The sequence below is a fragment of the Pleurodeles waltl genome, chromosome 3_2 (genome assembly GCF_031143425.1).
Source record: "Pleurodeles waltl isolate 20211129_DDA chromosome 3_2, aPleWal1.hap1.20221129, whole genome shotgun sequence".
NCBI classification, from domain to species: domain Eukaryota; kingdom Metazoa; phylum Chordata; class Amphibia; order Caudata; family Salamandridae; genus Pleurodeles; species Pleurodeles waltl.
Genome location: NC_090441.1, coordinates 5,848,438 through 5,920,526, shown reverse-complemented (window position 1 = coordinate 5,920,526; position 72,089 = coordinate 5,848,438).

Below are 72,089 nucleotides of genomic sequence, written 5' to 3'. Positions count from 1 at the left end.
ATGGAGCAGGGGCAGTTCAAGGTTGGACAGGGTGACAATGTGGGACAGTGGGATGACATCAGGGGGTATCGTTTGCTGGCGGGGGTCTTGCAATCCTACTCTGTCTTCTTGTGAGATCTCAGGTTCCGCTTGCGGGGTGGTTCTTCTTCTGCAGGAGGTGGGGTTCTGGTGGCCTGTCGTTGTGTGGGGGCCTCCTGTCCACTAGCGCCGGCGGAGGTGGTAGGCTGTTCCTGGTCCAGGCTAGTGACAAGGGCCCTTTGTGGTGCCACATGGTCCCGCAATGTGGTGACTATCTGGGTTAGGGCCACGACGATGGTCCCCATTGCGGAACTAATGTTCCTCAGTTCCTCTCTGAACCCCATGTACTGTTGCTCCTGCATGACCTGGATCTCCTGGAACCTGGCCAGTACCGTAGCCATCGTCTCCTGGGAGTGGTGGTATGCTCCCATGATGGAGGAGAGGGCCTCTTGGAGAGTCGGTTCCCTGGGCCTGTCCCCCCCCCTGTCGCACAGCAGCCCTCCCAGTTCCCCTGTTTCCCTGGGCCTCTGTCCCCTGGACGGTGTGCCCACTACCACTGCCCCCAGGTCCCTGTTGTTGTTGGGGTGGTGGGTCAACCTGGGTGCCCTGTAGTGGTGGACACACCGCTGATTGACGTGTCCTGGGGACAGAGGCATGGGCCCGCTGGGTGGGAGCTGTGCTGGTGTTCCCAGAGGGGGTTAGGTCTGGTGTAGCCTGTGGCTGTCTGTGGGGAACCGACTGTCCTGAGGTCCCCGATGGGCCGGGCTGGTCATCAGGGTCCAGGGAGACAGAGCTGCTGTCATCACTGGGGGCCTCTTCTGGGGGTGGGATGGACATCTCTGGACCCTCCGTGGCGGTGTGGTGGCGTTCGGGTCCTGCAGGGGTATAAGAGTATGGTTATTGCTTCTGTGTGCGGCATTTTGTGTAATGGGTGGGTGGCCATGTCCCCCAGTGCTGGCATTCCCTTGTGGGGGCTTTTGTGACGGTGGCTTGTGGGGTTGATGGGTGTGTGCAGTGGGCATGCTTTGGGGATGGGTGTCAATGCTTTGGGGACGCACGCAGGGCTAGGTTTTGGGGTGGGTGGGATGTGATGGTGAGCCATTTGCAAGGACTTGGTGTGATGGGGGTGGGGGTGAGGGTGGGGGTATGATTTGGCATGCAGGTGGGGTGGGGGGAATGGAGTAGTGAAGATTTGACTTACCAGAGTCCATTCCTCCGCCTACTCCTGCGAGGCCCTCAGGATGCAGGATGTGCAAGACTTTCTCCTCCCATGCTGTGAATTCTGGGGGAGTAGGTGGGGGTCCGCCGCCAGTCTTCTGCACCGCAATGTTGTGCCTTGATACCATGGAACGCACCTTCCCCCGTAGGTCGTTCCACCGCTTCCTGATGTCCTCCCGATTGCGTGGATGCTGTCCCACAGCGTTGACCCTGTCCACTATTCTTTGCCATAGCTCCATCTTCCTGGCAATGGTGGTGTGCTGCACCTGTGCCCCGAAGAGCTGGGGCTCTACACAAACTATTTCCTCCACCATGACCCTGAGTTCTGCGTCAGAGAACCTGGGGTGTCTTTGGGGTGCCATGGGGTGGTGTGGATGAGGTGAGGGGTGGTGTATGTGTTGTAGAGTGTGGTGAGTGTGGTGGTGTATGGTGTTTTGTGCGTGGAAATTGTGTGGGTGATGTTGTGATTTGCCTCTGTGTGATGGTGTACTCTATGCTGTGCTCTCTCTCTCTGTCCTTCACTCGCAATTGTGGTCGTAGGGGTTTGTGGGTGATGTGGGTGTGTGTTTTATATTTAATTGGGTGTGTGGGAGTGGTGTGTGTATGTGTCTCAGGTGTGTGTATTTTGAATTATCCAATGTGGTAGTGTTTTGTAAAGGTGTGTGTATTTTGACCGGGCGGTGTGTACCGCCAATGGAATACCGCGGTTGAAAGACTGCTGCAGGGATTTGTGGGTCGGAATGGTATGGGCGTATTTCTGTTGGCGTGATGGTGGAGGTTTGGTCATCGCCAGTTTCCCGCTGACCTTTGGTGTGGCGGAGTTTTGTGGATGTCGGGTTTTTGGCGGTTTGCCAGTTGCGGGTCAGAATGACCGTGGTGGTTTACCGCGGCCGCGGCGGTGTTATGGTGGCCTTCTGGCCGGTGGTAAGCGACTTTTACCGCTGAGGTCAGAATGACCCCCTATGTCTGGTTTGTTATGGCCAACATAAGTCAATATCATGTACGTTTAGGGAGACAAATTACATAGGTTTCGATGGAGTACGTTGCTTGAGGAATTTTTTTTTAATTGTGAACAATAGATAAAGGTAAAGTTTCAATAGATGGATACTAATATGATGTTAGTATGAATGTAATACGATTTTGAAGCAACAAAAATCAACTTCAGAATGATTCTGAAGTAGATCTGGTGCAAAGCTTATACTATAACAGAAGAAGTATAAAAGTAGTAATAAAAAAAGTAAAACAACAAGTGTTCAGACTAAGTAGTACAAGCTTCAAACTTTGTAAACTTTTAACTGGGGTAGAGTGTGTAAGGTGACACAAAAAGAAGGAACACAAGACTGTAAGCCTTGTAAATAAGCAATACCAACATTAACCATATAAACAATACAATAAACTTACATATCAGTTAGAAGTATAAGGCAATTAAATCACAGTCAAATCTCATACATAAAACATTGATAAAATAACAATAATACACGTGTCATATATAGTAGGCACCAAACATAAAAGATATTGTACGTCAGGACAAAGTAAGAAAAAGAAAATAAAAGAGAAAAATATCAGGATAGAAAAAAAAGAATTAAAGAAGAGGGTCAGAAAGCGAAGAAGAGCGACAGTTTAATCCGGTTAAAAGGAATATTAATATATAAAAAAGAAAGAGGATATCAAAGGAGAACACAATCAGGTCTTCAAGGCCGATCTCGATTTGTCTCTTTGTTGCAAACCCTTCCCAGTCCTATATTTACTACCAGAAGACCATTCACGAGACACAGTTTCCTAACCACCAAGATCTTGCGTTTCTGGGAAGGAGTCACTTCTCGAATCTTCAGTTGTTGCAGAAGTTGTAGATTTATGTTCCATTCCTGAGTCATCTTCTTCTAGACCATTCAGAACGGATTTTTGAGTCATAAGGATCTAAATATTCCTTGGTCTGCCCTTGATACATTACAATCATAGTTGCAATTCACAAAAGACCATGGCCCATATTTATACTTTTTTAGCGCCGCATTTGCATAGTTTTTTGACGCAAAATCGGCGCAAACTTCCAAAATACAATTGTGTTTTGAAAGTTTGTGCTGCTTTTGCGTCAAAAAATGACACAAATGCGGCGCTAAAAAAGTGTAAATATGGGCCCATGTTTGTTGTATCTTCTCTTTAAACTAGGATGTAAAGCCAAGAATTGTTTTCTCTTGAGATTGGTGTGAGCAGAGAAGTCAGCAGTAATGATTATCTGTGCACCATCATAATTGTATGGACCATGGTTCCTTGCATGCCATTATGATTTGACAAGCCTTCTGATGACAAAAGCAGCAAGCCAAAATATGATGAGGTTGAGATGAATGAGCAGTTTTTTGAGCATACACGTTGAAACTTAAGTTGTGGGGAAAAAGTAAGCTTTGTCAGATTGGGAATCAAATTAATGAGAAAGTGCATCATATCATCTTCCTCCAATTGCTCTGGAAGACCAATGATTCCAATATTGTCCCTGCTACTGCAATCTTCCAAATCAATCATTGTTTACTGATTGCATTACATGCCATTACCATTATGAGGTATATCATCAAGTTGAGATTCTCCTCAGAAAGGCAGCCTTCTACTGATTGCATACTTCAATGAAACTGAGCGACATCACTCCTAAGAGATTGTACTTCCTCAGTGCTCGCTGAAACTGCATTGTTAACCAACAATATTGAATTTTTCATAACCAAAAGTTCTTTAAGTATGGTATCCTTAGTTGTTGCAGGAATATCTTGAGAGGTTGCCATATTGGAAAATGGGGCCATATTAGATGGAGTTGCCAACCAGGACCTCACTATATCACAGATGTCTTATATGCTTAAATGTTGACATAAAGATATGATTGATCACAAAGTTGTCTCACGTATACTAGTCCCATGTCAGAATAAGGCCTGTCAGAAAAATGAAGTATATGTAATGTATTAAATAGAACTAACGGAGCAATAAGTGTCTTCACCAACTCAATGAAATGACAGGCAAAATGATTTCCAGATAAACCTCTTTTCCCTTAAATCATTATTCCAGTATTCCACCACATTATGGAAATAAATAATTCTGTTAATCTTTAGTTTCTGTTCAGTTTCAGTTGCAGCATATTAGATAACAGCCAAAGTCATGCATAGACAATAGCTACAAGTTATAGGGACCTATTGAGACAATGAGTATTTTCACCAATATTTTGGGAAAGAGACGCAAGATAATCTTTAGAAAAGCTTTTCTCCCCTTAGAACAGTTATGTAAATTTTAATCTGATAAATGTAAGCAAAAGTCATGTGTGAGAGCAGATTATGTGGGTCACAATTAAGAAGGCTTTTCTGAAAGGTTTACAAAGAAAAAGAAAAAAAGGCCAACTTTATTCCTCATTGAGAGATAGAGAGTTAAAGGGAAAAATTCCCAAAGGGCTCCATAGATGTTGCTTGTTTGTTTGAAGAGTACTGGGAGGCGCCACGGGTTCCAAAAGAGAAACCACACACTCTATTACAACCTGTAATATGGTGTGGCGGTCTCTAGATGGCGAAGGGCTGGTGGTGGTGGAAGTGCCAGGACCCATCCCCTCCCGGACGACCTCCTCAACAAACGAGGTAAGTGGATCATCCGACATGGGAGGGTGTGTGTGCATGTCGTGAATGCAGGGGGAGTGTTTGTGGGTGGGGATGGGGGAGAGCAGCTGAGTGTGCGTTTATGTGGTGCAGGGGATGTGTGTGAATGTACGTATGCACATGGGGGAGTGAATGCGTGCATGAGTGTGGTGTTTGTGTATGTCTGTCAGTGTGAATGGGTGTGTATGTCGCATTTGCATATGTGAGTGGGGATGTGTTTGTTTGTGTGTGGACGTGTGTGAGTGCATGTGTGTAGGTATTTGGACATGTGTGCGAGTATATTCTGGGGTCAGGAATGCTTATTCCTGTTGCCAGGGTGGCAAGACCGGCAGCTTTTTCTGGCAGTGCGATCACCAGACAAATGCTGGCGGAAAAACTCCTAATTGGCAGTATTCACTGCCGGCCCATCGGCGGTGACACCGCCTCAGTGGCCCTGGCAGTATTTGGACCGCCAGGGTCATCATAAGGGCCAATGTGTGCCAAATAAAAATGTAGCTTTCCACATGTGCCTGCAATACTCTGATCTACATTTTTCTCATTAATATGCAACCAGGTGTGGATTTTGGGGCGAATAACGACTCTGGCCTTGTTTCCCTCCGAGGAGCCTCAGAGAGAAGCCACCATTACTCTTGGCAGCAAGCTCCACCCCCTTTTTATGGATCAAATCTATTTATTAGTTTTCAATTTTCAATTTCAAACATCGCATATGCAATACAATACTATATTGCGAGAAGACTAAGTAACATCTTTCATAAAGCGAAACAATAGAAAATAAAATTAATAATTAATGCAACTACGTTTCCCCGCTGCCAGCTAGCCATTCCATGATCATACCCTCCCAGGCTCTCATACCCGGTGGAAATAATAATATAGACATATCTCTTTACAGGTACAGTCCCTTACAATCAGGTCAGGTTCAAAACCCTCAAATAAACTGGGCATGTCAGCTCTGCAAATCTCCTCGGACAGAATACTCAAAAATGGTTGCCAGAGATCCCTAAAGTCCTCAGCTCGCTGCTGAGATGTCAGGCTGAGCTTTTCCATAGCAAGGATAAACCAAAGTCTGTGCAGCCACAAGACTGTTGTCGGATTTTGCTCTGTCCCCCAGTGAGATAACAACAACTGAACTGCTGCGTTCAAGGCTAGAGCCATCTGTCGACCTCTCAATGATCTCAGGGGGAATGTCAGAGAATTGGGAAGGCCCAGCAAAACATATGCAGGAAATCTAGGGATCTGAGTATCAAAGGCCCTGTCCACTGTGTCTAGTATATCCTACCAATACCTATATAATTTGGGACAGTGCCATAATAAATGCACAAGTGTACCTCCGTCCCCACAACCTCTCCAGCAGAGACTAGATTTATCAGGATCCCAGGCGTGAATCCTACTTGGGGTATAGTACCAGGAGGAGGCCACTTTATAGGCTGTCTCAGTACCTGCTGAGTGGTAAGCTGTGTGATGCGCCCTATAGAAGACACTCTCCCACTCGTCTTCCGATAACTCTCTCTCGACTTCCCTCTCCCATCTCAGCTGCCCCTTAGTCTTGGTCGGGCGAACCGCCCCCGTAGAAGGACATAGAGCTCGGAAACCACGCGCTTGTCATCCTTTTTCATTAGAGTCCATTTTTCAAACGGTGTTAATGGCCTATCTATTAATGACCTGTTGGCCGGAAGCAGGGCCCAGTGGCTTATTTGATAGTACATCATCCTGTCAGCTTCGGTTAGGCCGTATAGTTCCCTCATCCGGTCAAAAGGGATGACCCCCTGCTCATCAAATAAAAACCCCACCCTCTTGCAGCCCCCCTCATACCACCGACGCAATGCTTCAGACTGTAAGCCCGGGCCAAAGTCGGGATTCGCGCCCAGAGGGTTCATTGGAGACGGAAATGTCGTCAAGCCCGCCGCGGCGGCCACCCGATCCCACACTCTCATCGAAACCCCCTTGACCGGAGATATATACAATCCCTGTGCTCTGTGACGGCGCCTAAGCCAAGGTTCCTCCCATATATGAGAGCCCGCTACTGCTTGGTCCATAAAACACCAATGCTTCTCGTAGGACGGGCTGCTCCATTCCAAGAGGAAACGCAACTGAGCGGCTTGGAAGTATCGAAGAAGACAGGGGACCGCCAGTCCCCCTTCTCTCTTGGAGCGATACAGGATCTGCTGCGATAACCGCGCTGTCCTCCCTTCCCATATAAATCTTAGCACTGCCGCTTGGAGGGTCGCTATCGTCCGTGGCGGGGGCTCTAATGGGAGCGCCTGAAACAGATACAATATGCGTGGTAGAATGGTCATCTTCACTGCCGCGACCCTACCCAACCAAGACAATTTAAGTTTCCCCCACACCTCTAAGTCTCGGTGGACCTTCTGAGTCAGTTTCGCATAATTCACTGTCACTGTGCGAGCGACTGTGGATCCCAACTCGATCCCCAAATATGGGAGCCCCGTGGAGGACCACGTGAAGCGGAATCGGGCCTTCAGGTCCCGTTCCTGTTCCGCACTAATAAACTTGCTCATAGCCTGCGATTTAAGCATATTCATTCGGAACCCCGAGACCTGCCCAAATTCCTCCAGGACACCCATTAGCGCTGGGAGCGAAGTCGTCGGCTCCGCCAGAGTATGAATGACATCGTCCGCGTAAAGTGATATGAGATGTTCGTCTCCCCCAAACTTCACGCCCCTAATCTGAGGATTATCCCGAAGCCTCTGAGCCATAGGCTCCGTATAGAGCGCAAAAAGAAGGGGTGAAAGCGGACACCCCTGTCTGGTGCCTCTTTGGACTGCAAATGGCAAGGAAAGTGTCCCATTAACCCGTACCGCCGCCCGAGGTGCTTGATAAATGCAGCGAATCCGTGCCATAAAGCCCGGTACCAAACAAAATCGCTCAAGCACCTGGAACAGGTATGGCCAGTGAACCCTGTTGAACGCCTTTTCAGCGTCAATGGAGAGAAAGAGCGCCGCCCTATGAGAGTGTTCGGTTTTATCCAAGAGGTGAAGTAATCGCTTGGTATTATCGCTACACTCCCTATGCAGTATAAATCCCGCCTGGTCAGGATCCACGAGCCCCGGCATATAATAGTTAAGACGATGTGCCAAGATGCCAGTAAATAATTTAGCGTCAATATTCAGAAGGGAGATCGGCCTATACGAGGCACATTCCTCAGGATCTTTCCCCAGCTTCGGGATAACTACGATAGTCGCGTCTAACATACTAGGTGTAAGAGCACCGGTTTGACGAAAGGAGTTAAAGAGTCGCACCAAGACGGGAACAAGTTCCCCACAAAAAGATTTATAAAAAAGGGCCAAGAATCCATCAGGACCAGGTGACTTCCCAGTCTGCAGCCGAGCGATCGCTGAAATAACCTCTTCCGCCCTAGGTAAATCTAGTGCGGTTGCCTCTTTCAAAGACAGGGGAGTGATTGCTATATCCCCTAAGAAGGATTCTGGGGTTAAGGCACCGGGCTCTTCAGCCCTGTATAGATTCCAATAGAATTTTTCGAAAGCCTGCACTATTTGGTCACTCGAGTGTGCTTCTATTCCAGAGGGGGAGCGCACCATTTTTATCATTGATGCTGCTCGCTGCGCTCATAACCTATGTGCCAGCAACTTCCCACACTTATTGCTTCCTACATAGTACTTATGTTTAAGGTGGGCTACAGCGTACTCTGCCCTATCCCAATCCAATCTACTCAGCTGTTTTCGCACCTTCTCAAGCTCTCGCCATATTCTAGGAGCACCCATACATTTATGTGAGCGCTCCAACACCCTTACTCGCTGTTCTAGGTCCCTCCTAAGTCTACTCCTTGCCTTATTATCTCTAGAAGAAAGGGACATCACTTCACCTCTCACCACAGCCTTCAGTGCCTCCCACAGTGTTGCAATGCTTACTATCCCATCGTCTTTAAAACTAAGGTAGTCTGTTATTGCCCTTCGAATCGCCTCTACCGTCTCAGCGTTCTGAAGCATTGAATCCCTAAACCGCCATCCTGATGTACCAACCCTCTCCACGTCCACATGGATCTCGACTGTAATTGGGGCATGATCTGAGAGGGCCCGCGGCTCAATCTCTGCGTCTCTAACCCTAGAGAGAAGCTCCTGTGATGCCAGAAAGAGGTCCAACCTAGCGTATGTTTTGGTTGCTGAAGAGTAAAAGGAGTAGTCCCTCAACGAGGGGTGCACACTTCTCCAGACATCCACTAGACCACACTCGCTGAGCCATTGCCTCCCTGCGTCCGACGGAGACCCCGTCTGCCCGTGTCGCTGACCTGAGTGATCCAGGGCCCCATCCATCACAAGATTAAAATCGCCCCCCAGCAAGACAGCACCGTCAGGGGACTGGAGCAGCGGAGTCAAAGACTGTCTCAGGAAGAGTTCTTGTTGGGAATTAGGTGCATAAAGGGAAGCGATCGTGAAGGAAAAACCTCCCAGTCTAAGTCTCATAACCAAAAGCCTCCCTGGGATCTCATGCAGTTTTGATATCACTTCCCCCTGGAATGAACGTGATAGAAGTATCGCCACCCCTGCATGCTTTGATGGTAACGAGGACCAGAACTGTCTGGGGAACCACTTAGAACGCATACGGTAGGTGTCTTTCAAGACAAGGTGCGTTTCCTGCAAGAGACATACATGACTCTCCGATCTCTCTAGAGCCGACAAGATGGCAAGTCTCTTAGTAGGGTTGTTGAGCCCCCTCACATTTAAACTTAAACATTTAATGATCATAGCCTATACTGAGGAGAGCCAGCAGAGAAGGCCGGGGCACAGCAGAGGGCTACCCCCTACTTTAACATCTACACCACCTAGAGCAATCAGGCCAGAGAGCATTTCCATAAAAAGCCAACATTGCAGGGAAACACAACAACAAACAAATGATAAGCACAACAGGTGCATAGAACACAGAAGTCCTCGATTGTCTACAATCACGAGGTGCGATTTCCACAGAGCAGTATATCTAACCAGATCGAGTGTTCAGGTCCACAGCCCCCGCCGCCCCGACCCCCTTCAACAGTCAATATATTGTTAGCGATGCGGCCAGTAGCAAACCTGGTCGCCCCCGGGGGACCGAACTAGGTCGAAGTTCCGGTGGCCACATTGTTCAAAGCGGCCTCTCTCTCGAACCTCAACTCCGAGGCCGTCGGGCGCTGCAGCTTCCTTTTCTTTTCTTTTCTCCGCCAACGCCGGCAGAGCCGCTCCCCCGCTCGACTCCCAGCCAACGTCCTCCAAACCCAGGACGCGGCCAGCCTCCAAGACGGTTTTCACCTGCCGGACCTGCTCCTCCCAACGGAAAACCAGTTGGAACGGGTGGCCCCAGGAATATGACACATTGTGTGCCCCCAAATGATCCGTGATCGGTCTAAGCTCTCTCCTCCTATGCAGGGTCCGCGCCGACAGATCATGAAATAGCTGGAGTTCATGCCCACGAAAGTGTACACTCTGGAGATTGCGGGCCCGCTGTAGAATCTGTTCTTTAAGGACATAATTATGGAGACAGGCTAAAATGTCAGGGGGGCGATCTCCAGGCCCTCCAGCGCGCCCAACTCGATGTACCCGGTCCAGGGCCACCTCCTGTGTCTCGTCCGCACCAAGCAAGGAGCGAAACAGGTCCACCACGTAGCCCACGATGTCCTCCTTTTCAACCCCGACCGGAGACCCTCTAATGCGAATATTTTGCCGCCGTGAGCGATTTTCCAGGTTTTCAACCACCATCTGGAGGAGGTCCTGCTGCTCTCGGAGACGGACCACCTCCTGTTGTAGGCCCACAACCTCCTCGCCGGGCGGGATCTCATTATCTTCTAGCTGCGAAACACGCTCACCCAAGGAGGAGACCTCACCCCGCAACTCCTTCAGCTCCTGTGAGATGTCCCTGCGCAGCTCTTGGATGTCTCCCCGAAGCGACTCAAACAAGGAGATCAGAAAGCCCTTCGTGACAGGAGAAGACTCAGCTGGATCCGTCTCCCCGCGGCTCTCCGGGGCCCTCGTCTCAGGTGAATCCTCCGCCGCCATGCCAGATGTCGGGCGCGTCCCTGCCAGCATGTCCCTCACCGAGCGCTCGTGCTTCGACTTTGACGCCGCCATGGTACGCCGGTCTGGTCACTCCACGCCAGAGCTCTGCCTCAGGAAATCCAGGGTCTCTGTCCGGGGCTGATCAGTATGGTCCCCCCAGGCCGGGACCGCGCCCAGATCCAACCTCCAGCGGCCTCCTCCGTGACAGTCAACTCTTGGCGCCCGTTCCTCAGAACCGCGGGGCCACGATCATCAAAGACTCAAATAATGGGGTGAGGCCAGACCCCTAGGCCCTTACCTTCTGCTGGGGGCCCGCAGCTCCAACGGCCCACTCCAAGGCCCCAATGTGAGGAGGTCTTGCCTGTCCCCCTCAATCTGCCACACACGAGGGAGCACCTTCTCCCCCAGGCGCCCAGGTCAGCAGGCACCAGGTCCTCACAGGCCGATCCACCTGATATGGGGCCCAGGGTAATCCCCAGGCCCTCCGCTCCACGGCGCTCGGCCCGGAGGAGCCACCGGGTAGAGGCCCAGGCCGCCTCCTGCACCGCTCCGCAGCCCCGCCCCTACTACAGGGCCAAGGCCAGCTCCCCTCGCGGGAGCAGCACACCCCGGTCGCGGCCGCCGCCGAGCGAGGCAAACCCCCGGGGGCACCTCACAGAACGGGGAGCCTCCAGGCTACCCCCCCCCCCCCACGGTCCGCGAAGCACTATGCTGGATCGGGGCGGCGGAGCGCTAGCAGACACGTCTTAGCGCTCCTGAGGCCCCTCCACCCCCTTTTTAATTAAATTTTAAAATGTAATTACAACTCTCATTATTGTCTCCATAGGTTAAAAGACTTACTGGGTTGAAATTAAAATCTCATGTTTGGGAATTGCAGTTTCTTAACTCCTCACTTGTCTCAGAGGTCTACACCTACATGGCCCAAGAGTTGCGGAGATTTAAAATAGTAGATTAAAATTGAAAAAAATTATCCACTCTCCCATAATAATGTTTATTTTTCTCACCTTGCAATGAAAATTAAGGATATTATGACAGGGGAACGGGATTGTGGCTTTGCAAGAAAGAAATAGCTTTTTCCCAGTAATCCGGTATAGAGTGCCAACTAAATATAGATTGCCCAAATCTATAAAGATATTAATGATCAGTCTATGAGGCCAAATATGTTAATGAGTGCATATAGAACAGAAAGTCTGTCAGTGTACTTTGATATTTGTTCTCCATTCGCATAATTACATTGTACAACAAGATATAACTGGAATGAATGAGGAAACAGAGAGAAACAGAGATATGCCATTGTGATGACCAGGCACATCCTAGTCACAATGAATATTGTAGCTCTTCATTCTAACATCCCTGGAGGTCTTCTGTAAATAAATCTCTGTACGTGTTACATAGAAAATTACACAGGCATTGCCCTATTACACTTTGATACTTCATTGTAGTCACTACATAGACAACATTTATTTATTTGGAGAGCAGCAGAAACATTGAATGGCTGTGATTCCAGACAAGCAGAGGTATGTCAATGGCTAGATGTGACAGGCATACTGTACATTGGGAGATCTTCACCCTGAACAATGGATGATTTCTTTCTGCAGCCACCTTACCTACTGAAGGTAGAACATGTCAGTCAGGAAGTGTCCTCAAATAGAAACCACTTTATGTCGAGGAAAAATCTGAAAAAGCTCTAAATGAAGGCCTAGAAAAGGATGTCATCAACAGGAGGATCTAAGAAAGTTGAGCTGGAGAATCCTGAACTAACAAGGAGAAGAACAGATCAACAAGCAGTAAGGAATACCACTGGTAATACAGGAGCTTCCTAAAGGCACCTGGAAACGTTGCAACACATTCTCCTGCAGAGCTGCCTCGTATAGTACAGAATGTGACCAAGAAGACAAAGCACAGCCATTGAGATAAGATAGTTGCCATGTTTCTTTGAGAAGCTATTGTGTCAGACCAGGGTATAGGTTACTAAAATTCAAGAAGCTCAGATGCTTGGAACACAAAAGGAAATGGCTTTCTTGCTACCCAGGTGTAAATGACATTGATTGGCCTGTAAGATTCCCGAGAGCAACTAGCCTTGATGAAAGCCCTGCACACTGTTCACTGCACACTGTGCTCCCATTCGAAAATTTGGTGAGCAGTGAGCACACGTTATGTATTACAGAATAGGTTAATGGACAGATGTTATCCACAGAGATTGATTAGGCTGATAAGCAGAGTGAAAAGACAGGCAAGATGGTAAGCATGTAACAGCCGCACAGCCCCTGGCCAAAACACAACAATGAAGATAGTTTGGTATATATTAAAACACATAGGCCCTCGTTACAACCTCGGCGGTCTTTTCGAAAGACCGCCGAGGCTGCGGGAGCCAGAATACCGCCAGTGCTGGTGGTATTTCTGGCTCCCTATTATGACTTTTCCGCTGGCCCAGCGGACGGTAACAGTGTTAGCATCCGCTGGCTCAGCGTAAAAGTCACATCAACATTGCTGCCGGCTCGTAATAGAGCCAGCGGCAATGCTGATGTGCAGCGGGTGCAGTAGCACCCATTGTGCATTTCACTGCCCGAAATTCAGGCTGTGAAATGCACGATGGGGCTATGCCTGGGCCATGCCATGTGCATGGGCAGTGCAGGGACCCTCCAGGGGCACCCCAAGTCCCCCTTACAACCAGCCTTTCCATGACGGTGTTTACCGCCGTGGCCAGGCTGGCAGTCGGGGACTCATAATACCATGGGCATTTTTTTTGCCTGGCGGTATAGTGGCGGGGCCGGCTGTATGGCCGTGGCTATTGGGCCACAGTCATAATAGCTGGCGGTGTTACCACCAGCTTACCGCCGGCCGCCAGGGTCATAATGAGGCCCATAATAATGACAGTAATCTATTGAAGAAATGTATATTAAAACATTGGTAAGGCCTTAAAGCTTAGTACAACACCAATCCCCAAACCAATGTTTGCACAGAAGAAAGAATTAACTTCAGAAAAAGACATCTATACCTGCAAGCATGATGAAAAGACACCCACACTGCCTTCTCATGGTATTGGACAATTAGAAGTATAGGACATATATATCTTATAACATGGCAGTAGAAACTAAAGCCTCTGGAAATAGAACATTTTTAAACGAACCTAAGTGTCCACACAAAGGTTAAAGAAAAATGAAACCCTATGCTAAAACATTATACCTTTGTGAACCATTCAAAAGCTGAGAATGCGTTGAGTCGTCATTGATGAGGTAATAATGAATCAGAGACGAGGAGATACTATGTCCTTGTTGGTGAAGAACTGTTTCGCTGTATCTCTGTGTTCTGTTTTTGTATGCTGTGTTGTGTTAATATTAGTCCTGGCCCCTTGATATACCTCCGTAAAAAAATGTTTTTCAGAGATTTTCATTTTTGATTTGTGTGTATGTATCATTAGAGAAGCAATTTAGCTTGGGTAGACATTGCTAATCCGGGACGATTTTTTCTGGACAAGATTTTAAAAAATGGCAGATGTGTTGCAGTGATGATGTAATATTTCAGGAACCATGAGACCTATGTACTTCACTTCTGTGTCAAAACATAGGTTTTGAGTCTCAAGTAGTCTTATAGAGACAGCAAATAACTCCTCAGAGCAACCCTTCTGCCTTTTTCCAAAATGGCAGCTCAACAATGATGCGTTTTAGCCATTATATTGATAATTTATCTTAATATTGTTTTTGTGACAGAGTGTTGCTAACTACAAGATCTGAGGACTCCTTCATCAGAGAAAAATTTGTCATATACCAAACTAATCGGAAAGAAAAGTTAACATCAACTGCGGCAGGACAGAATAGAGTTCGAGATGCAGCAGAAATACAGCAAAACGAAGTTCACAAAAGATTGAAACTGATGGGTGAAGAGGATCAAATATTTTATCATTGTAACAACAAGTGCTACAAGCTGTATACAATGGAAAAAAGCCTGGATTTTTTTTTTCAATAAATAGCAGAAACCAGTGAACCACAACAAGAATCTGAGTCTTCTGAGAAAGCGAAGACAACCAAACCCAATGTCCATCCACTTAGAAGATCGATGGCTACCCCTTGTCCACCTCCCACATCTGATCAGAAAGCAGAAGATCTTCAATGTGTTATCTGTGGCTTATCCAGAACAATGGCCAAAGGCATTGGTGAAAGAACAAAATACAGAGTATGTGAGTCTCAAAGGGCAAACATGTTTTTATCTGCAGCTAGTTTCTTCCAAGAAGAAGTTTTCAGCAGAGTAGCTGATCTAAACAGTGAGGTGAATGTATTTGCACTGGATTTGTATGCCCACCCGAACTGCATGCATCCATATATTCGAAAATATGAATGTACAGTGAGCTCCCAGCAGCAACGTAACCTCCAGCCTTCGGTTAAGTTTGTACTCTTTGTAAAAGAAAATGAAGTTTTAAAGCCACTGTTGAGTGCTGGCTACAGGTTCACACTCAATGAGATCATAGAAATGATGGTCAACAATGATGAAAATGTATTGATCCATATTGATGAAATTAAGATTTTTCTAGTGAGAATGTACAATGACAGAAGTTGTTTTTGTCAGTCTAACAAAAAGTATGAGACACTTCTGGTGTTCTTAGCTGTTTTGACTCCTGAAGTTCTTGCTGCCAGAATAAGATCACAGGATGCAATAAAATTAACAGGAACCATTTTTAAGAAACATCCTGAAAGATTTAGATTTTGAACTTAATTATAAATTTTGTGATGCCCCAGACCTCCACAAATCATGGGAATCTACAAGAATACCTGATGTTGCCTTAACATTTTTACAGCATTGTTGAATATCAGCAAAGCAAAACTGTTACAAATTAAAGTTCTTGAGTTTGGAAGAGAAGTCGACAACATTGATGATGGCTTTGAAGATGTAAGCAACGAAGTGGAAGACAATCCCATGAAGTGACAGACTTATGCTCTGCAAATTAACTTTTTCCAAATCATGTTTTATGAATTACATCATGGCAAAAAGGAAACTCCGCTATCCATGATGACTGCCTGCACAGTCTATGACAAGTGCAAAACTAGAGAGCTAATCACTTCAATTAATAGAATTGGTGTATCAACAAGTTATAATGACATAGGGGGTCATTCTGACCCTGGCGGTCTTGGACCGCCAGGGCCACGAATGACGGAAGCACCGCCAACAGGCTGGCGGTGCTTCAATCCCCATTCCGACCGAGGCGGTAAAGCCGCGGTCGGATTGCCGGGGCCGGCGGTCATCCGCCGTTTTTGCCCCGTCTGGGAGAATCCACCAGGGCAGCGCTGCAAGCAGCGCTGCCCTGGAGATTCTGACCCCCGTACCGCCAGCCTGTTTCTGGCGGTTTTCACCGCCAGGAAGGGGCTGGCGGTAACGGTGTCCTGGGGCCCCTGGGGGCCCCTGCACTGCCCATGCCACTGGCATGGGCAGTGCAGGGGCCCCCTTACAGGGCCCCGGCCTGCTTTTCACTGTCTGCATGGCAGACAGTGAAAAGCGCGACGGGTGCAACTGCACCCTTCGCACCGCCGCAACACCGCCGGCTCCATTCGGAGCCGGCTCCTGTGTTGCGGCCTCATTCCCGGTGGGCCGGCGGGCGCTAACTTGGTTAGCGCCCGCCGGCCCAGCGGGAATGTCAGAATGGGGGCCGCGGAATTTTGGCTGCGTGGCGGCCAAATGGCGGTTTCCACCAGAGTTGGAATCACCCCCATATTATGGAGCAGGAACTTGTTAGCAGCTCATGTGAATCTGATAGCACTCAACTTCTAAGTAACTTTACCAGGAAAGGATTTACAATTGTTGCTCTTGATAATGTTGATTTTGAAGACAGATCTTCTTTGTCTGGAACATCCAGCAAACATGATACTGCCATGGTGCTTTTCCAAGACTGTACCAATGATGTAGCTGCTGGAAAACAAGCTGGGACGGCTGTAGGCATAAACAAACTAAGCTGCAAACTTATAACCCAACTGCCATGCCAATGTGTGCAAAATCACTACAAGCCATCAACATGTCCCAGTCTACCAGAAAGTTTCAAAGTGGCTGAGGACATGGATCTGCTTCTACCTGATGCAGCAGTCCGCAAAGCTGACTTAACTTAACTTATCATATCGCTTATTCAGTGTGGACTAAACAATTAAGAAATACCTGTTCCTCCGGGAACTGGAACTCATGCTCTGATCTGCCACAATACCATCCCACTGAAGAAGTTTGGGTTTTTAATGGAAATACCATTTACAGGCACAAACTACCAAACAATATACACAACTCTAAAAAACGTCCAAAATGTGCGTGCTCAGCTTGAAGATCAGCCTATACTGCCAATATTCTGCGATGAAGGTGTTTTCCGTATTCTAGCTGACATTTTTGTGAGCAATCAAGTAGAATGTGATAATCTTTACCAATGATGGGCATTTTCCACATGACAAAGGTTGTGTTGCAGTGTTTAGGAAGTCATCTCAGTGGATATGGCCTAGACTATGCACTTATTGAGGCTGAAATCTTTGGAAGCAAAACTGTCCAGTCAGTAATGAGCAGAACTCATTATGTTAGTTTGTTACAAGGTATGCTCATCATATCTGAGGCTATAGAAACATTGTGTTGGAATGCTTTCTGGAAACATTGTGTTGAATGCTTTCTGGAACAAGAATGACAAATTAGGTTTTGCATATCTTATATCAGAAATTAACAAGGAACAAGTGCACTTAATTCAAAAGACAATGCAAAGCCAGGCAATGTTCATTACATTCTGTTCAAAATGAGAAAACCTGAAAACTAAGGCCCTCATTACAACCCTGGCGGTCAGTGTTAAAGTGGCGGTAATACCGCCATAGGCCAGCGGTAACAAAAACGGAATGATGACCACGGCGGAAACCGGCAACACAGACAGCCACTTTAACACTCCGACCACCATGGCGGTAGCAACAAAAACCGCAGAGCTAACAGCCAACAGCCAGGCGGAAGACAATGTAACGCCCACAGAATTACAACCCACCCATCCGCCAGCTTTTCTGGGGTGGTACCAACACCATCAGAAGCATGGCGGAAACAGTACTTTGAAGGGAAACCACTCACCTATCGACATTGAAGGAAGAACCAGGACGCCATGGAGCCCGAGATGCAGGTCGTCCCCATGCTGATATACCAGGAGCGCCAATGCCGGCGACGACGACCACGGTGAGTACTGCACATAGCACACAGGGGGTAGGGTGAAAGAGAGTGACACACACACGCAACACCCCACCGTCACCCCCAACACCATACACACAAACACATGCAACAACATCACATATACACCCCGTGACCATCTGGAATAACGCAAGGACAAAAGGGATGGAGTCAAATTAGTGTAATATTAGAAATCTGTAGAAATACATACATAAATAAATGAACAGTATGTACAATATATACAATATATACAATATGAGGGACAATGTCCACACAAAAATTGTCTGTGGCCCACTGGGCCATAACACATAGGCCAAGCCCACACTTGACTCCTGCCTCAAAATGGAGAGAACACTGCAGGGGCATCAGGTCGAAAACACACAGGCACCTCAGGGGAACAGGGAAGGGGGGTACCTCAGCCGGAAGATGGTACAATGCCACTGCTCCTGGAGGGGTGCTTGGTCCTGGGGAGTGCAAAGCCACAGTGTATCAAGTGGGTGGGGTGCCCACTGCTTTGGTCCTGGAGAGTGCAAAGCCACAGTCTATCAAGTGGGGGGTTTGCCCACTGCTTGGTTCTGGGGAGTGCAAAGCCACAGTCTCTCAAGTGGGTGGTTTGCCCACTGCTTGGTCCTGGGGAGTGCAAAGCCACAGTCTCTCAAGTGGTTGGCTCCTCCACTGGTTCTGGAGGGGACTTTGTGCCCTGTGTGCTTCATCCTGCCAAGGATATGGGGGAGTGGATGCCTTCTTCCACTGGTTCTGGAGGGGGCTTTGTGCCCAGTGTGCTTCTTCCTGGCAATGAGGGGCTGGGTGGATGCCTTCTTCCACTGGTTCTAGAGGGTGTTTTGTGCCCAGTCATGCAGCACTTGGGGGGTGCCAGTCCCTCACCTGGGTGTCAGAGCCACAAGATTTGCAGTGGCCAGGATGCATGATACTCCATGGAGGCAGGGCTACAGTCCATCTGCCTGCGGCTACGGCTGCACAGTGGTGGTAGTGGCGGTGCTGGTGGGGGTGCTGCCAGTGGTGGGGTGAGGCTCCAGCCCTTCCCCTACAGCCTTGAACGGCTGCCCACTGGGGGTGCTGCTTCTGGCAGTGGTGCCACTTTCAGCGGTGCAGGTGGCTGTGCTTGCGGTGGGGCTAGCGGCGGTGCAGGTAGCGGTGCTTGCGGTGGTGCAGGTGGCGGTGCTGACCGAAGTGCAGGTGCCGGTGCTGCCAGTGGTGGGGGAGGCTCCAGCCCTTCCCCTGCAGCCTCGGACAGCTGCCCACTGGGGCTGGCAGTGCAGGTGGCGGTGCTGGCCGAAGGTGCAGGTGGCGGTGCTGGTGGTTGTGCTGGTAGCCACCAGGTCTTCACCTGCAGACTCGGACTGCAGAAGTGCCTCGGCTGCTGTTCTGTTCCCCTTCCTGCCCTTTGCAGATGGTGGTGTCACCTTGGGTCTGGCAGCTCGAGTCATTGACGTGGCCTTGCTGGGTTGCTGTGGCTCCTTCTCCTTGCTGGATGCTGTCCCCTTCTTCACCTTGCCAGGTGGCGAAATCTTATTGGCCTTGGCAGGGGTTGGTGGCACACTGGCTGGGCTGACGGGTACCCGCTTAGAGCCTCTTACAGCTGCAGAAACCACAGCGGACATGGCCTTGGTGACTGAGGTGCTGGGATGGGTTCTGGCCACCCTGGCCTGAGGTGAAGGATGGCAGCTGGGGGGTAGGAAAGAGGTCAATGTTGGCTAGGAAAAGCTTCTTAGGGACATTGGGGCGGGAAGAGGGTTAAGGTTTGGGAGTGGAGGAAGAGGAACTGGTTGTAGGTGGTGTCAGTCTGCTGTGTTTGGGTGCAGGTGCATGAGCTGGATGCTGTTTTGAGGTGGATAGCTGTTGGGTGGGTGTGTGCTTGCGTTTGTGTACTTTGGGAGGAGGGGTCACAGACACAGTGGGAGAGGACACAGGGGATATGGGCATGGATGTGGGGGTGGTGACTGCTTGTGAGAGGTGTGTAGTGATGGGCGTGCTGGTGATGGAGGTAGTGGATGAGGATGTAGTGCATGCAGGTGTGAGTGGAGACGCTACTGGGAGGGAAGTGGATGACAGAGAGAAAGGGGGACACAGTGGAGGCAGTGGATGTTGGTGTGTCTGCATGGGGATGGTGCTTGTGTGAGTGCCTGTGAGATGAAGTGTGGTACATGTGTTTGCCTGAGCCACTTCTGTGTGTTGATTTGGGTGAATGCTGGTCTGAAGGTGTGCTTGGGATAGGCTGGGGTTGAGGGGATTAAGACTGGGTACACAAAGAGATCAGAGTGCGGAGCTATAGCGGAGGAGCGTCACCACACCTGCAGCAGAGCTACAAAACTTGAAAAATAAAATGATAACAAGCCATATTTACTATTGTTTTATGTTTCTAGAAGGCGGAACTATGGAAGATGACAGGCAGGGAGGAGGAGTGATGGCACTGCTGTCAGTGCGCATCTGGGTTTGGCCGGCCATCACAGGATAGCCAAACCGACATGCACACTGAGCTGTCTCCAACCCTAGCTGTGTTACTGTGTTGGAGACAGCAGGCACAGGCTCCCAGTCTGCCTGGGAGCACAAAATGAGAGTGCTAAAGGTGGTAACGAAGCTCTCATGCTGCCTGAATCATGAGAGCTGTGTTAGGATTGGCTGCAGGGCAGTCTCGGAACCTGTGCCTGCAGTGGAGCCTGACTAGCAGCAATGCCGGGATGCAGCAGGTAGGTTTTTGGGGGGGGGGGGTTGTGTTTTTGTTTTGTGCCCCCGCCAGGAGTGGTGGGGAGGGTAGTGTGGGAGAAGAAATAATGAAATCTAGAAGAAACACTATTACAGAAAACTACTATTTGTAATTGTACTACACAGTACATACGCGTGCGGTGCAGAGTAATTCAAGTACGTAGCGGAAAATGAATTGTCTGATGTGTTTCTAAATTACAAAATTAGAATGTAGACTAACTTATTAACACTTGCTTCAAGCACTAAAACACACAGAGGATTCACTTCATTAGTGTGGTACCACAAGTCGAGTTGTAATTTACTCCCAATTATTCTCCCGTAAATTTCAAGTTTTAATGGAACAAAGACGTTCATTTAAATGTAATATTTCCTACACATCTGCTGAAAACTTTGCAACAATGCCATTATGAGTACATAAAAAACAAATTTACGAATTCAACATAACCGAAGAGTGCTCAGTCTAAATTTTTCTCCTTATGCCATACATTTGATGATCCCCAAAGGTTGTTTTAAATATATATCTATATACCCTGGGCTGATTACCGTGCCTCGGCATACAAATCTTTGCAAAGTCTTCCCTGACAGTCACCTGTATAACAGTGAGAAGCTCCTTTACAACTAAAAGATGCTGCTTTGCAGTGTTGGCATGCCATTCAAATCATAGGGTTAGCTAAATTGGCATTTTAGGGCAGAATTCCCTGCTGTAAAATCCGTGCCCTTCCCTCTTCCTGATTTCATTATTTTAACTGTTTTTTTAATACTCAGGCAATCTTGTATCATGAATTTCCTGAGAGGTGCTGTGCATGGTTTTATATTGTAGTTCATCAGCACGGCTCTAGACTACGCCTGTGAAGGAATTGCACCCCAAGTGCATATCTACCCTAGTAAGGGACACTACTGACCCGTAAGCACACGCTAAAGACAAGAGACACTGGTGGTTTGTGGCAACTAACTGTATTTCACGAGCACTGGTACTGTTCCTGCACCCTTACTGATGGCGCTAATTACGGTCCCTCCATGTGTAAATTCACAATGTCATTCATCAAAGTGTGTTATCAATGTAGGGTGCACGTGGTTGTGGACGACAAGGGCTGGATACCCCCTCTCTGAAATGTGTAGTCCCAGGATGTGGGATGCCGTTGAGAAGAGCTGTTGGCCTTGCTAGCTTGCAGTTCCCCCTTCTCTCCCTGCAGCTCACAAATGTTGCCCCTTTCCCTTGCCTCCTCCATGGGAAGGCCAATATAACTTATTGTCGTGAATACCTAAGTTGGAACGGCAAAAGCAACAATGGAGCAGTAAAGAAGTCTTTGTGTTTGGTTTCATTGGGCTGCGCAAAGTCCAACAGGTCACCTTCCCACTGCCACCTTTCTGAGAGGAATAGAGAAGTCTAAAGATAGGTTTTCACACACCTGGCCATTGAGATGCACCCTGTGCATAACTTTTGTCCAATTCAGTTAGAAGAAGATGAAGCGTAGGTCCCTGTTGGCTGAAAGTCATCTGGAGTAACTCTACAACCAGAAGACGGTATTTTGAGATGCATTCCAATTAATATGAGACACTAAGAGGCGCTGCTAATACAATGGAATGCTCAACTATAACAACCCCTGTAAATAAAATGGTTCCTTCAGTCAGCTTGCGAATAAACCTTTGATTGCAATCAAACTCTGAGCAAACACACGGCAGAAGGGTTACCGCATTGATGCCTTCCTCGAGAGCAAGCAATAGGCTTTAGAATGGTTGAAAAGCCTACTGTTGCTGTGTGTGAAGAGAAGAAGACAGACTGAGTAGATTGCTGAGAACCAACCCAAGCTCTTGTCCAGACTGCAGAGGCTCTGTTGCTGTGTGCTCGTCATGCTGATTAGTTTACACCGTGAGTAAGGAGCTCATGTTGAGACTACCCCAACCAAGGCGAATCTGTAGGGTCATTCAGGTTACCCTCTACCCTCTCTACTTGACACCTGGAAAAAAAGTTACCCATGTGCTCAGGCCTAGACTTCTGAGCCTCAGGGCTGAGCTGTTTTTATTACAAGTTGTCCAAGGCTCACTTCCACCCCAGAGCTGTCACACTGACAACCAAAGCTCTTGCCATCTCATAAAGGGCCCATGATTTCTCAAACAAAGCCACAATGAGACAACTCCTCAAATGTTTATACCCCAGATGCTGAACCCAACCCAGAGCCAGCCATTATTTAAGAAAACTACAATCCAGAGTTAAATCTCATAGGAACTGTTATGGGGTGGAATCCAGTTGCTCAGTTACGTCAGTTTGCTCAGGATCACGAATGACTCCACCATGGTTTTCTGGGGCCATCCCTAAGGATCAGGAATTTTCACAGCCACCTGCAACTTAATGAGATCCTACTGTCTCCAGTTGCATCAGCCTGTTGTGTGCCAAGGACTGTGAGCACACAACACTCACCAACACTACCACTCCTTGTGAAATTAGCCTCACCATAGTGCATAAGTGCAAGAAGGCGGTCCAAATAGATTTTTTTGCTTTTGGATCATCCGGTTTTCAATGTTTTACTGTGAGGGAGCCTCATAATTTAGGACTCATCCACAGTAAACTCATGGTAAAATGGGCTGTGCGCCTGTGTGAGGGCTGTGCAGGTAAGACTGCTGTTGTGTGCAGCCCAAGAACTGCACCCTGGTAGCCTGGAGGCAGAAAGGACTATGCAGAGTAGGTCGTGACCTGGAATAGGCCTTCTGATGTGAGTGTACACATGTAAGATCTAGTCATTGTGCTTTACTGTCTTGACTGTAGTGACACTCCATTATATTCCAATCGGAAAGGCTGCCTTATGGCGCAATTCCAGTTTCCTAGGGTCTACAGACTCCAGAGTCACACCAATGTACACTGTAACCTGTATGAAAAGACCACGCAAGTAGGTTACAGAAGCATAACTGTGCAGCTTATGGGTCATTCAGGAATGTCATCTTTCTCTGGCCCAGCTCAGGATCAGGGCCTTTGGTGACTCATCTGGATTAATTACTGGTCTGTCCAGCTGCAGGAACAGGGTCCTGCATTAATCAGCTAGCTGTCATCTTGTGACAGAAATTGGGCCTGCCCCAGGCCACTCAACAAAGGAGGGAGCCAGGACCTTTGGAGCCAAGCCAGAGGGAGGACTCCTCTGAAGATTTGCTGGGAGAGGACCTGGCAGGAACGTCAGGGAGGAGGGGAGCTTAGACCCTCTGAGCAACTGACTCCTGGGCGACGCCATTCTGAGCTATCCCAGAAAACTGTGCAAGGAGGTTTGGACAGGGGTGGAGAGGTGGTGTGGCACATCAGGATAGGCCAGAGGTGCAGCCCTGCTGGACACTCACGTCCCCATCTAAAAGGTCTTGCACAGGGGCTCTCTCCTGAATGTGCTTTCCTGCAGAACACTGGGACTGGAGAATGACGCCATGGACAGTTGGAAGGAAGAACCCCCTGACTGCCCACTGGTGCAGGGACTCTGCCTCTGATTGACCCCAGAGGGGCACACCCCAGGACCAGGTGAGTTGGTCCCCTTACTCCCCCTGAGGACCAGTTGGGGGGAAAAACTGAGCTTCTGTGCAAGGAGGGATCACTGCTCAGAAAGACACCCAGATAAAAGGCTGGTGCAGGGAGTCAGTGAGACTGGCTGCCTACCAAGTTGGGGATCTTTGAGGCCAGAAGGTCTGAAGAAAGTGCTCCAGGTTGCAAGAGATCACCACCAGGAGCAAAAAGAGACCAAAATTGCCCAGATTGACCCAAGAGGGTCCGAGTTATGGCCATCAGAAGGTTGATGACCTTTGACCTTTCCATTGCAAGCGGTGAAGTGCATGGAGCTCCGCAGTCTGTGCCCTCTGGGTGAGCGAGAAAATGATATGGAAGCACCATTGCGTGGTTCCCCCCCAAAGAAGAGGAGGGGTCCAGGACCCGATCCATGTGCCCTGGCTAAAGAAACCAAGATGGGGAGTGCTGTCACACCCCTGGTATAGTGGTGTGGAAGTGGCCTAGGACCATGAAGAAAAGTCAGGGAGTGCCATTGCGTTCTCCGCGAAGCCACTCAGGGGCCCAGGACCCATCCCTGGGCCCTGACAAAGAGCAAAGGCTGAAGGGAGTACTGTTGCGCCCCCAAAGGTGACAGGGGCCCAGGACCCTATCCCTGGCCCCCGATGGCCGGAGAAGGTGGGGAGAATGCCCCCCCCATGTGACCAGCAAGGCTGCTGCACTGAATACATCTGCATGCTGCAGCGGGCAGATTCATGTGAAGAGTCTGCTCCCATAGCAGCATACATATGTGCTGACCATGCGGGGTACCAGTGAGAGCGGTCGGGGGTAGGCTCCCCAAGCTGCTCTCCAATGTGGACAGAGGCCGTGAATTGTCCGGTGGGGGACCGGGCACCCCAAGAAAAAAAACGCAATGTGTGGCGTGAGGACCTCCATAAGAAAAAAAAACAAGTGGAAGAAAGGAACGCAGCGCTTCTCTGTGCAGAGGGAGAGCCGCTGCTTCAAAATCCAGAGAAGCGCGTGAGGCATGCCCATAATGCCCCGTGAGGCCTGGCACATGTTTACCCACCAAAGTCGCTCATTTTGGCATTGTGGTGGCCCAGGAGAGCGGGGTCACCACCGAGGTGCCAACAAAGTGCAGGGGGAGCTGCAGGAGGAGCACAGCCTCCCCCCAAGAGGACTTACAATGTCACCACCCTCAGTTTCAGCGGACACTGAAAGGATAACCCCTCAAGGGTGCCAAATGTTTTGAAGTCCTGTCCCAGCTGGAACTTTTGTTTCAAGGTGAAGAAAATGCACCCTCTACGGGTGAAGATTATGGCTGTAGGCATTGTGGGCTGAATGTGTTCCATATGGTTTGCCATAATGATGAACACACTCTAGGGGTGAAGGGCTGTAATTACATGTGCATTTACAGAAATTAAGGTCCTCATTACAACATTGGCAGTAACTACCGCCTACCACGAAGGCCGCCAACATACCACCGCCGTGGCTACCAGCCGCCTACCTGTATCATGACGGCCAACGGTATTCTCCCAGAATGCTGGCGGAACACCACCAACAGTCATGGCGGCAGACGGCGGTAAGGCGGCGCTGCTGACAGTAGCACCGCCATGCCAGCAAAACACCACCGACCGCATCATGAGCAATGATACGGCCTGGCGGTGTTTTGCTGGCGGACGCTGCTGCTGACAGCCGTGCCGCGTTCCGTCTCCAGCTGAAGGACCCCCTGCAAGCAGGTAAGTCAGGTTCCCCGACAGGAGAGGGGGGTGGGGGGTGTTGTGTGTATGTGGGGGGGTGTATGTTTTGGTATGTGTGCATGCGGGTGTGAATGAGTGCATGAATGACTGAATGTGAGTGTATGTTGTGTGTTGTGAATGCATGTGTGCGACAAAATATGTTGGTGTGTGTTGCAGTGTGTGGGTATGTATGTGTGCATGCATGGGTGGTGGTGGGTATGGCTGTGCGCATGTGTGTATATGGGTGCGTGTGTGGGTGTGTACATATGCGGGGGTGGGAGAGGGAGAGTGGAGGAGGACTCTGGGGAGTGGGGCGGGGGAGACCCCTATAGTGCCTACCACCATGGTTTTCGTGGCGGTAAGATTGGCCCAAAAACCATGGCGGTAGGCCGGGTCGTAATCCCGAGGTTGGGATTGTGATGGCCGCTGGGCTGAAGACCGAAGTCTCCAGCCCAGCGGCCGTTACCACCCTGGCTTTTGGTGTGTTAAAGTGGCTGTCTGTGATGGCTGTTACCGCCAGAGTCAAAATCCCAGTTTTTTTACTGCCGGACTGTTGGCAGTATTAACGCCACTTTAACACCAACCGCCAGGGTCGTAATGAGGGCCTAAGTCTTTTAGGGACTATGGTTAAAGTGCAGCAGTTTATGCTGAATCTGTTTAAAAGTGTATGGTTGCAAGGTTGTGGCCACGATGTGCCAAATGGAAAGGTACCCTCTAGGGATGAGAGATGGTATTACCCAATAATGCATAACCAAGTGCTGTCCTTTAGAGACAATGCTAAATGTACATAATTTTTATGTGGAATGCTACAATGTTGAATATGGTACACTTTGCCCACACTCTTTAGGAGTGTGGTTAGGCTGCGTATTTCATGCTGAGAGTAATCATAACAGCACAAAACATTCCAACAAGGCTATATATGATGTTTGTTACTGTTTTATTTGAATAATGAGACTGACAGCCACTAGGGATAAAAGTAGATGTACTTTATTGCCAGTATTCAGTGCTTTCACTCCAAGTTACAGTCAGATATTGCATTGGAATAAAAGTGAATGTTTCGCCATGTGGGTTGTTGGCCTATATCTCCCTTTGGGAGGGACACGAATGATTACACAATGTCACCCTAAAGTAATTCCATCAGCTTGTGTATATTTGTAAATTGTTGCATAGTATTGAGTAGTGTGTGTGTAATAAATGTACTTTTCCTCTTTTAATAGAAAACGCACAGAGTGGACAATCATTTATTGAGTGTTATTCTTGTGTACTTGTTAATGGTGCTTACTAGCCCACACCACCTCCCTTGAGCAAGCCTTTGACTGCTCTGCAACGCTACCCTATGAGAGTCAGGTGCTTCAATGAGGTGTTTAGTTCCCAGTGGTGGACAAGTGACGACACATTACTTGTGCAGACCACACAACTAATGACCCGTCTTCCAACAATAAGACAGACTACCCAACACATCACAACATGGAAGACATTACTAAACTGGTTTCTTAAAGACACTTTTTACTTTGAACCTGCATCCACACAGTTCATGCTCAAGCTTCTGGTTTAAGAAACTTAGCATTGTCCTTTCACCCATCTGTTCAGCGACTACAGAAAGAACTGAGGTAAAAGTCTGGAAGATGAATGCATTTGGCAGAAGTATAACTGCTTTTGGACCATCTCATCGTTTACTGCACTATTCTCCTCAAGAGTTTATAAAGTCATGATATTTTCTAAAAGAAAAAACTGAGTCAGGACTTTTTATGTGTGTTATTTTTGTGTGGATTGCAGCTGATGTTCAGCACCAATATTATCCTCCAAGTGTGAGCCTTGACTTTTGAACTTCACAACTCCCACTAGTCAAACTCCGAAAGAGAGGTTGTTCGAATTTCAGTGACCTGGACGCAGTACCAAGCCTTCTAGAGTCTATATGTACTAGACAATACTTGTCACAATAACTGTCCAATCCATTCAGATTCTCCTGGATCTTGAGAATTGGTCTAATAGATGTCACGTGCTTAATGGCCACACTGGTGTCGCAGGAAGTGACAAAACACCAAACTTTAACACCCATAGTGGGCTGTTTGAGTGTTTTCGAAGAATTGTAACCAAAATCCAGACGCAGCACAGCAGACACAAATAACTAACTTCACACAAAGATTGGCAAAGCCAATAAATTTAGCCTTGGTAACCGAAAGCTATGGTGGCTATTCTATTTCATACTGCAAGCATATGCCACAAAAATAAATTTGGCAGGCATGCATTTTCAATAAATGATTTACATTTAAAAAAGTAATTGTCACCAATAATTTTAATAGCACAGTATTTTTAAAGGAAACAATTATTCTTATTCGCACAAATAAAATGTACTATTGTCTTTGAATTACTGCAAACTGAAGAGACAGTTTAACTTTACAATGATTAATTATAAATAGTACCAAAGGACGAAGAATGAAAAGAAAAAAGTATAGACCCATCAGCTCTGGCATTGAAGTGCACTTCTTTTTAGACGAATGCACACACGATGGAAAGAAATGCATCACTCACGGTTCAAGAGAGTCAATCACTGAAGAGGACTGATCCATTGCCCCACGCTGACTGCTGTGGTGTCGAGAAGCAAAATGTGAAGGGCAGTTGGATAGACCAATGGATGAAGAGTGGTGACTTATAGCTTCTCTATGTCATAATATGTGCATTTTTTTTAAATTATGGATTGTTTTTTGATTCCATGAGCCTGCCAACCTAACAACATAGCTGCTAAGTGAACACATGTCATTTTCCACACCTTGCTTTTCACACCTTCAACAGGCCAGGTTAGTCAACAGCACCCCGCATTGTGGTCTCTCTAGGGCCACTCAAAATGGAAGCAATTATACGTCCCATCATGCAAAGTGGTGGAAGCTAAAGTGCCATGACAGGCTGAAGGTGTTGCACAAGAAAAGGGAGATATTCAAATGCTAAGATACACGTTTAAAAGATTAAAAGGATGGCTAGTTAATTCACATACATTGGAAACAGAGGAAATGCTAATAAAAGTGTAGCGACTAGAAACACAGCTACTCTTAAAGCACATTGAACTGTTGACCGAAGAACTCTTCTCTGCTTTTATCTCACGCTAGTGAACAGATAGTTTTATAAAGTAATATCTATTATATCAACGTTAATAAGACAAATGCACAGTCGGTGTTGTTCGCTAGAAAACATGATGCAATGAGATCCCTCAAAGGCTTAACCAACCTCTGCTGGCACATGTGCGACCCGCAGTCAGAGATTTAAATGCTCTTTAGCATTGACTCAGCTTTTTATCATTGTGGTTTGCTCCCAAGAGCATCATTGCAATCAATACAAATCACAACTATTACTTGCAGTGCTATGAAGCCTCCTATCTATGACAGCAAGTGCTGTATACAAAATATCACTAATCAGTGGAACTAAGTAATGTCTTTCGCCCAGTGCCAACTTGGAGGCAAGGACCAGTAGCCTCAGACTGCTCACTTACATGTGAGTTTAAAACATTTGGAATAAGAGCCCATATTTTAAATAAAAAGCAATATAGCAGGTCACCTCATTACCGTGTTTAACAACATCAAATGCACCAGTACAGAGATCAGTCTTTCGCAAACAAAAACATCCCAAAGACACACAGCTGCCCAAAATCAAGGTAAGGTAAGGCCATTTCCTGACACTAAAAGTCGAAATAACTAGCCTTGATTGCTTCCAAGGTGGACTGTGTCTTGAGACAGGGCACCACTGCCATGGGATATTCATGGGGCCCAGATTTGTTGCCCTTACGTCACGCAGGGTAAGGCAAGGGCAACGCAAGCCTTCAGTCAGATTTACCAAGCCACGCAAGGCCACCGTGTGTGACTCTGTGTGGCTTGGTAAATCTTGATTAATGCAAGTTGCGGCTTTGTGTTACTCTGCACCAGGAAGAATTTACATGGGTGAAGAGTGGGTGTTCCCACACTTCCACTCAGGTATTTTGTCACCGTCCCAGATTTACCAACACAAGTAAACCTGGGAATGTGTCAAAACTGTACGCCTTCCCAGTAGAGACAGAATGAGGAAAAATATCTTTATTTCTTCTCGGTGTTTCCTATGTCTAAGTGTGCTTCATTTTGCAACACACTTAGAAAGAGGAAAAAGCCTCTAAGGATTATTTCTGTGCGGTATTCCATTGGCGGTACACACCACCGAGCTCAAAATACACACACTTCTACAAAACACCGCCACATTGGACAATTCGAAATACACACACCTGATATACATACACACACCACTCCCACACACCCATTACAATATAAAACACCCACCCACATCACCCACAAACCCCCACGACAAAAAATTCAGAAAGAAGGCCAAAGAGAGACACCACCATCCACAAACTAGCATCCACAGGCACTCAACACCATCACCCACACAACTTCCACGCACAAAACAGCACACCCCACTACATATCACCACACTTATCACCACACACACCACCCCACACATCACCTACACCACCCCATGGCACGGCAAAGACACCCCAGGTTTTCGGAGGAGGAGCTCAGGGTCATGGTGGAGGAAATCGTCCGGGTAGAGCCACAGCTATTTGGAGCACAGGTGCAGGTCACCTCAATTGCAAGGAAGATGGAGCTATGGCGAAGAATAGTCGACAGGGTCAACGCAGTGGGACAACACCCAAGAAATCGGGACGACATCAGGAAGAGGTGGAACGACCTACAGGGGAAGGTGCGTTCCGTGGTCTCAAGACACCACCAGGCGGTTCAGCGGACTGGCGGCGGACCCTCCACCTCCTCACCCACAACTAACAACATGGGAGGAGCAGGTCTTGGCAATTCTGCATCCTGAGGGCCTCACAGGAGTCGGTGGAGGAATGGACTCCGGTAAGTCAAACCTTTAACTACCATATCCCCCACCCTACCTGCATGCTATCACATAGCCCCACCCTCGCCCCCTCCCCTATCACTCCAACTCCTCACAAATGTACCAATATCACAAACCACACATCCCAACACCAAGCCCTGCATGCAACACCAACGCATGGACACCCATCACTAAAGCATGCCCAATGCACATACCCATACACACCCCTAACCCATCATCACGCTAGCCCCCACACAGGAATGCAAGCACTGGGGTACACGCTCACCCACCCATTGCACACCATGACACACAGATGCAATAATCATGCTTTTACACCCCTGCAGGACCACTACCCAACGTCACCAGACAGGAGGGTCCAGACATCTCCACCCCACCCACAGAAGAGGCCCACAGTGATGACAGCACCTCTGTCCAACTGGATCTAGATGACCAGCCCGGACCATCGTGGGCCTCGGGACAGTCGGTTCCCCTCACACAGGAACAGGCCACCACAGACCTTCCCCCCTCTGGTAACACCAGCACAGCACCCACCCAGCGGGCCCATACCTCCGTCCCCAGGACACGTCAATCAGCTGTGTGTCCACCATTACAGGAAACCCAGGATAACCCACAACCCCAACAACAACAGGGACCTGGGGGCAATGGTAGCAGGCACACGGTCCAGGGGACGGAGGCCCAGGAACACAGGGGAACTGGGAGGGCTGCTGTGCGACAGGGGGCGGACAGGCCAAGGGAACCCACTTTCCACGAGGCCCTCTCCTCCATCATGGGAGCATACCACCACTCCCAGGAGACGATGGCAACGGTCCTGGCCAAGTTTCAGGAGACCCAGCGCATGCAGGAGGAACAGTATTTGGGGTTCAGGGAGGAACTCAGAACCATCAGCTCCGCCCTGGGCACCATCGTAGGGGTGCTGAAGGAACTACTCAACACCAGGAGGGACACTGTGGCACTCCAAGGGGCCCCTGACACTAGCATGGACGATGAACTGCCCACAACCTCCGCCGGCGCTAGTGGACAGGAGGCACCGCCACAGGACCACCACACTAGCACCCCACCCCCTGCAGATGGAGAATCACCCCGCAAACGGTCCCTGAGATCCAGGAACAAGACAGAGCACGATGCCAAGACCCCCGCCAAGAAATGAGACCACCCTGATTGTCAACCCACTATCCCACTTTGTCACCCTGTCCATATTGAAACTGCCCCAGCTCCACTTCCTATGCCCAAATGGGCAATGCACCTATGAGACAAATAGACTGGACTCTGCCATGGACACTCCTCCGCCATCACCCCTCACCATTTAACTTCCCCCTCCAATATTTTGTATGTAAATAAACACACCTAAAGCACCAAAAGATCTGGAGTCTGTCTGTGATTTTGAAATAGTGTATTTGCAATTACAGTGACAAAATTTCCAGGAAATAGTAATGTCAACATACCTATGTCACACAGCTCTAGTCCATGAGGAATCTAAGCAGATGACACACGTTGGGACCCACACCTGTGAAACCGTAAGGGAAAGTGACAACTCAGTGACCATACACTGGGTGAAATCGACAGACATGATAGAGGTAGAAGTGTAAAAGTACTTGTAGTAGGCAGGAATGTATTGCTTGATGACTGAGTCCCTGTTGTCAATGTCTTCTTCCTCTGCTTCCTCCTCATCACTGTCCACAGGCTCCACAGCTGCCACAACACCGCCATCTGGACCATCCTCCTGCAGAAAAGGCACCTGTCGTCGCAAAGCCAAGTAATGAAGCATTCAGCAGGCCACGATGATCTGGCACACCTTCTTTGGTGAGTAGAATAGGGATCCACCTGTCATATGGAGGCAGCGGAACCTGGCCTTCAGGAGGCCGAAGGGCCGCTCGATCACCCTCCTAGTACGCCCATGGGCCTCATTGTAGCGTTCCTCTGCCCTTATCCTGGGATTCCTCACTGGGGTCAGTAGCCATGACAGGTTGGGGCAACCAGAGTCACCTAATAGCCACACACGGTGCCTCTGGAGTTGACCCATCACATAAGGGATGCTGCTATTCCGCATGATGTAGGCGTCATGCACTGAGCCAGGGAACATGGCATTCACATGGGAGATGTACTGGTCTGCCAAACATACCATCTGTACATTCATGGAATGATAACTCTTCCGGTTCCTGTACACCTGTTCACTCCTGTGGGGGGGACCAGAGCCACATGGGTCCCATCAATGGCACCTATGATGTTGAGGATATGTCCAAGGGCATAGAAGTCACCTTTCACTGTAGGCAAGTCCTCCACCTGAGGGAAAACGATGTAGCTCCGCATGTGTTTCAGCAGGGCAGACAACACTCTGGACAATACGTTGGAAAACATAGGCTGGGACATCCTTGATGCCATGGCCACAGTTGTTTGAAAAGACCCACTTGCAAGGAAATGGAGCACTGATAGCACCTGCACTTGGGGGGGGATTCCTGTGGGATGGCAGATTGCTGACATCAAGTCTGGCTCCAACTGGGTACACAGTTCCTGGATTGTGGCACGGTCAAACCTGTAGGTGATTATCAGATTTCTTTCCTCCATTGTCGACAGGTCCACCAGCGGTCGGTACACCGGAGGATTCCGCCATCTCCTCACATGTCCCAGCGGACGGTGCCTATGAAGGACAACAGCGACCAGAGAGTCAGACAAGTTAGAGGTATGTACCCACAGTCTACACAGAACACGATTCATACACAAAATCTGGCCTGTATGTTTGTTGAAAGTAGGCCTAGGTATGTGTGACGCAGTTGGTAATTAGGCCATGTGGGCCCCTGAAATGGCGGCTGCCTGACCTCTAAAGTGGGACAATGGGATGTGAGGTAACTGCGCTGGCGTTGTACACCATTGCGGTAGGCGGTCGAAGACTGCGGCGCAATGCTGCATTGGTTAACATTGGACCCTATGGGTCCCAGGAGCCAATGACGATGTACGCCGGCGGTGATGGTACGCACCGCCGCGGACGTGACCGCCGCAGACGTGACCGCCATTTTCTAGCTGTTGAATCACTCGATACCTGATCTTCGACAGGAGAGGACCTACGCTGCAAGTGTTGCTGTGACCTCGGTCTGGAAGAGACAATGGCTTGTGCATCTGGGGAAAGGGCCCCTGCCTTCACATCGGAGGAGTTGGAGAAGCTCGTCGACGGGGTCCTCCCCCAGTACACGCTACTCTACGGTCCTCCAGACCAACAGGTAAGTACACAGGGGGCATGTTGTATGGGCTATGCCTGTGTGGAGAGGGCTGGTTATGAGAAGGAAGGGGGTAGAGTTCTGAGTGCATGAAAGACGGTGGGTGCATGTGCCACATGGCAAGGGTAGGGATGGGGGCCACTCACTTTGACGGCGCAGTTGGTAATGACTTCTCTTCTTCCCCTGTACATTTCATGTAGGTCAGCGCCCACCAGAAGAAGGATATTTGGCGTGCCATCGCCAAGGACGTCCAGACCCTGGGGGTCCACGACAGACGGAGCACCCACTGCCGGAAGAGATGGGAGGACATTCGCCGCTGGAGCAAGAAGACGGTGGAGGCTCAGCTGGGGATGGCCTCCCAACGTGGGAGGGGTGCCCGTCGAACCATGACCCCCCTGATGTTCCGGATCCTGGTGGTGGCCCACCCGGAGTTGGATGGGCGCTTGAGGGCATCACAGCAGACACAAGGGGGTGAGTACACTCTCATTCTGCTGACTTTGCGCGCAGTGGAGGGGTCTGGGTGGGGAAGGAGGGCTGTGGGTTTCCCTAGGCCAGGGCGAGTTCCGTAGGCTAGGGCCCTTCGTAAGGCATGGCCCTGTGGCCCCCCACCCAACCTCTGTAGATTGCCAAGTACAGGTATTCATGCACCTGTGTCATCTATGTGTGCAGATGTCGTCCATAGCCTTGTAGGCCATTTCCCAGGAATTGCACTGTAGAGCCCAACAGCGCGACGTAGTGCAGGGGGCTGCTGTTTCTGTCTTATCCGCCAACGGTAGCGGTAAGCCATGCACTCAACCTGTCTTTCTTCTGTCCCCCCCCCTTTTTTGCGGTCTCCCTGTTCTTGTGTGCATTAGCACCATCAGGCAGAGGAGCAGTGGCACCGGAGCACAAGGGAGCTGCGTCCCACATGGCCATGGAGGGCCACACTACGGACTCTGAATACACCAGTGGGACGGAGGGCGAGGGGAGCACCACAGCGGTGATAGGTGCTGAAACCAGAGACACGGACTCGTCCTCCGATGGGAGCTCCCTTGTGGTGGCGGCAACATCTGTGCCCCCCACTACTACAGGTACAGCCGCCACCCCCCCTACCAGCACCGCCCTCCCAGCAGCCCCTCAGTGTGTGCCCCGTGCCTGCTCACCCAGGAGGGTGGGCATCACCTTCGCCCCAGGCACCTCAGCCCCTGCCCCTGTCACCTCTGCTGCCCTCAGTGAGGAGGCCATTGAACAGGGCAAGCACCGCTGAACAGGGCAAGGACCGCCAAGTCAAGCACCGCTGAACAGGGCAAGCACCGCTGAACAGAGCAAGGACCGCCAAGTCAAGCACCGCTGAACAGGGCAAGCACCGCTGAACAGGGCAAGGACCGCCAAGTCAAGCACCGCTGAACAGGGCAAGCACCGCTGAACAGGGCAAGGACCGCCAACTCAAGCACCGCTGAACAGCGCAAGCACCGCCAACTCAAGCACCGCTAACCCATGAGCGGCAGGGGCAGTGACGCAACAGGGACCGTCATGGGGTGAGTGATGCACTCTGGACACCAGTCCCCCTCCAAAACCAGTGGAGACATGCATCCACTCCGTCTGTCCTGCACAGGATGAAGCACTCTCGGCACCAGTCCCCCTCCAGAACCAGTGGAGACTGTTATCCACTTGAGAGACTGTGGCTTTGCACTCCCCAGGATGGTACAGTGGGCAAACCACCCACTGTAGAGACTTGAGAGACTGTGGCTTTGCACTCCCCAGGATGGTACAGTGGGCAAACCACCCACTGGAGAGACTTGAGAGACTGTGGCTTTGCACTCCCCAGGATACATCAATGGGCATGGAGCCCCCTCGTGGATCTGGCGTCGTGCACTCATCTGGCTGAGGTGGCCCCCCCTTCCCTTCCCCCTGAGGTGCCGGTTGTATTTCTATCTGATGCCCCTGCAGTGTTCTCTCCGTCATGTTCGGGTATCTTGTGTGGGCCTCGGCATGCATTTTGGGCCCAGTGGTCCACGGACTATGAATGGTGCAATACCTGGACTACTATTTGTGGTGTATATTTTGTTAATAGTGTATATATGTATATATTTGCTTACTGAATTTTGATATATTACAAAGGTTACACTCATTTCCTTTTGTCTTTGCATTCTTCCGGGGGTGTTGGGGGTGTTACTGTAATGTTTGGATATGCATTGGTGTGTGTGTTGTAGTGGATGAGGGTGGGGGTTGGGGTGTTGCGTGTGTGTGTCCCTGTTTTTTGTCTCCCCCCTTCCCTATGTCGTAGGTGCAGTACTCACCGTGGTCTTCGCCGCCGGCATTGGTGCTCCTGGTACAGGAGCAGGAAGACTAGCACAGGAAGAATATGGAGTTCTGGCTCCATGGTGTCGTCGTTCCTCGTGGAGTGTGTTGAGGTGAGCGTTTTCCCTTCGAAATGCCTGTTTCCGCCGTGTTTTTATCCGCGGTGAATCCGCCCCGGAAAAGGTGTCGGATTGGCCTGTCATAATAGTGTGGGCGGTACATTGTCTCCCGCCTGTCTGTTGACGGTGACTGCCGCACTGTTTGTTTGTACCGCCGTGGCGGTCGGAGTGTTAAAGTGGCTGTCTTTGTTGGCGGTTTCCGCCACGGTCGTAATTCCAATATTTTTACCGCCGGCCTGTTGGCAGTCTTACCGCCGCTTTAACACCGTCCGCCAGGTTTGTGATGACCACCTGTGTTATTTAAGAAGCAGTCACAGACATGGTGGTCTGCTGAACTCAGCAGGCCACCATCCCTGCGAGCGCCGGCCATTCCCAATGGGTCGCAAATTGTGACCTGCCTCATGAATAATAATTAGGCAGGTCCCTTGCGACCCATTTGGGAATCACAAACAGCGTCTCAGACACTGTTATACATCAATTTGCAAGTCACTACGGCCCATATTTATACTTTTTAGCACCGCTTTTGCGCCGCTTTTTGATGCAAAAACGGCACAAACTTACAAAATACAATTGCATTTTGCAAGTTTGCGCCATTTTTGCGTCAAAAAATGCCGCAAATGCGGCGCTAAAAAAGTATAAATATGGGCCTAAAAATCCTAATTTGCGAGTTGCATAATCTGACTGTCGTACATTTGGCCCTTAATTTCTTCAAGTAACCAAAACCTACCTTCTCAAACAATTGAAGACGCTTCCCTGGTCGCTTGTGGTCGATGATAAAACCTTTCCTCGTTCCCCAGCGCAGTGACTCACTGTGGCAGACACTACATGCCCGACACCGTCGCGCAGAACAGGTTCAGGTCCCTCATCAGTTTGCAGTGGCGTTACCGCGTTCCATATTGTGCAGGCTCACTAATCCAGTTTATTAGACAAGTCGACTTATGTACAATGCGAGCTATGGAGCCGAGTGACCTGAAATTCAATCAGAAGCCGAGAGGAAAAAGGCATTTGCAAGTCAGTCATGGTTCGGATTTTTTTTGCTTTAATCTGCGGGGAGGTAGGCCTGCAGAATGACTAATCGTGAGCGATTCCCAGTCATTACTTTAGAATACAAAACAAGGGAACTGGCACAGCGGTAAAGGCACCCGTGCCGACAAGGTACGTCGATGCGGATCCACCTGAATCAGGGGGTGATGGAGAGGAAGGCAATAAATGAAGCCTAGTCAAGTGGCCACTAACAAGAACGTTTATTCCCCTTTCAGCACCGAGGCTGTTTCTCATTCGTCACAAAGGACAACGGCCCTTATTGTTGAGGTGATGTCTAATGAGGAGCCTAGAATTTAGAGCCTTGTCCAACTGCAACAAGGTGTGATACCGGGTGCTAACAGGAGACACCACTCTGCCACAGAGGAGCATTCCAACTTCTGAATTGAGAACATTTGCATAATTAAGTTGGAAGGGACCAGTGAAAACAGTATGAGTACTAATAGTGCAGTAAACAAGGTATAAAAACAAATATAGCACTTGAACTCCCTTGAAGTTTGTGTGGGGTCCCCTGAAAATACGGTAGTCGCAACATTTTCAGATCTACTGGGGGTACCATTCTGGGGTGTTATGTCACCGCAGGTGCCCCCATGTCCATGAAATGGAAAGAGAGCTCAAGAACCCAAGACAGCAGCGTGGACAACACTCCCAGTACAAATCCACCTTTGGCTCCGATTAGGAAAGATTTGGCATTGTATTTATTTTATTTACAAAATGCAAACAAAGTCCAAAAAGAGTTAAAGAAGCTGAACAAAAGAAGACAGAGAATAATAACAAAGTAAAAAAAAAAAATTAAAAGCAATGGAAAACATTTCATGTAACACTGTAAGAAGACAATGGCCTAGATTTACGCTGGGTTACATGAGTGCTCACGTGGCACTACACTATTTAGTGCAGCGCCCACAGCTTTTTAAAATGGTAAGCAAATCATTGCATTGCTTTGAGCCACACAAGTACCCACATATTCGTTCCCTAAACAATCCCCAAAGTGACTAAATAGAACTTTTGTTTATTATTAAAAGCGTGGTAAGATGCAATTGACCAAATTTGTGCCAGCAGTTAGTTCCAAAGGGAGATGCCAGAAGTGCTCAGGGACTTACTGTACAACTTAGATTAAAGTCATTTAAGGGCATATTTAAGAGCCCCTAACGCCTCCTTGCGCCACATTAGCGTAATTTGTTTTACGCTAAAGTGGCCCAATGAGGCCAAAATCCCCATGCCATATTTACAAAATGGTGCAATGCATGCATTGCACCACTTTGTAACCCTTTGCACTATATTATGTCTGCCCAGGCATAATGTATGTAAGGGGGGGGCGTGGCCAACATGGCGGCCAGAACGGTCGCATAAAACACAGCTCCGCTCTCGGCCCGAATAAAAATCCTTCAAAAGACGCCTGCGGTGCTTAAACACGGTAGGCGCCGAACGTGCTGACACCGGTACCTTCCGGCGACCTGAAACACACCTTGGATGCCACTGAGAAGCGGTATTGTGACTGCGGAGACAGGCGTGATGGCCAATCGCTAAGACGGGCAGCGTGGCCACGCGAGGACCCGGACTACGTGGCCCCAGCGCCCCGGACAGAGGTGGAGCTAAAACGAGGACAGAACCCGCGTACGGGCTAAAGGAGCTAGCGAGGAGGCAGAAGCGGCAGCACGAGATCCGAGAGACAGGTGAGAGCTCCCGGAGATGGCAAGGAGAGACCTCGGAGGCCTCCCGGACAGGCCATGGCGGCCTAAGATGGCGGACCTGTCCCCGACCAGCCAATGCACACGGGGCCTGGCCTAGTGAGAGGCGCATCCAGCCCACAGTTAGCAGCAGCGGCGTAGTGCGAACATAGAGGCAGGCAAGAGAAGCCCGAGCTACGCATCAAATATTTAACGCTTGTAAAAATTCTTCACTCTGAGTACCATAACTGCTTGCCTATCGGCGGCACTGACCGGGCCGCAGAGCTCCCCAAGGCGCATCAGACACCACACAGGTGACTAGAAGACACAACAATTATCCCGCAACTGCGCGGTGTCTGTAAAGACACCAAATAATGCACCGTGGTTGTTCACATCAAGCTTCGCACCAAATATTCAATGCTTGTAAATAACCTACACCTCGTGGAGCACAACGGCGAGCCCCTCCAGCGGCACTGAACGGACCCCAGGGCCCCACAACGTATATCAGACACCATAAAATAAAAGTACACCGTGTGCGCAACATTCAAAAGCATAAAAAATTCTACGAGGGATAGGCTCTGAAACGCACCTTGGATGCCCCTGAGAAGCGGTGTCGTGATTGCGGAGACAGGCGCGGCGGACAATCGCTAAGACGGGCACCGTGGCCACACGAGGAGCCGTACTCCGTGGCCCCAGCGCCCCGGACGGAGGTGGAGCTGAAACGAGGACAGAACCTGCGTGCGGGCTAAGGGATCTGGCGGGGAGGCAGAGGCGACAGGTGAGAGAACCCAGCGAGGAGAGACCTCGGAGGCCTCTCGGACAGGCCGTGGCGGCCTGAGATGGCGGACCTGTCCCCAACCGCCCAATACATGCAGGTCCTGGCCTAGCCGGCGGAGCACCCGACCCACGGTTGGTACCAGCGACGTAGCGCGGACATAGAGGCGGGCAAGAGAGGCCCGAGCTACGCATCAAATATTAAACGCTTGCAAAAGTTCTTTACTCTGCGTACCATAACTACGTGCCCTATCGGCGGCATTGACCGGGCCGCAGGGCCCCCCAAGGAGCATCAGACACCACACAGGTGACTAGAATAACTATCCTGCAACAGTGCAGTGCCTGTAAGGACAGCGCATAACGCACTGCAGCTGCCCACAGTAAGCTACGCACCAAATATTCAACGCCTGTAAATAATTTACACCTAGTAGAATACAACTGCAAGCCCTTTCGGCGGCACTGATTGGACCCCAGGGCCACATAACGTATACCAGACACCACACAAGTGCCTAGAAGACGCACCAACTGTCCCACAGCAACGGGCTCTCCACTAGGGCACAATACCAAAAACTCTACGAGGGACAGGCCAGATCATCATTGCTGAAGTAAAAACCTGAACATAACGGAACTAGAAAAACATCGACGAATTCGATCAATACTGCTCTCGGACCAACCTATAAGTGCCGCGCCAATTCACTAGCAACGAATCAAACTATACTTGCTCCCTTAATGGGCAAACCAAAGGCCCCGCGAGCGCCACCAAGCAACATGGAATCAAACGAGCCTACTCCACCGCCGGAGTCCTCGGTCACACACCAGGCACTTCAGAAGCTTGAGACAACCCTACAGTCGCACACTACGCAATTCGAGAAAATATTACAAGCCATCCTAGATACCAAATCTACATTGGAGGCAAAAATTGGAGCAATCACGGAAGATGTTAACCTTCTACGCACGGACCAAAAAGCATTGGCGGAAAGCGTAACAACGATCGAAAAAGAAACGGCACGGTTAACGCCATCGATAAATGACCTTTGGCAACAACTAATGACAGTAACAACGGAAGTTGAAGTCCTAAAGCGCAGAGCCGAGGACGCCGAAGGCAGATCACGCCGGAACAATGTCCGATTCGTGGGATTTCCAGAATGGGCAGAAGAACCCCGCGCAGAACTATTTATTGAACAATGGCTAACGAACACAATATTACAAAATAATATTACAACATTTTTCTCAGTGGAAAGAGCACATAGAGTGCCTGGAAGAACACCCCCTCCAGGGGCCCAGCCCCGTCCGCTTATTGCAAGACTCCTTAACTTCCGTGATAGAGACCTTATCCTGCAACTGTTCCGTAAATCAGGCCCTGTAAGCTTAGAAAATGCAGAGATCACGGCCTACCCAGATTTCACTGCGGAAGTGCAGAAGAAATGGCTTATCCAAAATGACAATCGCACTCTCTTTTTCAATACTCCTGAGGACGCCTGGACTTGGTTACACGCTAAAGGCCTGGCCGATCAAACGAATTTGGGAAACACAGCAGAAAAATGGTCATCACCTAAGTCTAGGCGGAAGCCACGAAGGAAACAGGATGTTAAACCTTCACCTGAACAATCCCAAGCAGAACGCTCTTCATTATTACAGGCCACAACACGCTTCATCAACACATCCCCAACGTCCCAGTCCATCCACAACGAAGGCGAGCCAGACCTCGAAACACAATATGATTCCACAGACTCCAACCGTGGCCCTAGCCTGACCCCGCGAACGGTAGATGATATTTGCTAAACAGGAAAGTCCAAAATAACTTTACAGTCAGGAACAGCTTTCCTCACAGTGTAAAAAACCCACCTAGCCTGATGACTAGCAAGGAAGCGGAGAATTGCCAGGCCTGGACCCGCAGCCGCCGGAGGTGCCCGAAGGGACGCACCAGTACAGGGAGCAGAACAGGCTGAGAAGCTCGACAACTCAGATACATTTGTTCACAGCGCCCCCCACTCCATATGGACAGATTCTTTAAGAAGGCAGACACAGGCTTTATTTCAGCCGTGTTGTATGCACAGTTACAGTTATATATAGTTGTTGTTTCAAACTTTATTAGATGTGATTCACTCAAGGCACATATCGTAACCCATGATTGTAGCAATAGGCATGGTAAACAATCATACAACACAAATATTGTACTCGTTGCTAAAGTCGGTTATATCCTAATTATAAAGCACAGTTGGAAATGCTGGGTAGAGCGCAACACACAGACAATACATCCCCCTAACTTAGCAAAACAACACACATACCATGGCACACCAACACAACTTAAACACTCCACAATATAAAATAATCACATGGAACATCAGGGGCATGGCAGCTATACGTAAACGGCAACAAATTTATGCGTACCTTAAGCGACACCAGATACACATAGCCCAGCTGCAAGAGACTCACCTCAACGGGGCCTTACTAGAAAACCTGCGCGTAAAATGGCGGGGCCAAATATATGGCACCATTTTTTCATCCTACGCCCGAGGGATGGCGATATGGATAGCACCAGGGGTCCCGTTTGTAATATCCTGCAATCAGATTGATCCAAACGGAAGGTATGTGATACTGGAGGGGGAACTAGATGGTCAACCATTAGCAATAGTTGCTCTATACACCCCGAACACAGGCCAACGCGAATTTTTATGGACACTCAACAACAGCAAACTCAGAGACCCATTTGAGCCTAGTATATGGGGTGGGGATTTTAACTCGGTGTTAGACATACACATGGATCGATCAATTCCCCCACTGATCACTGCCCCAGCCAGGCGCACAACTGCCGACCTAGTAGAATGGGCTGCAAATAATGGCTTGAAAGAAACATGGAGGGCGGGACATCCCACGCATCGCGAATACTCTTATTACTCATCAGTACATAAAATACACACAAGAATAGACATGCTATTCGCAACACCTGCCATAATTCATAAAATAAATAAATCAGAATACCTAGCTCGCACTATTTCGGATCATAATCCACTGCATGTCACAATAACATGGTGACGCACACATGCCCGTATTCCAACTTGGCGCTTACAATCAGAAGCCCTCACAGACCCCCCCTTCAAAGCAGAGTTATCCAAATGCTTATCAAATTATTTTACGGTAAACAAAGACACCGCCTCAACACGCGCTACTGAATGGGATGCCCATAAAGCTGTGACCTGTGGCCACTGTTTAGCGGCCACAGTAGGAGTCAGAAAAGTGCTCACTAAAGAACTACAGGAATTAGAAATTAAAATGCGCAAGGCGGAGGTCGAGCTCTCAACAAATCCAACCACACTGCAAACACTGAGTGATCTCAGAGCAAACTATAAAGAAACAGACACCAGACTATGCAAACATGACTACAGATACCTACAGGCGAGACAACATGCAGAGGGCGACTGATCAGGAAAATTATTAGCTTGGTTGGTCCGTCAACCAATACAGACAGCACTCATAGGAGCGATTAAACTTCACACAGGCCGTGTCGTCAACACCCAAGTCGAAATTAACACAGCCTTCCATAAGTACTATTGCACTCTTTATCAAACCTCTAATCCCCCTCCTAAACAACAGCTTTCTACACTATTAACATTGATTCCCCAAAACCCACACATAATAAGCAACTCAGAAATGCTAGACGGCCCCATCACAATAGAAGAGCTACGAACTGCTCTTTCGCAAATGGCAAGCAACAAGGCCCCAGGCCCTGACGGATTGCCAGTACAATACTATAAATCATACCCTAACCATTTATTACAACCCCTTCTTGAGGTGTTTAATGAAGCACACAACAGAAAGCAACTTCCAGATTACACGCGAGAAGCACTAATAGCCGTGCTCCCAAAACCAGGCCGTTATCCCTTAGACGTCAGGTCATACAGACCCCTATCGCTTATTAACTCTGATTGTAAACTCCTAGGGAAAATCCTGGCAAATAGACTTCTCCCTTACCTGTCGGAGCTAATACACTCAGATCAATCAGGGTTCATACCAGGTAGAAGCACCTTCTTAAATATTAGAAGACTGATTCGCTTAATGCATGGCACTAACGGGACGGAAGCAGTAGCTGTGTCCCTAGACATAGAAAAAGCTTTTGACACACTCAGCTGGGAGTATCTCTACAGTACATTAGAAGCATTCGGATTCCAGCGCGGCTTCATAAACTGGATTAGGACGTTATATCACAAGCCCATAGCAAGAGTCAAAACAGGTCAAATTATATCCGAAGAAATCCCAATAGGCAGAGGCACCCGGCAAGGCTGCCCACTGTACCCCTATTATTTGCTATTGCAATGGAACCACTAGCAATTAGACTTCGTAAAGACGCTCACAAATGGGGCATACTAGAGGCGGGCCAACATCATATTGTGTCACTATACGCCACGATGCCCTAATCTATCTACACCAACACACAACATCTATCACAGAAATAATGCTAATACTAGATAGCTTTGCACGGGTTTCGGGACTACATATAAATTGGTCCAAATCATGTATCTTTCCCCTAACACCCATACCAAATGAACAGCACAGCAGTTTACCCCAATATCAGCTACCCTGGGCTACTTCAACCTTTAAGTATTTAGGTGTACAGATCTATGACTCTATGAAAGACCTAAAGGAGGGTAATCTAGACCGTCTACTTAGATCCACCTGGAGCTCCCTGACATTCTGGATATCGCTCCCACTATCCCCCATGGGCCGTACCGCAATAGCTAAAATGCTAATCTTACCGCGTTTCCTGTACTATTTCACAGCCCTCCCGCTGACATTACCACGTACATTCTTCCATAAACTGCATTCCCTGCTAATTGAATTGCTATGGGGCAGAGATAGACGAAGGGTATCACTGGCTATTGCACAACACTCACAAGCGGAAGGTGGTTTGGGAATGCCAAACCTGGAACTGTATTATGCAGCGGCCCAACTACAGTGGATGGCTTCATGGTTTAACAACCCAACATCCCCAGAAAGCGTAGCAATGAAGGGATACACAACATCGCAAATGATATTAACAACATTGTTAGCGGGCGCTCCCTCTCCGCCCAATAGATCCCCAATATTGGAAGCTGCTAAATTTTGCTGGAAAAGATATGTTCAGGGCAAGTCCAACCTTCCCCCATATTCACCTACAATACCCCTATCACAGATCCCGAAAATACAGAATTTGGCACTACACCATGATATACGGGAAACTGCAACCCTAAATGTGGGCGATCTATACTCTGACTCCCACATGAAAACTTTTGCGGAACAGGCAGAGTTGGGAGTAATGCACACCAGAGCTTTTTTAATGTATGGGGCCATCACCAAACTGATACGTGACCTATGGGGCAATAGTAATAACGAACCTGATGAATCCGGGTTGCTCACAACGCTCCTGACAATAGGCAACACTAAGGGTACTATTTCAAGGATATACAAAGACCTAACAGCAAATGCCTGTGTAGACCTAACACCAGCTAAATCTCGATGGGACACCGCACTAGCTGATCCAATCTCCCAAAAAACATGGGAAATCATTCTAGCCACGGTCAAAACGGTATCACGAAACACCAGACTGAGATACACTCAATTTCATTATATTCATCAGACATATTTATCCCCAGCAAGCATCAACAGAATTTACCCCAATGCCAAATCGGAAAATGTCCTAGATGTGCAGCATCCACTGCCAATTACTACCACATGGTCTGGGAATGCTCCTCAATAAATGCAAGCTGGCAGAAAATCACAGAAACTACCTCAGAAATTGCTGATCTTGCACTCACCCCCTCCCCAGAATCATGTCTCCTAGGAATCCGCCACCGCACCAAAGGTGATAAACACCAACACAAATTCATAGATCTGGCGTTTGTAGCGTACAAACGCCTGATCGCTATACATTGGAAGGTGCCCCAAACTCCTCCTTACAGCAGCAACCAAAAATTCTTCACTACGTTTCATAAAAAGGAGGGAGCAGGAGAACGCCATATCTACAGAGATATGGCTCTCTTCTCTCCTCTGCGTAGCATTCGGCACAGAATTTTGCTGCCGAGCGCCACACACACCTTTGCACCACAGTGCAGGGATGTGGGAGTGAGTCTAACAAAGGTTTTGTACCGGAAGTGGTCCCTACCAGTACAAAATACTATGCCTAGGCAACTTTTAAAACATTTCATACTTTGTATGTGTGCTGTACAGTGTAGCACACATGCAAAGTCAGAAAAGAAAGGAGAAATGAAGATTTCAAGTGGCGTGAAATTTTGACACAAAACGCTGTCTCAAATTTTTGGTAGATAGAGTTTTGTGTCAAAAACATGGATGGTTACATGGGAACGGCCATGTATCACCCATGTAGTGCCCCCTTGACGCTAAATAGCGCTGCTTTGTGTTACTTTTAGGCAATTACCAGCACAAAACAAGTTTAGCGCTGGAAAGTAGGTAACCAAAAAACATTTTGTGCTGGTTTGAATATCTTCTGGGGTGCAAACAAAGCACAAGATGCTGGCTAATCTGCCCCAATATGTTTCTATACCGTACAATGAATTTTCACCTTGATAGTGTCCTTTACCTGATGCCAACCAGTATCAGCGTGATGGCCAGAGGTGGGGTTGTACTTCCTTTTAGGTCAGATACAATGTAGATAGCCATGTTATTGTAATTTCAATATAAGATGATAAATTAATTTGACAAAGGTGGTCGAACAGTAGAGGAGCCTAAAAAAACAACTGCCTGATCTGTAAAACGAGACTGACAAAAATGCGAGATCAAAGTGTGCTGACTTAGGGCCAGATGTACGAAGCCTTTTGCATGTCGCAAACTGCGAAAAACGCAGTTTGCGGCATGCAAAAGGCCGAACGCGATGCGCATCCTCAAATTGCGAGTCGGTACCGACTCGCAACTTGGGGATGCGACTCGCAAATAGGAAGGGGTGTTCCCTACCTATTTGCGACCGCATCGCCATGCTGAGTTGCTTTGTGACCGCGAATGCGGTCGCAAACCAACTCGCAGTTACCCCTTCCCCTTTGTGAATGCCGAAAAAAACGAAACCAAATGGTTTCTGAAGTTTTTTCATTTTGCAACTCATTTTCCATTAAGGAAAACGGGCTGCAAAATGAAAAAAAAAACTGCTTTATTGAAAAAGCAGTCACAGACATGGAGGTCTGCTGACTACAGCAGGCCACCATCCCTGTGAGTGCAGGGACTCGCTATGGGGTCGCAAACTGCGACCCACCTCATGAATATTGATGAGGTGGGTCTTTGCAACCCCATAGCGAGTCGCAGAAGGTGTCTGAGACACCTTTCTGCATCCCATTTTGCGAGTTATAAATTGCGAGTCGGTCAGACTCGCAATTTGCAAGTCGCAAAATTTTAGTTTACTACATCTGGCCCATAGTGACTGCAGTCATTAAGTGGCTAAAAGGTAATCTCAGAGTCAAACATAACTCCAAGATTTTGCACCAACTGTACAGTTTCAGGAGGTGACCCAAGATCAGTGGGACAATTAAGACCAAGAGTAGAAGGAGAATAACACTCTGCCTTACCAGCATTGAGGAGGTAGTTTGTGCTCAACCATGATTTAAATACCAGTGAACAATCCATAGCAGAATCAATGTCAGGAGAACCATCCAGCAAATCCAAAAGGATTTGAGTATCACTACCATACAACTGAAACCGGAGATAATGGCGGATGATCAATAGAGTTGAAGAGACCTGGAGGATCTCACAAGTAAAATATTGCATGGCAGAAAAAAAATGTCCGAACTGCATCTTTTGATGATAATTCAGATCACCAAATACTGCTTAGTTCTTAAGAGGATCAAGACACTAAGCCGGCCACCATTATGGAGCTGTGAAATTTGCTCTGTGATACCAGGTACTGCTGTTTCAATGTTCTTCGTGGGTGAAATACAGATTGAAATTATTAAACAGGAGGTTGTCTTTAAAATATGTTTGGAGCTGAGCAAGTAGACCCTGGGCCTGATTTAGAGTTTGGTGGATGGGGTAATTCCATCACAACCATGAGCGTTATCCCGTCTGGCATATTACGATTCCATCATAGCCTATGGAAATCATAATACAACAGACGGGATCTCCGTAACGACTGTGATGGAGTAACCTATTCGCCAAACTCTAAATCAGCCCCTCATTTATTTTAGTCAAAAATTCAATGTTGAAATTGTTCTGTAATTTATGGGCAATTTAAGATCTAAGCTATCCCTTTGCAGAAGTAGAATTGTTACCACACTTATTTTTCTCAAAATCTCTGTATTGAAATTTCAAGCCAATGGAATAAAATGCAACAGGGCCACCACAAACATTGTAAGTCAACAGGAGATCGAATGTTACATGGTGAAAGGGCCGAGTGCTTAGGCTAAGACCAGCTGGGATCACAAAAACCCAGTGGCAAATTGACACAATTCGAGATCGTTCATGGTGCAATATGTTGCCATACAAAGGGAAGAAAACAAAGAATACAGACAGAACATATGATATTGATTGCAGCTCAAGACAATCAGTGCACAAGGCAATTTCTGGATTGGTGTTGTGATAGTCCCTAATGAGTGGACCTACTGCAGCAGGGAAATAGCAGACCAGACGGAGATCTAAAGCTCTGGTGTGGGGGCTCAAACAAAGAGCAGTAGTGCTCTTAGTTTCAGAAGGTTAAAACAGGTGAATCCTTTAAGAGTGAGATAGTGAATCAGCGGCCCCCCCCACAGACTGGAACCTGGCCTCCATTCTAGTTAAGTTCTGGAAAAGCTGTTCTATTGCCATCACATGCCACAGGCGAGAGAACCACTGCGCCATGGAGGGTGAGTCGTCTTTTTCAATGTCAAGGCCAAGAACTGCTGTGTTGCCTGAAGCGTGTAACTAATAAGCATCCAGTCAGCATGGGTCATCTCTTCCAGGGCCAAAGGTCAGACACCAAGGATAACTGTAAGTTAGGAGGCAGGGAGTGGGAACACCAAAGTGGCTTCAATGTGACCCAAGACCGCCTTCCAATAGGTAGTAATGAGGATGCAGGATCACTATACATGGCTGAAATCCCCCGCTGCCAGCCCCCATTGCCAGCAAAGGGAGGATGTGTTGGGATAGCTGGTGAAGAGGCGGGCTGGTGTATAATACCACTGCAACATAAGCTTGTATGCAGTTTCCTTGAGGGATAAACTATGGTATATTTTGGTATGACCTGCCATAGTGTTTCCCATTGTTTGGGCGAGAAGCCCTCTGTGATAGTGGTGTGCCATGTAGACTATATGAGAGAATGCAAAGGAGATGTAGAGTGCTGCAGCGTGCAGCATGTGTTGCAGGTGAGCCCCCATTAACCGTTATGTGCCCTTATAAGCTTCTCAAATGGGGTGTAGGATTGAACAACTTCAGGGCATATAGAGGGGTGTAGCATCCAATGCTGCAGCTGCCAATATTGTAGCCTTGCCACTTCTGAGAGGTGGTAGTCTTCCCTGCACTGCTGAAAGGACTTTATGGAGACCCCAGTGAAAAGATCATGCAGTTTCCTACAGTCTCCATCACTCCAGCTGTGGAAGGAGTGGGACAACAGCACAGGTGTAAAGTCAGGATGGTGGGCGAAAGGTGTATTGTGAGATAGGAAGGTAATAAGCCCTCTCCTAATTGCCAGTTTATCCCATATGTTGAGTGTTGTCCCGGTAAAGGCCCGGGTACTTAATAGTATTCGATGACCACCGAATCAGTGCCAGGCCTTGCAGGGCAGGGTGATCGTGTTTGGGAATGGTCAGGTTGAGCGCGCTCAATTTTGACATATTAATCTTGAAGCCTGATACCACCTCAAAAGCGCTCATCCAGGTGATGATGGCCGGGACAGAAACAGCAGACTGTGATAGGATAAGCAAGAGGTCATCTGCGAATGTGCTGATCTTGTGAACCCGGCCCCCAAAGGGAATGCCCACCACATCAGCTGTGCAGCAGATGGTGACAGCTAGTGGCTCGACCGCTTGGGCAAATAAGAGAAGAGAAAGTGGGTATCCCTGTTGTGTACCCCTGCAAATGTTTACAAGGGCTGTATATTGCCCATTGACACGGGTAGTGGCCATTGGGGCTACATGTGAGGCTATGAGTTTAGCGATCCTGCCCAGTCCCACACACACTGTGCCAAATACTGCTTAGAGGAAAGACCAGTTCACCCTATTGAAGGCCTTCTCTACACCAAGCAAAAGAAGGCATGGTGGGATATGATAGCGGTGTGACTTTTCAACTAAATGTACTGTGCGACATACGTGGTCCACCCCCTGCCTGTTGCCTAGCACTTCCACAGGCAATGAGAGCAGAAGACACAGTAGTTCCAGCATTGGAAGATGGGTGCACCAAGATACGACAGGGTCTCTACAGCTACAGGGATCCTGAGGTAAAGGGAGCCGGAGAAGTGTCATTCCCCATGTTCCGAAGGTGTTAGATGATATCATGCTTGGTCTCCTTTGACGATGCCTCAGTCTGATATTTGTCTAGACTATGGGATTTCACCATGGTACAAACATGCCATAGCTCATCTCTGGGGGTTCTGCAAGAAGGAGAGGTGTTCCTATTCCTGGGGTCAGCGGCAAGCCCCAACAACTGTTTTGCCTCTATCAAGGAGCACAGAGAGTGCTGTGTGCCCTACCGGGTGAACAGCAAAGCAAAGGGGTATCCACATTGATATTGAATTTCCATTGCCCGTAGCTTGTCAGTAACCGGCTTGATGTCAAGTCATTGATGCAGGGTAACAGGGGAGAGGTCCTGGTAGAGGTAGATAGTGTGGCCCCTGAACACCAGATATGCCTTGTTTATAGAAGCCCCTAGCATAGCTTTTTTCTCTGTGACGACGTGTACCTGTGTCAGAATGTTTGGTACCGAGTTCGGCACCCCAGGGCAAAAGCCACTCAGTGAGCTCTATCCAGAGGTGGTGGGGGTGTCCCTGTCTCCTCCAATCATCTGGAGGAGTTCCGTAGTAAATGTCATGATGTTGCTGCCCTCTGCTGCCCAGGGCACCCTCTGAAGTGTATGTTGTTCTGGCGGCCCCTGTTTTCTAGGCCCCCGTGCTTAGTTTACAATTCAATTTGCTGTTATTCAAGTGCTGCTATGTGCTGCCACAACAACTCCTGATCTTCAGACTGGGCATCCACAGTTTGCTCCAGGTTGTCTACATGCCCCCCTATCTCAGAGTCATCTCTCTTAATGCCCTGAATGCAGGTTTTGAAGTCTGGATCAAATGCTGGAGTGGATCTCTTGCAAGAAGTGGTCCATGTAGTCCTGTGAGATAGGCATCGTAGTTGAGTTTCCCTCTGCTGGCCCAGCGAAGGAATTCATCTTCTCAGAGCCTGCAGGGGGAGCATGCTCCATGGGGAGGTCACCGGTGTTATCTTAGTAGATTTAGGGCACAGCATGGCAGCTGAGAACACCAGGCCAATCACAAGGAAGTCAGGTCTCTTCAACGGAGCCCAGTTGGAGCAGTAAGCTGGAATAGGGCATGCATCCCTGAACTAGGAGTGACTTTCCCCTACTGTGCACCGGGGGTGACAGAGGGGAGAGAACTGGAGTTGAGTACTGCTTAGTAGAGACAGAGTCTAGTCAGCAGTGCCAGATTATCCAATCAGGTGTGCTATAGCAGTGCCAGGGCACCAGGTCCCCCAGGTGGACAAGCTTACTGACCCCCAGGAGCAGGGGTTCAGGGGTCCGCGCTCTGTGTCAGCGTGCCACTGAGTTAAGTATGGAGGGTCAGTCCCTTATCACCTCCCCGCTTCCCTATGTCCAGCTGCAGCTACTTACAGTTATTGCAGCCAGGGTGAAAGGCCCTGCATGCGTCCCCACAGGTTGACTGCAGGGGAGTCCGGCTCAAGGTGTGTGATGTTCAAAAGGCAATCCCAGCAGATACATGGAGGGCTACAATAGGCTGCACCATCTGCAAAGTCCAGTAGGCCCCGCCACGGGGGCCCAGAATTAGCAGTGATAGTGGTTGCTGGAGATGAGGTGCTTACAGACGCTTCCCAGGTCTGCCCGCTTCCCAAGCCATACACACTTATTACGTCATCCTGATAACAACCTTACTGCTGGCAACATATACCATCTGCCAGTAACATTATATTGTTGTCCATAATGGTTGTAAGATAAATATGCTCTTTGGATCCCGGAGAATGTGGCTTTGACACCAGTTGCACTGTTTCTTGCAGAGACAGCGGCTCTATTTTTTGTTTAAATTCGGTCACTAGAACTCCGAGGATTCGGAGAGACATTAGTTTCGATGGTACAGTCTAAGCTTCAATGATGCAGAATATTAAAAATCTATTTAGCACTCTCTATCTAGCCACTGATGTACAAATAGCTTAATTATAATAAAGCTCTCCTGATCTGGATGTTGTCAAGGCAAAAGTCTTAATAGCAAGGGGGCTTCTCTGTCAGAGATATAATGGGATACATAACATCTCAATCCAGACTCTCTTTAGAGGATTACCACATTTTTCATACTCTACTGTGATACGTATATTAAAAACAATACAGCATTTTCTGTAAATGTTCTATATGCAAGGATATCCTAATAGAAATAGAGCCCTCACATTCCATGTTCTACAGATAGAGCCTTTGGGCTAAGTGCGATGGAATGAAATATTCTACCTACAACAAAAATCTGATGTTCTGCAATCTATGAATATGCATGTCCTAGGGTGTTCCATTTTACAATATTAAAAATATATATATATTGATAATGCAGGATGTATGGTGATAACATGACCTAGTTGTGATGGAACATTTTGAGAAGAGGCTCTAGCACTATTTGTAAGATGGCGGAGCCATCTCACCCCAGACCATGTGGAAATCATTATCTTAATAAAAATAGGACTCTCTTTGCTTGGACTTTACCAACATTAATTCCCTCACAGGAATACAAAGCTCTCTTTGAAGGCTTTAAGGCTGGGTTGTTAAACATTGGTCAACAAGGGATGATGCCATGGTAGATTTTCAACTAATGCACTTGAGAAGTATTTACATACAATAACTGCTGATACTATTTGTTTACTAATTGATTGATGTGAGCATCTGACAATGCACTGGACATCACAGGCCAATGCCGGGCAACCCTAACTCAATTGAGATAAATGTCTTAATAGAAATATAGCCTTTTCTATCTAAACCCTAACAAGATGCATTACTTAATGTAAGTAGTCTAAAGATATTGATTCATCTAAAATCATGTTCTAAATACAATGCTGAGCCTCTGCTCAATCTCTGCTATCCTAACAGCAACACAGCTCACTTTTTGTAGGCTCTCTGTCAATGAATGCCTACTACAGTGATAAAGTTCGTTTGGTCTGAGATTTTAACAATAAAAGCTGTAATAATGCTAAAGTGTTCACAGTCCTCTCTATTTGTCGAGGGATCTCCTGTATCATGGAAAGAACTGTACAGAATGAGTAATGTAGTGATGCTGCTGTAAGTGACAGAGCCCTCTCCGTGTGGGTTCTACGGGGATAAATGAAATAGTAGCAATACAGCTCGCTGGTCTCTGCTCTATTGTGATACACCTTTTATTATCACTCAAAATCCTTAGGCTCATTGTAATAATTATATCTTACCAGTCTGTATTTGGTATTTGTTCTAGGAGCACATCATAAACATTCAATCAACACTCCAAAGACCTAAATCCCCAGTAGTCAATTAGTTGCTGTTACCTTGAAATTGAGACAAACTACTTCCTTTTGTGAATTTATCAGTCAATAGTGTGACCCTGCGGGGACCCGCAGTGTCCCCCTCGAGGGCCGTCGTCGATCCTGCTGCTGGCCTCTTTTTGGGCTGCGACCTGTTTTCTCAGCCGCGGCATGGCTCAGGAGTCCTCTCTTGGGCTCTGGGTCGCGTTGCGTTCACTTGCAGCCCCGTCATTTTTCTTACCTGCTTGCTGGATTTCTTTTTCCTTTTTTCTCTCTTCTTTTTCCTTTTTCTTCTTGTGGCCATATTTTCTTCTTCCCAGGTGTCGGTATTTCCTTCCCTCCATGCATTGCTTGCACCTTTCTACAATGGCATTTTTTCCATTCACCTGTATGTGACTTTCCCAATCCAAGATCGTATCTTTAGTTCTTCCTGCATGTCACTTCCTATTTGTCAGTATAAAAGCACAGAAGGTCTTCTTTTCCTTGCATTGCAAACACTTCCGTCCTCACTCCTGTTTCCCGTGTTGTTAGGACCTATCCTATTCTTTGCCTGCATTTTTGTTGTTCCTGTTTTTCAATCTTTTCAGCTTTTCTTTTTGCTCTTCCAGGAGTTCCTGTGATCTGAGGTTTTTTCCCAATATTGGGTTTTTCCTCTGGGACTTCTTCTGGAGGTTACGGCCTGCTAGGCGTTAAATTGTCAGCAGCACCGTGGCTACAGGAAGGAGTCGCCCTTACCTTGGCCAATCCAGAAAAAGTAAGAAACCGGGTGGTGCCCTGAGACTGGCAGACTACAGCGGTAAGAGGCATGCAAACCGTGACAAATAGTGCCAGAACTGCCTAAGGTAACAGTTTCCTTTTTAACATATTAAGTTGCAGGTAGCAGGTAGCAGGCAGCGCTCTTGCATCAACATTATCCAGTTATGTCATCTGAAGTTCCATAAATCTGTGTCTGGCCATTGACCACTGCCACAATATACATTTAAATAGGGTTCATAGGGCAAAGTTCCTTGCAGTCTAGGAATGTAGCTACATAGACATTCAAGAGCTGGAAGGAGCAATTACAGACAATAGTGAAGTTCGAAAATGAGATGTATGTTTCTCAATAAAAGAATAAGGTTCCAAAACAATGGAGTATGTAATTGAAGGTTCATGTTTAATAGCAGACAGAGCCATGCTGTTGGTGCCCTCTTCCTATGCTAGTACATCACCAACTGCATAACTGTAAACCACCCCCATAAGATTCTAAAATGTAAATACCACATCAGCTGAGCCACAAATACATAGATCTGATTAATTATAATCATTTTATTTCATGGCATAATCTTCAAACCTCTTGGATGGAGTAATATTTATTTTAACTTGTGAAGTGGATGTTGGCTGGTAATGTGTGTTCTCAACACACTCCCACCCTTATCAGCAACATCTTCAGCACTGCAAGCTCCCAGTTAAACAACAGTGTCACTCAAAACATGGCTGAGACTATTGCAAAAAGCAGTGTCTTTCGGGCTGTCTTGCACTTGCTCCTTCACAAAGAACTGTGGGTTAATTTTATCTTTTTTATCATGATCTCAACCTTTGCATCTTGTAACCGAACCACTCAATTTGGACTCCACCAACTCTTCTCATTGAGCAGCACAGCATTCTTACCCACTGTTGAAACTCGCCCCTTTTGAAGGGTCATCCCCAGACCTTTTGCCTCCTTCCTACTATTTTTATTGACCTGTTTTTGTTGGCTTTAGGACTCTGGGCCCTTTACCACTACTAACCAGTGCTAAGGTGCATATGCTCTCTGTCTAAATTGGATTGGTGATTGGTTTATCCATGATTGGCATAGCTGACTTACTGGTAAGTCCCTCGTAATGTGCACTATGTGTGCCCCGTGGCCTGTAAATCAAATGCTACTAGCGGGCCTGCAGCACTAATTGTGCCACCCAAATGAGTATCCCCGAAAACCTGTCTCAGAACTCACAATTTAAAAATACATCTTTTGATAACGTTTTTTTTTTTTTAGATTGTTTGTTTGAAAATGCACTTTTAGAAAGTGGGCATTTTTTTGCTTGACCATTCTGTGCCTCAGCCTGGCTGCTGAATCCACGTCTGGGTCAGACCAGCAGTTGGGCAGTTTGTGTGTCCTGCATATCCTGATGAGTCTTCCTGGGCTAAAGTAGGAGGGAGGAGCTGAGAACTGCACTTGAAAGGGCTGTGCCCGCCCTCAATACAGACTTCAACGCCCTGTTGTGAGCCTGGGGAAGGGCAAGGAAAAGGCAGGGTCTTATGCACTACAAAGACTTTCCTTTGCGGTTTGTCTGTAGAATGAGTATAAGTATTGGACTGCTGACCCCACAACTTTAGATGACTTCTGGATCAAGAGGAACCTCGGCCAAGGAGAAGAGCCTGATGCTTGAGGAGGACCTGCCATTCTGCCTGTTGCTCTGCTGTGCTGGCCTGCTGCTGCTGCTTCTGCCTAAGAGGGAAAGGATTAGAGTTTCCTTGCTGAAAATCTGCTTGTGAAGTTTCTCCAAGGGGGGCTTGGAGTGAGCTTGCTTCCTGTTAAGAAGTCTCAGGGACATAAAAGACTTCACCTGCCAGCACCTGGGTACTCCTGCTGAGGACACTGACTTGCCAAGTGCCTATTCCAGCTTCTGGGCTCTTGGGAGTGAAAGCTGACCTAAAATCAAGAAGAACCAGGTGTACCGACTACAGGACCGACGCCCCTGCCTGACTCCGCGCCGCTGCCTGCACCCAAAGCCAAGGTCCCAGCTGGAGTGCGATAACTGCGACTGACACCACAGGCTCGACGCTGCAACAGCCCTGCTGACATCCACAACTTCGTGAGCCCTGAGGGCCGTGACACCTGATTCCACCGCGGCACCTGTAGCCCCATGGTGTGACCGCAACCCTGTGAGGTCGTCCAATGCGTCTTGACCCGTCGGATTCATTGACCTGCTGGATCATCAGGGATGATGCCTGGCACCAACACCACATCATCTCCCCTGCTCTGCAGTAGGGAACCGACACCTCACCAGATCCAGCGACACTCCACCCCCCAAACTTTGTGCACCAGCTTGTTTTCTTCGTTACCAAAGGTACTGTACCTGGGGGTCCATGCGACTCCGTGACCGGTGCTGCCCTCCCTGTGAGTGGCGTCAGACTGTTGGGAACGACTACGTCAACAACGTTGTGATAGCCCCAGTTAGAGCTATTGTGTTTTTCAGTGTTTTTATAAGGATTTAGGGGGTCATTATGACCCTGGCGGCTGGCGGTTATATGGAGGAAAGTACTGCCAACAGGCTGGCGGTACATTCCTCCATATTATGACATTTTGGCTGAAGCCAAACCGCCAATGTAACACACTGACCACCACGGCGGTAACGGCCGCCGGGCTGGAGACTTCAATCTCCAGCCCGGCAGCCGTCACTTGACCGCCTGCGGGATTATGACCCCGCCTACCGCCATGGTTTTCGTGGCATCCTTACCGCTCCGAAAACCATGGCGGTAGGCACTATCAGTGACAGGGAATCCCTTCCCTGTCACTGATGGGGTTCTTCCCCACCCTCCTCCCCCTCCACAAGCTTCCCTCACCCCTCCTTCCTCTCCAGACCCCCCTTCATACACGCCCCTCCCTTCACACACGCACACACGCATACACATACCCATTCCCACATTCATCCACACATGCATTCATCCATTCACACACACATCCACACACACACTTACATACATACACGCAGACATGCGTTCACACAACTCAACATACACGCACTCACACCCCCAAACATGCACACACATACAACATGCAACACACACCAGGATACACACACAGTAATACACACCCCCCCCACACACACACACAACACCCTCCACCCTCCTCCCCTGTCGGAGCACCCACTTACCTGGATCCAGGGGGGTCCTCCGGCAGGGGACGGGACAAGGCACTGCTGCCAGCAGCAGCGTCTGCCAGCAGAACACTGCCAGGCCATATTTATTCTCATAATATGGCCCGCAGCATGGCCACAGCCGGATTTCCGCCATCCTTCTGGTGGGAATCCAACTGTGGTCATGATATGGCGGATGGCTGGTAGCCGCGGTGATGGTCTTTTGGCGGCCGTCGCTGCGGCGGTAGGCGGTATATACCGCCAAGGTCCAAATGAGGGCCATACTCTTTTAAAATGCATATTTATACTTGTGCATGTTGGATTTTTGTCATTTTGGTCGTGTTTGATTTAGATAAATATTGCCTATTTTTCTAAACTAGTGTGAAGTCATTTTGTGGAGTTTTCACTGTGTTCCTGTGTGTGTTAGTACAAATACTTTACACATTGCCTCTGAGATAAGCCTGACTGATCATGCCAAGCGACCAAGCGGGTGAGCATGGGTTATCTTAGCTGGGTATCTTCCTTACCCTGACTACAGTGAGGGTCCCTACTTGGACAGGGTGTAAACCGACTGCCAACTAGAGATGCAATTTCTAACACCCACCTTCACGGAAATGTCCTTTTTGCAACAAATCCGTGTTTTGTGATGATCACAAATTTCCAATCCTTACCAATTTCTCCTTAGTGCAGTATTTGCTATTGTAATACTCCTTGGTTTAAAAATGAGCCTTAGTTACACTGTTTGTCATTTTCCTTATCAATCACGTTTTCTACATTCAAGAGGCACCTATCTGTGAAAGGCGCAGTACATGCCACCGGACCTTTAAGCAACTCAAAGGCTGTGATTGGATGGTGAGTATTAAGATAATTCCATACTTTACATCTAAAATATTCCTCAACATCCAAACCAGACTAAAGTGCGGTTTCTGCTGCCTCTTTAGTGAACTTCTTAGCTCACTCCATTAGATCAGTAGATTGTGGTGCATGAAGGCAACAGTAAAATGACTAGTTTCAAGGTCTTTTAAAAATCCAGTCAGTGTTTTTCAGAAACCAAACATTCTTTGCACAAATTGACATACTCTTCTACCATTTTGTATAAACCCGGTCTCCAATAATGATTTCTGAGAAATGTTTTAGTTGCTGTAACACCAAGATGACCCTCTTGAGCACAACTGAGTAGTTTTCTTTTCAGTGATTTTGGAGAAACAAACAACTTTCGCTAGCATTATTGTGTGATTCTCTATGCTCAAATCCTCAGCAACCTCATGGGAACCCTTTAAAGACAAACCACTTTTAGTCAACCACTAATAATGAATTTAATTAAACACTGATATTCACAGAGAGTACACTCCTTTGACCATTCCTCAGTTGAAAATGCCCCCTTTCCATTGCTCAGTGATATTAACAGATGCCACTAGACACTGATCAGCAAATGTGTCATCAAAATCACCTTCGTCTGAACCCCTAAAGGTAACTTGTTATGACCTGTAATAACTGAAATTAATTACATATTATTTTGTTAATTATATATTAATATGCATTCTGTGCACAGCTTCTCTGTTCTCTGATTTTCTCAGCCAGTATGTGATGTCATGGAATGCTGGTGAGTGACTGAAGAAGCATTGCAGAAAGAGTGGGCTGAGCAGAGAGGATGTAGGTCCTGGTGGGGTTTTCCCTTTAAGTAACTTGTAACCTAACCTATAACCGCTTGAATAAATCTACAACCTGTTGTCCTACGTGAACGGGCTACCTGACTAGTACTTACTAATGAAGAATCTTCAATCACAACACTGGCGACGATCTGGAAGCGAACCTACGCATAAGGGAACTCATGTAAACAAAGAAGTGACGGAAGATTGAAGGTGCAATAAAAGAAAAAGACGCAAGAAGAGAAAAAGTAGACGCTCAGAACCCCACCAGTGTCTTTTCAATCAGACACCTTGAGGACAACGAACCGATGACTCTAAACTTAAGCGGGTGGTCTACTTGAACTGTACACAGATGAACAAGGATGATCGCTGGACTGGAGAGCTTAAGAGTGAAAGGGAATTTATAGTACTTGTCCCTCGTCCTGCAAAGGTATGCAGCAAACGGTGAACATGTATGTGCAAGATTATGCAGTACAGGGTCAACGTGTAGTAATAGTCGCTTGTTCTGCAAGAGTGGGCAGTAGAAGAGATGTGTGGGATATATGTGATGTCCCTGGTCCTGAGAGAGTGCTCAGTAGAGTACACAGTTACCCATGTCTTTGTTGCTTTTGTTTTCATATGGTTGGGGTCATATGAGACCATTTTGTGGATAATTTAATGGGTTTTTCTGTCAAGAATTTATAGGACTTTATAAATGCTACAGTCTTTTATGGTTCTGTTTGTATTTGTATTATTGTAACTAAAGTGTCTTGCGGTTCTGTTAGTATTTTACTATGTTTAAAGGGAAGGAGATGTGTTATAACCTGTAATAGTTGAAATAACCTGATAACCTGATATTGGTTGTTATGCATTCTATGCACGGCTTCTCTGTTCCCTGCCCTGCTCAGTCATTGTGTGGTACCATAGAATGTTGGTGAGTGACTGAAGAAGTGGATAGTTAGAGACAGTGGGCTAAGCAGAGAGGATGCTGCTCCTGGTGGGGGAAGAGAGATGCTGTGCATAGACTGCATATTACCCATTACAGGTTATTACAATTATTACAGGATATAACATGACAAAGATAGGAAGTGAGAAGCAACCATGTTTCCAGATTGAAAGAAAAAAACAAGGAAGAAAAAAAGATGGCAGAAAGTGAAAGGAAAAGCCAAAGACCACTAAAAGAAAGAGAGCGACTTCTAACATTCCTACAGATTTCACAACCAAATCCTGCGCCAAAATCTTGAGTGAAGAAGCTAGCAGAGGATGGAGAAGGGACTGAATTCACCCTCTTGGTCACTCTTTACATTAAAATATTTCAAGATGAGAGGATCCTGCATGCTCTATCATGGTCCTCCAAAAATACTCCAGTAGATGCAGATCTCACAGAGACTGATTTGTAGGTGAAGTAACATTTTTGAAACGTCTTCCATTCAACACATGAAATGCCCCCAGCCATAATCTTCTCATCCCCAAATGTGCCACCACTATCAATACAAACCTCTCTATCACCTTCATGATCTCAATTTACACAACAAATCTTTCTTACAGCCAGTGGGGTAAATCTGGCAAACATATTCTGTTAGTTCATGAGATCTTGCATTGAAAAAAAACATTTCTGGGCTTTATGGAGCATACTTCACTGTCCTTTATTAAAACCAAGTGACACAAAGTAAGGAACATGAAAATATTCTCATGGGGTGGGGATGAAGCTGGGGAGGTGGGGCATTGAGCAAACCATGTGCAACTGAACACAACTGCAGTTCTTACTTTCTCCCGGTGACCCAAACACCTCTTTGAATATACAAAGATTGTCAGACCCGGGCAGTACATGATAATAATCAATTCATTTTCAGAACAATAGAAATTAGCATCCTTGCTTCATTTCAGCTGCATCCATACTCAAAGTAAACAAACTGTGTGTACATTATGACTAAATACAAACTATGGACCACCACTCAGAGAGGAGTGAGCCTGTTAGCAGTAAGTCAACATCCAATGCATGAGAGAAATATGAACGCTTTATGCCTGGCCTGAAAATGAAGCAACTTATTAATATGACCGACAATAGGATTTTATCTTACCATACGCGAGGGAAGAATATTAGCAACAGGTCTGGACTGATCCAAGAAACTGTCTCACATACGTGTCAGAATACACCTAAGAACTAAATTGTTGAGTGGCTTCTGTAAAGTACATGCAATGCAATTTGAGGAAAACCACACTGCGCCCTGGCGGAACCCACGATGTCGGTCTCAAAAGATATTTAGTCTGGGACAAGAAATTCAAGCGTAAACGAGAAATAGAAACATACGGGTCCTACCTGCCTATTATCGGAAGTGCTCCCGTGGTCCCACGCTTATCAAAGTGTCACTGCGCCCAGCATGTCTCGTGCAACATGTTTTCAGTGCGAGGACTGCGCCCAAATGCACAAAACTAGGATAAAAAATGGATCGAACGTTGAATAGTCAAAAACTGTATTAGAAGCAAATTTCGAGCAGAAATCAATGACCTGTAATGAGATTTGATTTTCCTCTTATTTTGTATGGCTGAGGGTTATATATAGAATCATTGTGGAAGGCGCTAGAGATGCGAGTGGAAAGAACATAACTGATTATAAGACTCTGGGTACCTAAGCGTGACAATTCCATCAGGGCTGTCAGAAGCACAGAGAGCGCGCGCGAGGGAAAACCGCCGAGAAGCAAAAGGTTTACTGCGAGACTTTTGGAATAGACTCAGCCATAAGCCCACCCCTCAAGCCCCCCTGCCGCGTCCCTCACTGTAAAAAAAAGTCCAGTCAGGAAGAAAAGAGAAAAAGCAATAACAGAAGGCAGCACGAGTCTTTCCCGACACAAGACTAAGAACCAGATGTATCAAAAATCCGATTTGCATTTCTTAAATAGCGAATTTTAAGAAATCGCTATTTAAGAAATTCAAAATGGTATGTATGAAATTTGGTTTCTGCAATAGCGATTTCTTAAAATTCACAAACTCTATTACCGAATCGTAAATAGAGAATGCGACTCCATTCATCCCTATGTGCCTGTAGGCCCAAAAGTGCGAATGGTTTTGCATTTCCCAATTTGCGAATTCCAGTTAGGAATTCGCAAATTAGGTAATGCAAACCCCAGGATGCTGGGGGCCTAAGGCCCCCTCTAATGCACCCCAAAACAATATTTGCAGACATGTGAAGCAAACACATGTCCTAGGGGCATGTGTGCACTACATGTCAATTTAAAAAATGCATTTATCATGCATTTTAAAAATTTGCACATGCTTACCACCAAACTTTAATTTGTGGTAATTGCATTTCCTAAATACCCAATTCACATTTAGGAAATGCTTGATACATGTGTTTTGGAAATCGCAAATAGGATTTCTCTATTTGCGATTTCCTATTTTGATATTAGCAATTTGCAATTCTTTAAATGGGGTCGCAATTTTGAGGAATCGCTATTTTAGCGATTCCTTAAAATTGCACTGCAAATGCCTTTTATACATTGTGAAAGGCATTTTTGCATTCGCAAATGGCCGAATTTTGCGATTCGCACCGTTTGTGAATGCAAAAACGTTTGATACATCTGGCCTTAAAAAAACAAGCATTTGCAATGCAATAGGTCTCGCATTTACTTGACTTGGCGCTATTGGCATTGTAATGCACAACTGGACTTTTTTGCCACATTAATTGGTCAACCCTGCCACATATGTTGGTCCTTTCTGCCACATAATTCCAGTGGCCCTCTGTATAACTAAAGGGCTAGTAGGCCTATTGGAATATTTTTTAAACAAGGCCCTTAAAACACAAATTATTCCCAGGTGCAAAACATATTTACCTGGCAGTTGGTACAGGCAAGCAATGAATAAATAATTGTACTCCAAGAATGCATGGTTACTGGATCACTGTCCCTTTACTGCAGTCTGGGGAGTCAAACAAAATGCCCATGGTTTTTCACACGCTTGATGATAGCCACCTCAAATGATATTAATGATCCTCAGTCAGTCTTGAACTGAAATTTAGTTATAAAATATTGAACATTGTACAGCATAATCAACTGTAAGCTCTTCTCAATGTTAGTTTTATAAATACATGCACACACAGCTCAGGTTTCACAGACTCAAACATGTGTAGTTCATCTAGTCAGGTTTCTGCTTTGTATTCACAGCTTGTATCACGTTATAAAAATAAAACTACAATTCCCAGAATGCAAAGCTGAAACTAAATGAGCGAATCACACATCGAACTAGGGAGCTGGACAACTCTACGAGGGCTGATTTACAGCTTGTATCACATCATAAAAATAAAACTACAAGTCCCAGAATGAATATGTGTGCTGCAAAGAATGTGTACTAAGCAGACCAGAGTTCATATAATGTAAAATTGTCAAAATAACTGGAACAAATAATATTCTTTTCGGCTAGAGAACATACTTTTGTCTAGTGGAAGTTTGGAGTCATCATAAAGTAGCACACAGGGTTAATGTCCCAGCTGTAAAGAACATGTACTAGGCAAATCACAAAAAGCATAATGCAAAAATGTCAAAATAACTCTGGCAATTTATGTTCTTTCTAGTAAGAGAAGATACTTTTGTCTAGTGGAAGCTTGGAGTCATCATAAGGTAGCACACAGGCTTATTATGCCTGCTGCAAAGAACGTGTACCAAGCAGATCAGAGTGCATATAATGTAAATACAATACCACCAATCGAGTTTGCGCTGTGAGGGCCCTGGCAGCAAAGAGAGCGCACTTTTGTCTCATGGAAGCTTAGAGTCCTCATAAGGTAGTGCATAGGGTTAATATGCCTGCTGCAAAGAATGTGTACTAAGCAGGTCAAAGGGCATGTAATGTACAAATGATACCGCTGATTGAACTCGCATTCTGAGCGCTGTGAGTGCCATGGCAGCCACAAAGCGCTGACAACAGAAAAAAGTAGTTTGTCCACGCTGAAGTATATCACCAATCATGCAATTATCCCTGTAACAGGGTCGGTGTGCAAGGCGGTAACCAAACTGCCCCAAGGCGGGACAAACGTAAACCATTTACCAATAACATCAAGTGATTTTTTAAAGGAAAGCCCACAAATGCATGAAAGTGATGAGTGTGAGGTGGGCGTGGTTAAACATCAATAATACTTACAACAGGTCAGAGCGCTTGCGCGCTTCACCTAAAAAGCACTGTTGCCCACGCCAAGCCTTATGCCATAACTTGCCAGTTGCTAGATTTAGAGGAGCAAGCTCCAGCACTTTCAACCTCCTTTCTATGGTTTGAGACTTCAGTTGGTTGTTTTGCTACTTCCGTGATTAAACATATTCTACTTCTGATACTTGCAGTCTTTACTAGTGCATTTTGATCTGGGTGCATCTGTTATCAATCACTGCTTGTTAACATGCTGCAGTCTCACATTTCCAATCAAGATTGGTCACAAAAACCTACAAAAGCCCATTATTAGAGAGACAAAGATCACTGAAGTAATTTATTATCAGATAATGGGGGAGCACGAGGTGTGTAGAGCACTTCCGCTAGCTCCATCATTTTGATGATATAACAGCACTAAACCTTCAAGTATATGTGTATTTTTTTTGTGTTATGCACAGTGTAGATGACACAGTTGGAGGAGTTTACGTAAATGATCCAGCACAGCAAAAATATAAGCAAACATTTCATTTTGGCATAGATTCTCTTTTTTATTTCAGTAAAAGACTTTAAAAGTGCAGTGAAATATGTATATTTTTAGGTCTCGCCTAGGACAGCGAGCATGGTTAGTTGCTTGCGAGAGACTTTGTATACAAGGGGCTTGGAGCACACCCATTCCTTACTTCGTTGGCTTTATTTTCACTCTTATTTGTTGCTTCCTAATTGGCCAAGATGTTTCAGCTTTGCTTCTTCTTTCAGATATTGGAACAAGTACTCAATTGCTTCATCTTGATCAGGGTCCTTCCACTGCTTAAACTGTGATTGAGGTACTATTTTTCTTTCTTCTTTTCTTCTTCACCTGTCATCCTTGTCCGTGTTGCTTCTTTCCTGCCATCCCCCATTGTCCATGTTGCTTTTTCTCCTCTCAACCCACTATTGTATATGTTGCTTTTTCCCCTACCACCTCTGCTGTCCATGTTGCTTCTTCCCCTTACGTCATCCCATTATCTGAGTTGCTTCTTTCCCCTCTCATTCTTGTTATCAGGGTTGCTTCTTCTCCTCCCACCCCACCTTGTCCGTGCTGCTTCTTCCCTTGCCACCCTCCTTGTCTGTGTTTCTTCTACCCTCCTCCTCCCAACCTCCTGTTTTCCGTAATGCTTATTACCTCCCACCCTCCTGTTGTCTGTGTTGCCCTGCCACGCACCATAGGAAAAAAGGGGCATGACTGCTTTCTCCCCCTTGCGCCACACAGAATTTTCCACCTAAAATAGAACAAATCGCCCTTTAGTTTGCATGCTTAACTTGCCCAGACTTAACCCTCACACTCTCAAGCAGTTGATGGCAATTACATTGAAAAATATTATTTGTGTCATTTCTCTCTACTTACCTCAACTTACCTCTTCTATCTTAGCTCTCTTTCTCCCTCCTTCTCTAACCCTGTCTTGCGCTACCTCCGCTCTCTCTATCTCACCCTTGTCTTCATCATCTCTCTCTCAATATACCCATTATACTTCACTCAACAACATCTCTCGCTACTTCTCTTTCATTACATTGCTTTGCCTGTCTCTGTCATTCTCACTGCCCACATGGCTATCTATCACTCTCAATCCCCCCTCTCGTTCTACCTTAACACTCTCTCTCTACCTTATCCCTCTCTCTGGCCTCACTGTACTCTTTCCATCTCACTGCTCTGTGTTTCTGCTCCATCTACCTGGCATCTCACATAACCTCATCTCCATCTATACCTCACCTCTCTATCTTGGTTTCCATGTCTCTACTACCTTGCCACTCTCAGTCATTTCTCCTAAACCTAACCCCTCTATCTTATTTCTCTTTCTGCACCTCACGTATCCCTCACTACCTCACCTCTTTCTACCCTGCCACTCTTTCTCTCACTATCTCACTTTTCCACTTCCCCTTTCCCTCATTCTGCCTCTGTTACTTTTGCTTCACCTCTCAAAATGTCTTACTCCTTTAGCTATCTCTGTCTTTACCCCTTTTTTGCTATCATCTACCATCTACTCTCCTGTCCCTCTGTCTCGCTCTATATGTCTATATCTATATTTCTCTCTCTATATATATATATATATATATATATATATATATATATATATATATACATATATGTATATATATATATATATATATATTCGCACTCTCCTTCTGTACTTCAAAAAGGATACGGCACTCTACAGTTGTGGAAATTATTTATTAACACGCAAAGGAACTCATTTTGGTGTTTATGCCTTTGTCAACCTCTCAGCATAAACGCCGAAACGCATACCTTTGCGTGTCAATAAATCATTTTTAGTAACTGTGGAGTGCTGTATCCTTTTTGAAGTACAGAAGGAGAGTGTGAATATTTGACGCAGTGGCGTACGTCCGAGATCGGCGCTACCGGCGATCAGGAGCAGACGAATACGCTGCATCAAGTGTATATATATATCTATATATATCTATAAATATATATATAAATAAATACTGAAAAAAACAAAGGTCAAAGTAATTTTATACTTAGGTGAATTCGGCAATGACAACAATAACATTTTCAATTAAAAAAACATAGAGTAAGCACTGTTTGCAGTACCCAGTTCTCTACTGCTATCAACTTCAGTTCTCAATGTAGGTTTGGTGAGTGTCAGGTGTTTCAAACAGGTAAGTTTTGGAACTGACATTTACTATTTTTAGGAACTTGTCTTGCTCTGAACAGTCGAACAGATTTAACACCGTTCTCAATGCTGGTTTCCTATATATCTGTGGTTGATTATTAATGTGAACTATGCTAGCAGTAAAGTGTATGGTAAAGGGTCAATGTTGCACATAATGCCTGCGTTTTACACATAAGGGAGTTGTATCTGTGATGGCAGTAATGATGGCTGATATTGTCCCGAGCAATTTGTACTTACTGGAGGCCTCTAATGTCATAGTAATGTATAGACCAATATGAGGGAAAGCGAAACTTATGTGATGTCATCAGTGATTTCATTGGTGATGTCATCAATAATGTCATTTAAGATGTCTTCAGTGATGTTATAAATTATGTCATAGAACATGTTATGAGTGATAGCATACGTAAGGTCATAAGCAGTGCCTGGAGGGGCATAAGTTATAGTTAGTGCTGCTAACTATAAATGGTGAATTTCTGTGAATTATTTAGTTCAAAACATTAATGTTGTTATTGTCAAATTCCATCTCTACAAAATAAAATGATAGACAGAGTGTTAAATCTTTTCAAACACTCACCGCCCGTTGAGAGATCTGGAATGAATTTATTGTTATGTTGCTCGTCATGTCAACCCCATTTGGACCCAGCCATATACAGATCAGTCTTGTCCCCGCTCCCCATGACAACAGTCCAGCCCGAACTGCCAAGCCAGGTCATCCCTGGACCGGACACAAGCGTCCTGGGACCAGTTTCGGAGTATCACCTCTCATCAGCCAGGCTAGGTTAAATCCAGTGGCACAGCAAGCAAGGGACCCATGTCTGGACATATCCTAGCCACTTAGGGCGTACATAGCAACACCATAAAATAAAATGATGGACAGAGTGTTGAAACCTTTCAAGCACTCACCCTAGTCACAGATCTGGGTTTAATCCATTGTTATTTTGCTCGCCACGTCACCCCATTTTGGACGCAGCCATATGCAAATCAGTCTTGACCCTGTTCCCCATGGGAACAGTCCCGCCCAAACTGCCAAGCCAGGTCCCTCCTGGATCAGAAACAAGCATCCCTGGACCAGTTTTGGGGTATCACACTTCATCAGCCAGGCTAGCTTGAATCCAGTAGCGCAGCGAGCAAGGAACCCATGTCTGGGCATACCCTAGCCACTTAGGGCGCACATAGCAACATCACAAAATAAAATGATGGCCGGAATGTTGAAACTTTTCAAACACTCATCCCAAGTCACAGATCTTGGTTTAATACATCGTTATTTTGTCAAATTCACCTAATTATAACTTTACTTTGCCCTTATTTTTTCAGTGAATTTCTTCGTTTTTTTAAGCGAAAACAGATCTATTCATCACACCTAACTATAACGTTACTTTAACCTTTCTTTTTTTACAGTGACTTTCTAGTTTTTTTTTTACATAAAATAATACTTAATCACCATACATAAATGCAACCAGTTATAGTTAGCAACACTAACTATAACTTGAGTTCCCACAATGCACTGCTTATGACCTCACAAATGACATAATTCATGATATCATTTATGACATCACTCATGACATCTCAAATGGCATCTTGGATGACATCACTGATGACATTACCTATGACATTATCCAACAATCCTTTCTCCCATTTTGCTGTATAAATTACTAACACTTTAAATGTAGGAGAGTTCACAATCACAATCAACCACACATCTATGGGAAACTCTCATTGAGTACTGCATTCAATCTGTATATTGTTAATAAAAAGACAAAATAGTGAATGCCAATTCTAAAACGAATGTCCCACTATGGAAAGCTTTAATCTGTGTCAAACCACTGGAACACTCCGAATCTACATTAAGAAATGAAGTTGATATCAGTAGAGAACTGAGGACTGTAAATAGGGGTTACTCTATGGGCAGAGTTATTTCTATACCACACTGTGATAAACACACTAGAATCAATTTAAAATAACCTAATAAAATAGATAATAAAAAATAACATTAAAATAATAAAACATTGAACAGAGATACCACAAAAACGACTGAACTGAATTACAGCAGGTTTGGCAGAAAACTAGATTTTGGTTCAGAAAGCGTGCTTTTTGTGATTTAGTGCAAATCCATTCAGTATTGTTTGAGAAATTAAGGGTCAAGAACTTTGTATATCTGGATAGTTTGTACTTTGTTTTCCCACAGGCTTGTCAAGGTACATGTAAGGTGCATACAAGGAGCATAATAGGTGCATACTTGTACCAGAGTTCCCCTCATCCAGAAGGAAGTAGTGACCCCTGTCATGCCCTGTGAAAACAAAAAGAAGGTAGCAGAGCACAGTGGAGGTTCACAGCACAGCCCCCTAAATTGCCTTCACCCTTCAAGTTTACCCTGATTGGGCCTGCTTGCCTTGAAAACAAGAAGCAGGTATCACAGCATAGTCCAGGTTTCCAGTGCATCTTTAGAGGGCTTGTTGTGCATTCTTTATATAAGCATTTGCCTCTCCCAGTCTGCTCCATTTTCTCCAAGGATGCACAATGATTTGCTGATGTTCTTCTTTTTTCCTCAGATTAGACCTGGTAAGAAAGGCCCACTCATCCTTAAAACCTTTGATCTGCCGTTTTCACTTGACTCTGAGCCAGTGCTTAATTTGTAAATAAAAACATGCCGGTGCCCAAAGCCCTCCTCTTAAACAGCGGCTGCTGTAATTAAATGTACGAACACGGAATACTGAGGCAGTGCAATACTGAAGCCATCTCGGGCCTCTTTAATCCATTTACAGCCTCTCTCTGCCACTTCAGCTCACTCCTGCAGCTTTCTGCTTTCTCCCTTTCTGACGCTTTTTCGTTTTTCCCTTTCTCCGTCTTTCTATTTGTGTTTTTTTCTCGCAGCAAATGCTTTAGGCAGAAGAATAAGCCCCAGCCCTCAAAAATAAGTGCCGGTGCTCAGCACCGGAAACAACAAGCACAAATTAAACACTGCTCTGAGCTCCCTGAGAGATATGCTGTTCTTCAGCGCTGCTTTGATCACGCACACTCCAGTCTGAGAAAATGTACACCATGCCACTGCTGTGGCTGCCACAGTTCCAGAGACGGACCTACCTTGTGTTCCGTGTGTCATGACTAATCTCTAAAGCTGTAAGGAGCAAAGGTCCCCAAGCATACGCATAACGGAGTAATGCTCTAAGTGCACAATAATAATGCACACGGAAATTTTAAACAACCAGTAATTTCTTTGTATGAAAAAGTTAAAATTGGTTCTTTTAGGGGTGTGTACCCCTACAGGGCACACCAAAGCAAGTATTACACAAACAAATAGGCAAAAGAACAAGGTTGTTATATCAAGAATTACATAGAATCAAAAGGTCATATTTTTTATTAAAAGAAAATACTACCAGTTAGAGTAGAAAAGATTTGTGGAAATGCCATCCAAGTTGAAGGGGAGTCATTGCTGGAATCTTGCAAAAGTTGTGAAAATGAGGATCCCAAGTGACAATCATGTGAAATTTAAGAACAATGATCATTTATACCAATTTTCTAATGGGGTTCTTGATAAGCCTGAGTTGTCCAATAGTGAGATCAGAAGAAGTGCAAGAACCATAATTACTTCAAGCATGTTTTGTGGTGAAGTTTTCATTGTTCAATAGGTGGTTGTCTTGTGTTGGTTTATAGGTTTGTTGTCTTTGTTTGTGTTTATCATTGAATGTAAGGTTGAATTTGTTGGAAGAAGGGAAGTTAATAAAGGCAGGGCACTGTACTGTGTGGTAAATTCTGCTCTGCATTTCTTACCACATATTGTGATGTAATCCCTTGAATGTATTATTTGAAATGATGATGGTTGTATTGGAGACTGTTCGAGGAGGCCTGCTGTAATGCTCCACAACTGCTTAGCTGTTGAGAAATAAACTCACCTCTAAAGCGCTTTTGTCTCCAGTGAATTACTATAGTATATTTGACAATAATTGTGTGCACTTTTCATAAAATGATGAGCTAATGTTTGAGAACAAAATGAATATATTTTTCAAACATATATTTATAGGTGATATTTGAGTGATTATCACTACTTCTGTCTTAGACCCTATCCTACAACATTGGTAAAAATCTGTGTGATGTCAAACCTGAAAGATGGATGTAAACTAAGCGACAGCACTGCTGCATGTGGCTGAATTACCTATTTGTGAATTGTTAAAAACCTTTTCTACCTGATACCAAAATCAAGAATGAGATTCTCAGTCCTGACATATGATTGAGGATGATCTTCTAAGGGGTAGGGTGGAAATAGGAAAGGAAATCAAATGAAGAAGTCTACAAAGAAGCTATGAAAAACAACAGGGTGCATACAATTAGAAGCTATTTATTGCACCCGATAAATTCCACACCCAGGGGTCTCGGATTTGATCGATTTCGATAAATAATAATACTCCTCTGGGCACTCATAATCAGGGCCTCAGTGCTGTACTTCTCTTTCACTTTCACATTCTCGCCCTCTGCTCCTATCCAACCTGTCTCTTTACACGCTCTCTCTGGCTTCCCATCTCTCTCGCTCACTTTCTCACATGTCTCTCTCTGTTAGGTGTCTAATATTCACCTGTGTTTTTTTCACAGTCTGCGCGCCTTTCCACCTCTCCCTGTCTTTCACTTTTTTTCTCAACTACTTTCTCTCTTTTCTCCATTTCTCTCTGTTCCTTTCTCACTCTCCCTCGCTGTCTCTCTCCTTCTCTTTCCGGTGTTTCTCTTTTCTCTCCACTCCCTCTCCTTGTACACATTCAATTACTTTTCTCACTTATGTCTACATAATCTTTCTCCCACTCTTTTACTCAAGCCTCTCTTGCTTATTTGACTGTTCCTAGCTTGAGTCTCTCTTCATCTCTCGCTCACTCTGGAGTCTCCATAAAGTCCTCTCTCTTCGCCATGTCTCTTTCCAGGGTCGTTCTTTCCCTCACTTTCGCGCTGTTCGTTTTCTCCCTCTCTGTGTGAAGTGACAGGGAGTCACGCAGGAGCCTCATCGCAGAATGTTTTATACTGCAACAATTAACCAATAAATGCCGCAAGTGTGTTACTGTCAAACGCAACCAACAGAGCAGGCTTCCCACAGGCGGCAGCAGCTGCGGTTCGGTATTTTGCCACATCATACCGACACTGCTGGGTTTTTGAGGGGCCACTTCCACGCCAGGGCTTCCACACAGCAATGGGGGCTGCGGGCCCTCATTATTCTTCTGCCCACCAGATCATGAAAC